The 72,089-nt window shown below is 41.2% G+C and overlaps 2 protein-coding genes across 7 annotated transcripts in view; both read left to right on the top strand.

Moving 5' to 3' along the window:
• The window catches only part of spns1 (SPNS lysolipid transporter 1, lysophospholipid), a 37,073-nt gene extending 32,240 nt beyond the window's left edge, over nt 1–4,833 (top strand). Inside the window, exons 10-13 of the mRNA XM_084072194.1 lie at nt 759–824; nt 1,778–1,876; nt 2,856–3,024; nt 4,257–4,833. Of these exons, the coding sequence (XP_083928320.1) occupies nt 759–824; nt 1,778–1,876; nt 2,856–3,024; nt 4,257–4,327 (405 nt within the window). The 3' untranslated portion in view covers nt 4,328–4,833. The remainder of the gene's footprint in view (nt 1–758; nt 825–1,777; nt 1,877–2,855; nt 3,025–4,256) is intronic.
• Nucleotides 4,834–13,967: 9,134 nt separating this feature from the next.
• LOC311055936 (uncharacterized protein) lies at nt 13,968–49,726 on the top strand. Of its 6 annotated transcripts, XM_084072216.1 has the most exons (14): nt 13,974–14,223; nt 15,377–15,416; nt 16,968–17,080; nt 32,300–32,336; nt 34,274–34,302; nt 35,044–35,122; nt 36,278–36,330; nt 36,958–36,990; nt 37,619–37,664; nt 40,506–40,576; nt 41,775–41,837; nt 43,629–43,727; nt 45,174–45,271; nt 46,758–49,726. In XM_084072216.1, exons 3-14 carry the CDS (start codon nt 16,984–16,986, stop codon nt 46,770–46,772), a joined length of 720 nt encoding a protein of 239 aa, XP_083928342.1. In that variant the 5' UTR covers nt 13,974–14,223; nt 15,377–15,416; nt 16,968–16,983; the 3' UTR covers nt 46,773–49,726. The 6 variants fall into 6 exon arrangements, with proteins under 6 accessions (XP_083928337.1, XP_083928338.1, XP_083928339.1 ...); XM_084072211.1 differs by lacking the exon at nt 15,377–15,416 and having other exon boundaries at nt 13,968–14,103; XM_084072212.1 differs by lacking the exon at nt 15,377–15,416 and having other exon boundaries at nt 13,968–14,103; nt 37,622–37,664.
• Nucleotides 49,727–72,089: the final 22,363 nt, after the last annotated feature.

Consider the following 72,089-nt stretch of genomic DNA (forward strand, 5'->3'; position numbering starts at 1 on the left):
AAGTACAGTTTAATACAAATACAATGCTAAAAGTATTGAACCCAAGAAAGCGCTATGGCATTTTCTATTGGGGTCCATGTGTATTGTATAGTATGTTTTATTCATTCACTTCAAGTCTTAATGCTGCAACCCATAACTTGTTTTAGTGAATTAAAGGTTATTTGAACCAAATAGGCTCTATGCACAGCAGCCATATTGGGAATGAATTGGGCCCCTTCCTTACTTCCTTCACAGGTGTTACCAATTATACTAATTAAGGCTCTGTGTTCCATTTAGTGTGGCATAGTGGTTGTCTTATTTTCAAGAACCCCCCATAACTCTGAGAGTGTACAAATGGAACACAGAGCCTTTTGTACACTCTCAGAGTTACACAGCCACCATAAGGGGCCATTTGGGAACCAAAATGGAGTGTTTCTAGTGAGCCAACATGCACGATATCAGCACCCTGACCAGAATGGAACAGAGCCTTCATTAGTATCATTGGTAACACCTGTGAAGGAAGTAAGAAGAGGCCCAATTTCTTTACAATATGGCTGCTGTGCATAGAGCGTATTGTATGGTTGTGAATGTTAATGCAATATATGCAGCTGGTCTCCCTACTACTCTTTCATTGAGTCATTCAGATCCTGTGGTCGGGTATGACACCTACTGGTTGACGAGGGGTACTGCATACAACTCAACTCAAAACAACCTCCTATACAGACCCATTATGTTTGTGACGGTGATCTCTCCCGTGTTTTTTTTTTTTGTCCGTTCAGGTGTTCATCTTCCTGGGAGAGACCTTCCTGTCCATGAACTGGGCCATCGTAGCAGACATACTGCTGGTCAGTAGTTTGTCACTAATACACTTGTGGAATGCCCTACCAACTGAAATAAAAAAACAAACTGATCTCAAAATATTGAATGAAAAGGTTAAATACTGGTTGAAATCAAACCTAAGCTGCGAACACTAATGTTAGGCACGTTTTAGAAACGTTTAACGTCATTGCTTTCATGAATGCAATTTGGGAATGTTATTGTTTTTGTACTTGTTTAGATTAGAGCTTCGTGCATGTGCTTTTTGTAACTGATGCGTTTTTACTAGGTAGATATTTGTATAGAGAGGTCTAACCAGGGACTGGGGTCGCAAATTAGCACTCGGCTATAAACCCCATATACAATGCAACGGTTTCATGTTTTATAACTTGAGTCATTGTTTCTTGCATTGTCCCTGTCAAATAAACATGTAAATAAGTAATAGGACTCATGTCACCGTCATCAAGGGTCCTTTGAGGGGGGGTTCCATGCAGGGGGTCCCCATCTAAATAGTTAGGAACCAAATGAACACTTACGGATCTGTAACTCAAGGGTGCAGAAATTTAACCAAATGGACTCTTATGGTTCCATTTGCTACGTTAACAGTATAGATTGGGGTCCCAGAAAAAAAAAAAACATTGTATCAAATGGGGGTCCGTGGCCTAATGAATATTAAACTGGGGGTCCTTGTAAAGTTATTGAATATTAGGTTTTGTTTTTGGTGTGTCGACGGGATGTTTTGGTTTTTAAACAGCTTCGTGAATGATTCTTTTTGTTACGGTTGGTTCAGAGAGTGTGTGTTCAGTCCTAACGGGGTGTGTGTTGTCCCTCTGTGTTGACAGTACGGGGTGTTGGTTCAGAGAGTGTGTGTTCAGTCCTAACAGGGTGTGTGTTGTCCCTCTGTGTTGACAGTACGTGGTGTTGGTTCAGTGAGTGTGTGTTCAGTCCTAACAGGGTGTGTGTTGTCCCTCTGTGTTGACAGTATGTGGTGGTCCCTACGCGTCGCTCCACGGCCGAGGCCTTCCAGATCGTTCTGTCTCACCTGCTGGGAGATGCGGGCAGTCCTTACCTCATAGGAGTGGTACGTTGTAACACACACACACACACACACACACACACACACACACACACACACACACAGTCTCACCGTCTCCTTCATCAGAATAAGAAGGCACTTGAATTCATTAATGAATAATCCATAGTAAATCAATTACTACAATTACATTGTAATGGCAGAGAGGACACTGCAGGAATTAATTTAGTTGATTTTGCAGACAAGACAAAGAGCAGTAAGCTCTGTAAAAGTGAATTCCACAGGCAAGCCAAATATAATATTAACACTATAGGCCTGTTATCTGTATTCATACTATACACACGCAAACAATGTTCTATCAACCAAAGCCAAAGAATTTTACCCGTATAGGACAAGAAATGTCCAGACGTGAAATACTGCCCCTTCTTACTCTGGATATGAACTCGGGTCTGTGTGTCCAGCTGTGGTTTCCATTGGGAAACTTTCATTTCAAATTTATGTGATGAGGTGATAACATGGGCAAATTATCTTCTATCAGGATGTTATCAATTAATTTGTCCTATATTCAATAAAAGTACAATATACAACGTTACAGTGACACGCAGATCAATGTATTCCCCCAGTCATTTAAACACTTACCGATGATGGCAAGATGCAGCCTGTGTGCTTGTGGCCAAAACAAGTCTAAAGTCTCTGGTATCTTCAGTCCAATTCGTTTCACACTAGTTTGAGACTTACAAAGCCCTCTCTGCTCACTGTATTCAGAGGCTTCATGTCCACATAACGTGCCATGGCCTCTGTCATTTCTCTGTGGCGTTTGGACGTTTTCTAGTAAGGAGTTACTGATGAATGGACGACTGTTGAATTGTTATATGCTGCTACTTGTCTTTTCGTTTTTCTGTGGTGTTTGCAACATGTCATCTCTCTTGTATCCAAATAACGTCTCATTTCAGGTACGTGACATTTTAGCCACTTCTTGCTTCTTGTTTTCCTCCGGACTCATCTCCCGGTGGTCTGTGTGTTTCAGGTGTCCGACTCCCTGAGGAAGACGGACTCATACCTGTGGCAGTTCCGCTCGCTGCAGATCTCCCTCCTCCTCTGCTCCTTCGTGGCGGTGGCGGGCGGGGGTTTCTTCCTGGCCACCGCCCTCTTCATCGAGAAGGACCGCCACCGCGCCGAGAACTACATCCCCTCAGGTGAGAACGCACGCTGAGATCAGGCACCGGATATTCAGCCGTCGGTATCCCGGGTATCTCCATAACTCTGAGAGTGTACAAATCAAACCAAATGGACCCGTAAGGGTCCATTTGGTTCCATTTGTACGCTCTCAGAGTTACACACCCGTAAGGGGCCATTTGGAACCCCCTCAAGGAACCATGAGGGTCCCTGGACCACACTTTGAGACATGCACAATATCAGCACCCTGACTCTGTTTGACCAGAATGGAACAGAGCCTTAATTAGTGTAATTGGTAAGACCTGTGAAGGAAGTAAGGAAGAGGCCCACATTTCTTTCCAATAGACGCCTTAACAGACAGCGTCACACTGATAAGAACCAGTATCCGCGCGCAGGCCGGCACCAATTGAACCCCACCGCTCATAAGATGCAATTAAATGTAAAAGTGGTCACAGCCTCGCGTGTTAAAATGCATCCCATCAAACCTTCAGATACTGTTTTTCTCCCAGTGTGGCGGAAGAATGCGTAGGATTTTTACTGTGATCTCTCGCTCTTGAAATATATAATCCTTGGTTTCTGTTGTGTGTAAACAATAATTGTAATTCAAAGCAGTTGTCCTCCAAACCCCACCTCCAGTGGCTGTCATAAGACCGGAGGGAGCGCTCTGTGATCATGGCACCAGAGCCTGCTCTTGCTCGCACAGGTGCAGCCCGTCAAGCCTAATTTATGCTCCGTCCCGCGAAGGTGTCGCGCGCAGAGAACGCGCCGAGAATAGCAGACCTCCAAGCTCACAAGGGTCTCATCCGCGGCGCGGTTGTGAGCTTGTATGTCAGCTGTCCTCGGCGTGCAATACCGCTGCGGGGTGAAGTACATATGTCTCGCTAGGGCGAGCCTCACTAGCCAACACACAAGAGGGGGTTGAATGAACTGAAACCAGCACACAGCCAAAACAAAAGGTTTGGGGATCTGTTGGGAATTGATTACATGAAACAGTCACCTGTGCGTGCAGTCTCAATGTTTGCAAACACATAATTGGTCTATATGCTGTGGCTGCTGTGCAAAGAGCATATCACTGATTGATCCAGAATTCCCACGACACTTCCTCCTCTGCAGCAGCTCTGGTGCTCTGTCCCGTGGTTGAGGGAGGACTGGCAAAAAATGTTCTTTTGGGCTCTTCCAAAATCCTGCTCTTATGGCATTTGGTTGGGCTCAAATTTTAATCATCTTTTTTTTGTATTTATTCTTTCGACAGATGACGAGCCAATCGTCGTGCCAAAGAGTGGCAGGTCCACCAGAGTGCCAGTGTCGAGCGTTCTGATTTGACGGAAGAAAGCGGCGCTTTAAGCCGGGGCTCCCGTTGGACAAGTAACTGCTCCGCACAGCACAGCCAATCGGGCAGCTGCATTTTTTTAAGGACGGTGGACGACGTTGGGAACACCCCCCCTCACCCCCTACATCCAGAGAAGTTTTTATGATTATTTATTTTAAATGTTTTAAAGTCGCGACTATTGATTTTACCTTGCCGCCTCCTTCTTCTTGCCAATAATTCGGGAGAAGTTTTCAGAGCTTCGGATGACACCCGGTGGCCATTTGGTGACATAAACCGGGGACTAAAAAGAGAAGACTAGCCAAGTGGACGATGAGCGATAGAGACTTTTATTTTGTATTTTTTACGAGGTGAAGCCACTCGCTGACAAGTGCGGCATAGCGCCCTCTGCTGGCTCTGTTTATCTTTTATCCGAGACGGAACGCCAAGACTTTTCATTACCGCACCAAGGGGCCCAAATGGACGCCTAGGGGTCCGTAACTCTGAGAGTGTACAAATGGAACCAAATGGACCCGGGTCCATTTGGTTCCATTTGTACACTCTCAGAGTTACATTTAAGGGAGGATTTTACAGTGCAGACTGGGGTTCCAGTATGCCGACTCGGGAACTGACACAGCGGGAGCCGCGATTGGCCACCGCGTTGCCATGGTAACGCCCTAAACATGCTGACATAGGTTTGATTGATCGGAGACGCCGCACCAGTCACCTCTTAACCACTTTAAACCTGGGTTTAAAGTGGTGTCATTATATTCAAAAATGATTTAATTCAAACATAGATACTTTTTTCCCTCTTTCTTTCTGAAATAGCAGATCTACAAGCTCACAAGTGTTCAGGATGGGTGGATGGTATGGTATGGTATGGCCGTAAGCAAACGTGTCGCACGGCGACGCGTCCCTGAGCTTGTAGATCTTCCATTTTCGAAACAATTTAGACCGTCTGTTTGGTGGTTTCAGTGGTTGATATAAATTGTTCTAAATAATCACCAGTATAACCTTTTCGCAGTATCGGTTTGTCTTTAAGCAGTTTTATATTCCTCCATTATTTCCTTTCTTAAACAATGTTTGTATGTGTTTTAGGTTTTTTCATTTTAACAACATTAAAGCCTCAATCCATTTTTACATATCTTTGCTTTTAGGGAGAAACCTTGCATGTCAAAAACCGTTCAGTTTTATTATGATTAGTAAAAAAAAGTGAAATTGTGAAAATAGCAGCTATGTTCACTTGTTTTGTCTTGTATGATGAAGTACAGTAAGGTATTCATTTACGAAAACATTCATTTTGAAACAGAGATACAGTACAAGGTTTCTGCCCCACAGCATCGACATGCAGTTGTTTTGACAATTTTAACCATAAACTGACTCATTATACAGAAAGTAACACAGTTAATTATGTCAGACAATTAACTAAACATGAAGTTATATTCAAATCTTTCTGGTCGTACGTTTTTTAGCCATTGATCCTGGTTGGGCTTTTGTTGTTGGAACATTTGATTTCGGACGCAAGTAATTGAAAGAATTTCCAATATTTGGAGAATGACAGAAGTGTGCAAGTGTAGGTTAGTTTTATGAGGAACGTTTCAGGACTTTGAAATGTACCCGGCTGGTTAAAGGCACTTTAAAGCGTTTCAAACATAAAAAAACAGCGTTTTTCAGAAGTAGATTTTGTTCCAGTTCTGTTTGGGGTTTCGGTTTTTCAGGCTTTTGAGACCGTTAATGATGTGACAGAAGGTTAAATCAGGTCTTTAGTGTGCTTCATTCAAGTTGTCTGAGGAGACTCTATCAACTCCAGTGAAGACATTTAGGGTACATTCTACATCAAAAAAACATGTACATATATTATAATGGTTATGTAAAAATAATGGTTATGTTACTTTTAAATGATTGTCAGTTGTTAATATTTGATCTTGATCTTATTTGTTTTAGATAATCTTTTTTTGTGAACAATAAACAATGAGAATGATTGTAAGGAATTACCTTCTGTGGTTTGCTTCTTCTACAATATGCGGTTGTCAGATAGATATTTCACTGTGGTGGCTTGTCTGGTGGGAATGTCTAAATGCGCAATTAAACCTGATTTAAAAGTAGTTGTGCACCAGCGCCGCGTGCCGGAAATAGCTTTATCTCCAAGCTCACAACCCTATTCTTTTGTATTTCTTCTTTTGCACCGAGCGCCACGTTACGAGCTTGTAGATCTGCTATTTTGCAAAATCATGAAAATTTGTGCAAATCTTTGAATATATATATATATATATTTTTTTTTAAAGCGAACATTTGTAACTCAAATCTTTGCTTCTGGGGGGTCCCTGGAACAAAACATTATGAGACGGGGGTCCACGTCCAAATACATAATCTAAAAGTATAGTACAGTATGTTGCTATATCAGAGGTGCTCCAACTTTTTCATGTCACGGACCCCCAAAATTATATGTATTTGGCCGCGGACCCCCATCTGAAAATATTTAGTTTTTATTTTACTCAAAGTCACTGAGGCTAAGGAATATTGGAACACATTTTATACTTGTTTTCACCACTTAAACCCTATACTTTGTTGACCTGGGTCCCTCAGGGCTCTATCCTTGGCCCTCTGCTTTTGTCCTTCTAAATCATCACAGCGAGTGCGTGTGTCCATATGCTTTCTAGCCCCGCTTGGAACCTCACTCGCCACGATAGCTCCGAGATGAGGCCCCGCTGTCTCAGGTCCCGGCAGAGGTAGAGTCTGTCCAAACGCACTGAAGATCACCTTTTTTCGCAACATCGTATCCAAAAAGTAAAGGTAGTCCGAGAAACCTACAGATGTTTGACATTTCGCCGTGGTTTTGGGATACGATACGATGTGGCAAAAAAGGTGATCTTCACTGCATTTGGACGGACTCTACCTCTGCCGGGACAGCGGGACCTCATCTCGGAGATCTCGGGGGCTGCATTCATGCAATTGTACATTTGAACGCGTGCAAACACATGGAGAAATGTTCAATTGCATGAACTTAATAGTGTGTGTGTGTCTGTCTGTCTGTGTGTCTGTCTGTGAACAGCTACGGCCCTATTCCAGACCAATCTAAAGCCGCACCCATTAACCATTACCTGTGATTGTCTACCCAATAACTGCGAAATACGGATAACGGAGCCGGCACTGTCCCTAAACCCTATTCTGCACTTGCTAAACCCGCTCTGCATTATGCCGATTCCATTATTTGCGCACGGAGGTGTGGGCGTGTTGTTGCTATATCCCCAAAATTGATATTCTACCCACACACCTTTGGGAAAGCGCACAGCGGCCTCTAAAACCACCCGCAGTGCCACTTGGTTTGTAGAGTGCGCATAACCCAAACTGCACATACTTTTGGTGCTCATATCAATCAAATCAAATCAAATCAAAGTTTATTTATATAGCACGTTTCATACATCAAGTGCAGTTCAATGTGCTTCACAGAATAGGTTTAAAAATAAAGATTAAAAAAACCCCGGAGGATAACAGCAAAAAAAAATATATATATATATATCCCCTGACGGGTATGGTCTAGTGCAGGGGTCTGCGGGACGTGTACCACCGGTCCGCGAGAAGGAGGGCGGGAATTCCAAGTTTTCCCCGCCGTCAATCTATAAACTCGCGTCGCCAAGATTTTCCAGAGACCGGAGAAAAGTTGAGTCGGTCACATGGAGATACCAAGTATTCGTCAGTGATGTCACTGTGGTTTATAAACAGCTTTGTCCGTATTACTTCCTGCTTCATAACAGCGTCATAGTTGAATCCTTGCTATCTTTATCTTTGCCTTTGTTTCAACGTGATTATTATTTCATGTCAACATTCAAGTACAACTATCAGAAGATGTAACCCAGGTAAAGTAATGCGTAATGCAAGTTTAACTAAAGGTTTCCACCAGTCCAAAGTCATTTCTGATACAGACATAATTACCGTATGATGAATTACAGTACAGTGGTTGCTCACCAGGAGCACTTAAAATCAAATCAAACTTTATTGATATAGCACATTTAAAAACAACAAATGTTGACCAAAGTGCTTCACAGGAGAGAACAACACTCAACATACACTTGTGACAAAAGAGTGTATGTTGAGTAAAAATTACTGTTAAATGTCTCTGATAGTAACTATTGCTATTATGTTTATCATTGTGTTTGTTCAGTAACAGCGGTCTCCACTTCTCTCCAGATCTTTGATAAAGAGACAATACATGTTCAGGTCAGGATTTTATCCAAAGAGGTTTTTGGAGGCTTTTGGAAGTGAAAACAAATTGGAAATATAGCTGCAAGCAGCGATAATATGGGGCCAGGAGAGAGAAAGAGAAATGATAATTCCTTTAACAGGTCAGTTCATGAAAGTCCTTGCGGTCTTGTTTCCAATGAGGGCCTGTGAGCAATTAGGGGTTAAGAGTCTTGCTCACGGACAAATTTCATCGACACATTTGCAGAGAGAGAGAGAGAGAGAGAGAGAGAGAGAGAGAGAGAGAGAGAGAGAGAGAGAGAGAGAGAGAGAGAGAGAGAGAGAGAGAGAGAGAGAGAGAGAGAGAGAGAGAGAGAGAGAGAGAGAGAGAGAGAGAGAGAGAGAGAGAGAGAGAGAGAGAGAGAGAGAGAGAGAGAGAGAGAGAGAGAGAGAGAGAGAGAGAGAGAGAGAGAGAGAGAGAGAGAGACATGGAAACGGAATAGATTGAGTCATGTTTTTTGCAATTCAACTTAAATGAGTCTGCATCAAGTGAGGCTTGAACCGGCAACCTTGCGATCGTGAGGCACTCTTAGGTAGCTGCAACACTACCTATAGTGCTATAGGTTTACCAATGAAGAAATTGTACATCTCCTCAGAAGCAAAACTAGTGAAAGTAGCCGATCTACAAGCTCACAAACCATTAAAAGTTGTCAGATTGTACATCGGCTATTTTCACAATGAAGTATGTTATACATTGAAAAAACATACTCTCATTGCTATCTGAAAAGTTGTGAGATTGTAGATCAGCTATTTTCACAATGAAGTATGTAAAAAACACTCAATTAAGTATTTCATGTTATCTTTAACAATTGCAAATGTATTCATTGATAGTCATGTTGTGTGAAATGCAACTTAGATGAAGTCTGCACCAAGTGAGGCTTGAACCTGTGACCTTGAGGTTGTGAGACATACACTTAAGCGGGACGCTATTGTACCAACAGACAAACCTCTGAAAAAAGAGATCACACTGATCATACAGTTTCACGCAAATAGCTGAAAAATCCTGGGTTTAAGTGTTTTTCAAACTGCTCAAGATTGCGGACAATCTAAGGGCGGTGCTTACTGGTCAACGTGATAGATGTGTTCCTCATTAGTCAAGGCACATGTGTAAGCAGGTCTAATGGCTGTCGGCCAAACGAGGCATGACTTTTGCCTGTTTAAAGTTTCAATTTTCAAAAAATTGCTATAGCGCCCCCGTTTGACCAATTGGAGTAAGATTGGTTTCAGTGATATTTGGAATGGCCCTTTACATTTCTGCAAAGTTTCAAAGAATGGTAAGTCTGCATGTATGTGTTAGGGGCAGATGAATAATTGTCATAAAACTGCAATATTCATTGGCTCATTAAAGCTTCATTTTTTCACTTATGGAAGATATTTTGCAAACCTTTTTTGGTATAGGTCCAAAGTTCATGTGTAAAAAGTTTCGTGCAGATTACTCAAAAATCCCAGGAGGAGATAGGTTTTAACTGTTTTTCATATAATTCAAAATGGTGGGAGATCTAAAGGTCAGAGGTCAAAAGTAAGAGTGTGAAAGTTGTTCAGCATGAGGAGACGCATGTGTGCATCGAAGTTTCATGGCTGTAGGTGAAACAGGGCATGAGTTGTACCTGTTCAAAGTTGTCATTTTCAACTGAGTGCTATAGCGCCACCTTTTGACGAAAGATTGTGAGATTTATTTTTTGATCGTTTTTCATGACCATCTATCATATGGCCGAGTTTCATAAAAAGCGACTGCACGGTTCAGCCAGAACTGGCAAAAACGGCAGAAGAAGAAGAAGAAGAAGAAGAAGAAGAAACGGAATAATGCCAATAACAATATGGGTCCATGCTGGAAGCCTGGCCCCATAACTAGAGTTTTCTCCCCTGATTGGATAAAATTGGCATCCTGGCCTGAAGATGTATGAAGAGCTGGAGAGATACAGGAGACCATTATTATAGGCCTACTGACCCTTGCAATGATTACTATCAGAATATAGATTTAACAATAATAATCATAATAAATAAATAAACAATATAAAAGACAATTGAACACATCACATCCCCTTCACCTCTGTTGGTCATAAACTCGGTTTAAACATTTATTATATATCTCTGCTGTCCGGCCGGAACCAGCTAACTCCAAAATGGTAATTGTTCAGGAAATGAAAAACAAAATATACATTTTTCAGAAAATGAAGAAAACCTTATATTTTTAAAACAAAGCAATACTGCCTCATCAACCTTGGTATTGTGAGTTTATGTAATAGGAGTCTCCATGTCTCTGCAGCTCTTTATTAAACAGAAAATGCATTTTGAGGTCGGGATACCGAGAGAGAGAGAGAGAGAGTTCTCAAAGTGGGGTTTTGGGTCGTTGGGGGTGTTCCAGGGGGTCCCCAGCAAAATGTGTTAATATAGCGTCACAATAATTTTAACCTTTTATACTTCAACAGATCTACAAGCTCATAGTGCGGCACCGAGTGCCGCGCTATGAGCTTGCAATGCGTTGTGATGCGACGCATTGCGAGCTTGTAGATCTGCTATTTTTGAAAATCGGGAAAATGTGCGCAAATCTTTGAATATGAGTATTTGAAGCGAACCAATCTTTGTTTCTGGGGGGGTTCCTGGAACAATTTTTTTTTAGATGGGGGAGGGAGTCCGCGGCCAAATACATACTCTATATCAACTCAGGGATTTCACTGCTTCTCTTCTTCTTCCTGTCGTGTGACGAAGATTCTCCCCCTGATAGAAGGAGAGAGAGGAGCGCTATATACACGGCTTCCTTCAGTGTGGTTTCCTGTGTGGGAGGATGTGAGATGAGAGACATGGGGAGGTGTGCAGCAAACGCTTTTCTTTCTCGCTTCGAGGCCTGCGCGTCTGCAGCATGGCTCTTTCTCGCTCTGATATGTGTGCACCCCGGAGGTGTGATAGTCAGGGGTGTTAAGTATTTAAGTACATTTACTCAAGTGTTGTATTTAATTACAGTTTTGAGTATTTCGAATTTTCAGTGCTTTTTTACTTCTACTCCGCTACATCCCAGAGGCAAATATTGTGCTTTTACTGCACTACAATTATTTGAAAACTTTAGTTACTGGTCTTTTTATAATCATTACAAAATATACATTAACCACTTCAGCCCTATATACATTTTGGCCATTTGAAAATAGCAGATCTACAAGCTCGCAATGCGTCGCGATGCGACGCATTGCGAGCTTGTAGATCTTCTATTTTCAAAATGTGTTTACATTTGTAAACTTGTGAAATGTGGACGTTCTGCCTAATGAGTACTTTCTACTTTTGGTACTTTGATTAAATGTTGATACCAATACCTTTGTACTTTTACTCAAGTCAATTTTGAATTCCCGACTTTTCACTTGTAACAGAGTACGTCTACACTGCAGTATTGATACTTTTACTCAAGTAAAAAAATGAGAGTACTTTTTCCACCACTGGATATGCATCCAGAGGTGTGATAGTAAGAGGCGACGAATCATACAGAGGGCGTTTTGGGGCGGCAGTGTAGCCGCAGCACACAAACAAATCTGACCTTTATAGCTTTATACTGTTCTAAGAAGTGGGCACGTTCCCTGGCAGTCCGTTAGTCACCCGTGTGTTTTTTTTTTTGCGGTTGGCAACACGCTCGTCTCTATAGGAGACCTTTGACACTGGGCACAGGCGCCTTTATCATGTCTCATTGGTTGTACTCAGCAGTGGTGGAAGAAGTACTCAGATATTTTACTTAAGTGAAAGTAGCAATTACCACAATATAAAACTACTCTGTTACAAGTAAAAGGCCTGTGTTCAAAATGTTACTTGAGTAAAAGTACAAAAGTATTGGCTTCAAAATATACTTAAAGTACCAAAAGTAAAATGTTTTAAAACATGTTTGAAAATAGCAGATCTAAAAGCTCACAACGCACAAAGATGACTTATTTTCTATCAATTACACACCCCATGGAGACTTGAATTCATGGAGAGTTTTTTTTTTGTTTTTGTCACATTCCTAAGCCAATAATTTTATGACCGGCAGAAACATGCTAATGTCTCCGGTAGGAGACTCAAAGTTGACTCTTTGTGTCTCCTAAGGGAGCCGCCACCGGTCATCAAATTATTGGCTTAGGAATGCGACAAAAACCATCAAATCTCTAATTTTTGTGGTGAACTATCCCTTTAATGTGCAACATTTTCTCACTCGATAGTAAACAAACCAACATACAGTATAAGTGTATACGCTACAGGGTATCTGCACATTTCTAAAGTTACAATTTAATGACGTTTAAGACCTTTTTAAATGCCACATTGTCAAATATTATGTAAGAAAGAGGCAAACATTGTGAAAATAGTCGATCTACAAGCTCACACCGCCTCGTGTTGTGAGGCGTTTGGAGCTGTGAGCTCGGCTCTATTGCAAATTAAGTGGGTTGTGTGTGGGTTTTTTGCCGAGTGGGAGAGTGGGGTTTGATCCCAGCTCTGTGCCGAATCACTGCACTTGGTTGAGCCCCGGTGTTGTGCATCGAAAATGGCAAGCAGACCTAAAAGCCTTGACATGGTTAAGTATAGAGATCAGGCAGGAGTGAGTCAACTGAGGGAAAGGTCGTCCGGTTGCTGCAGTATCTGGTAGTAGCCTATCTTGATCAGTCTTCACTGCTGCAGGAAGTCAAAACGGTTTCCTTCAGTCAATATGCTATTAAAGTTGATACTTTTAATCTTCTTGTCCAGGGAATTTTAAGACGGCGAATTGTTACGTTTTGTTGCTATTCATCGGATCTTCTCTTCTGGGTTGGGGGGGGGGGGGTCCCTTAGATGGGAGGCAGCCAAATATACTACCGGTATATCAATTTGAGGGTGGGTCCTTATTTGAGAACTTTAGAAGGCATTTGTAGAATCAGCCTCTGTCTTAATGGGTTTCAGAGTGAAGGAGATTTTTTTTTAAAGGAGAGGGCCTAAAAAAATAACTCATCTAAATTAAAACTACAATAAAAAAAAAACGATAACTAACTGAAACTGTATTTCAGTTTAAATACAGTGAAATTATAGCCAAAATGCCCTAAGTTTTCGTTTGTGGTTTTTATTACATGATACTTACCTTTTCAATCCTGCCCCTCACAAATAACCCAAAGTATAAAAAAACTAATAAGAACAAACTAAAACTATTAGCATTTAAAAAAAATAAAAAACGAATAAAAACTAGCAAACCCGCTCTAAAAACAAATTTAAACTAGCTGAATTTAAAAAAAAGAAAAAAAAGAATCAAAACCAACTAAAACTAAGCTTAAATGAATAATCCCAAACTCTCGTAAACCTTGGTGAGAACCAAGTGAGATGAGCTGATTGGCGGTGGTTGGCTGAGTGGCTGCATCCTCTGCTGACAGGGAGGAGGGGCTGGGGGTGGCAAGCAGACACCGCTTGCTGCGCTGCAGGGCTCAGATGCTGAGGCGGAGACGAGAGGAAAGGGTAGAGAGAGGCTTGAAAGGACTACTTTTTTTATTTCTTTTTTTTTTGGTTCAGTTTTTTTTTTTTAAGAGAGGGATCTTAAACTGAGGAAACGGTGATGGCAGATGTTTGGTGGAAATAACAGGTATTTTAACGGTATTGTCGTCGCTTTTTTTGCGGGGGGCTGGGGGGGACGACGCTCAGCCAAGGCTCCAAACCACACTCTCGTTACCGTGAGCCGTCTCATCATCATCGTCAGGTGAAGGTAAAGGGCTTTCTTTTTGCCGTATTGTCACTGTCAGGCAGAAACCTCCATATTTTAACATTTTTGTGTTTTTTTCCTGTAAATTAACGCCCTACTACCGCGTCACACAAAAGCATCAAAAGTAGCAGATCTACAAGCTCGAGCTTGTAGATCTGCTACTTTTGATGCTTTTGAATTTGAATACTGAAAAGTAACATTTTTGGCAATTTTTTTAGCTTTCCACCCGACAGAGGCAACATTTAACCCATTTAACCCGGCAAATGCCTCAAAATGAAAACGTAAAACGCCAAATTGACACGCATAATGGCAAAATGTGTCTTGAACTTTGTCGGGTCACACTCTTCTTGACACGTTGATTTGTGGTCATAATTGTGTCATTCTATCTTCCTTTTAGTTTTTTACCACTGAAAGCTGTGTACCTTTGACGTACGTCAAAACGGTTTGATTGTGTAGCTGTGTGCCATCCTCACACCTGACCCAAATGTCAAGTGGGTACACAGAGACAAGATGGCTGCCACTCAGGGCTGACAATGGCACGCCGTTGGAACGCTTGTGAATGCCATTGTCTTTAGTTGAGTTTATTTTCCACCGTCACTTGAGCTGTAACGTAGTTTAAAGGGATAGTTCACCCAAAAATGTATTCGTTTTTGTCGCATTCCTAAGCCAATAATTTGATGACCAGCGGACCGGTATAGGCAGCGGTTCCGGTAGGAGACACAAGGGAGACTCTTTGTGTCTCCTACCGGAACCGCTGTCGGTCATCAAATTATTGGCTTACTAAAAATATCCATGAATTCAAGTCTCCATGGAGTGACTAATCGATAGGAAAAAAAGTCATTTTGGGGGTGAACTATCCCTTTAAGGCGATCGAAAAGGTATATAGACTGAAGCTAAGAGCTTATATATTCCTGTCCCTCTTGTTCTTGAGTTTCAAACACTTTGTAGGCGGTGATGATTCAAATGCAACCCCTTACATCCTATACTGTACAAGGACCCCCAAAATTATATGTATTTGGCCGCGGACCCCCACCTCAAATATTTAATTCCAGGGACCCCCCAGAAGCAAAGATTTGAGTTACAAATGAACACCTTTTCTCGTTAAAATGGATGTTTTTTAGTTGCTTATCCATGCGGTGTGTGTGTGAGGCTGCAGCTGTTTAGGTGTCTGAGAAGCAGAGAGATGAACCACAGTGGTGAGAACGGCTCTAACAGAGGAAATGAATAGAGTTCATGGTTTCCACCACGTGTCATCTGCAAAAAAAAAAGAAAACTGCAATTTATGCTTCTTCCTACGGCGAGTGTCGCTCGCCAAAAATAGCCGATCTAAGTCATTAAATCTAAGTCAGGGGTCTTCAACAGGGGGTCCGGGACCCTTATACGGCCCTGCCAAGCCAAAGTGCAGTAACTACGGGGGAAAAAATCACTGGTTTAAAAGTGATTCAGCTGGTCAGCCAAATGAGATATCGGCATATAAGTGATATTATAATAAATGTACATCTGTTCTTGAGGTATTTGTTCATCCCCCAAAATCATGAAGGCTAATTTGACCTTTGGGATACACAAATAAGTGGGTGTGTCCAAAAACGTACTCACTGCACTTAACCCATTAAGACCTCGAACGCATCTGTGTCACTTTAGATGTCTTTGGCTATTCAAAAATAGCAGATATCTACAAGCTCATAGCGCGGCACCGAGTGCCGCGCTATGAGCTTGTAGATCTGCTATTTTTGAAAAATCTTGAAAAAAAAAGAAGAATATATATTTTTTTTTAAGGTCAGGTCTTAATGGGTCAAGCTTGGCAGGGCAGGGCAGGTCTGACATTATTAGCCTGGCATGGCCTAATATCACTGCGTAGATATTATAGTCTGGAATCTGCATTTCAAGGGATGGATACAAAAAATGCCTCTGGCAATAAACCCGCCCCAAATTTGCATACTGTGTGCCCCACAACTTCGGGGGAAGTGAAATCCAATCACAACCAAGCGAGGCCAGACTAACCTGCAGAGGGCTATATTTATATATATATATATATATATATATATATATAATTTTTTTTTCACTGGCAGATTTCGTCTGGTTTCCAGCCTAGAACTAGCCTGGTAAACCCCCCCCCCCTCCGGAAATCTCATTTGCATTTGATTTCAGGAAGGAGTCTGGGATTGCACGGGGAGTAGAGCTGCCCGGTCGCTGCGTTTGCGAACCAATCAGCGGCTGCTAGGGGCGGGCTCATCCATTCACCTGCCAAGTATCGTGAAAAAATGAAACGCTGTTTTTGTCATAGATTCTGCTACCAGAGTCTCAGATGGAAGTAGGCTGTGAAACAAAATGTGTGTCGCAAGCTTCTTCCATTTGACAGGTTAGTCAGGTTAGCCTAGAACATCGCAGCCAAAAATTCTAAAATAGCAGATCTACAAGCTCACCGCACGTCGCACTGCCACGTGCTGTGGGCTTGTAGATCGGCAAAGAGGTTTGGCGTAGAGGGAAAAAGAGCGGACCAAGTACAAAGCCAAAGGTCAAGTTTACTAAGTAGGTCTGAAAAATACACTGATGACAGTCTATGAAACTATTTATGAAATCTCTGAAAAGGTTTAATCTGCAACACAATGTTATACAATATGTAGTGTGTGTGGGGGTGGGTCCCTGCTTTATCGCTCTCTCAGCTAAGGGGGTCCTTGACCTGAAAAACGTTGAAGACCCCCTGATCTATAAGTATTCGAGTGCCACAGTTGAACTTGTCCTTGCAGCAGTGTGGATGTCACCATGGATGTGAGCTGGTGGCTGGTGGTTGGAGCCGTCTTTGTCTGCGTCGTCGTCCTCACTTCTCTCTGCCTCAACTGTGGAACCAAAGGCCCACTGGGTGAGTAGACTCGTGATCCTATATTTAAAGCCTCACCTGTAACGTTTTTAAACAATTAAGACCTGAAGCCGATTCTACATGTCTCCTAAATCTCAACAGTATTCTGAAAAACGTATGTTTCCATATCAGTGGTGCTCAAACTTTTTCATGTCAAGGACCCCCAAAATGATATGTATTTGGCCGCCGACCCCCATCAAAATATGTTGTTCCAGGGACCCCCCAGAAGCAAAGATTTGAGTTAAAAATGTTCGCTTTAAAAATATATATATTCAAAGATTTGCACACATTTTCACGATTTTTCAAAAATAGCAGATCTAGTGCCGCGCTATGAGCTTGTATATCTGCTATTTTTGAATAGCAGATCTACAAGCTCATAGCGCAGCACTCGGTGCCGCGCTATGAGCTTGTATATCTGCTATTTTTGAATAGCCCAAAGTGTAAAATAATGCTTTTGAGCTCAAAATCTAAAAATGACACAGTTCCAGGTTTCATTAATGGGTTAATGAAAAAAAATGTCATTTTGTCCAATCTGTATGGTAATGTTAATACAATATAACTTGTGCATAACATTACGGTCATTTAGCAGACGCTTTTATCCAAAGCGACTTACAATAAGTGCATTAGGTAGGCAAGAAAACTACTAATCACCAGAAGTCTTAAGTGCATTCTCTTCCAAAACAAGCAACTAAGAGTATACTGTACCTAGCGCTAAGGTAAAAGTGCAATATATCAGCTACCTACTTTCTTAACAGATGAGACTAATAGGAAAATCAAATGAGTAAGAGCTAAAACCAATACAAACCAATTATATGCAATTGGGGTGGTTGTATTTTGTCTTCCTGCTCTTCTATTGAGACATTTAGATCGTGTCAGAGGTCATGTCTCACCTAGACACAGGATCCGACACAAATTTTGACCCTGATGGTCAAGACTCCATTTATCCCCTGGACCCCTGATGCAAGCAGGCAGGCTATATTAGCTCAATGGTGAAAATGTCAGCACTTAAAGCAGGAGACCGCGTTCAAATCCGGGGTAGAAGAGGAAAGTTACATAGTGTAGCTTTAAGGCAGTGGCTTTTAACACCCCTTTATCCATATTTTATGTTGGCTATTCAAAGATAATTATGTAGAAAATATGTAGATGCAGATGTACAAGCTCTCAGCGCGTCACTTCGCACCCCGCTGAGAGCTTGTACATCTGCTTTTTTTGGAGAAAAAAAAAGGAAATATCCGTTTCAGATGGAGGTCTTTGGCATGAAAAAGTTTGAGAAGTAACTGATTTAAGGTTGTTAACCATTTTATGAAGAGAAGTTCTCTCCCTTTAGCCTGATTCGTACATGTGACGCGTTGATTAGCTTGTAGATCTGTTTTTTTTGGGCAAGTGATGCCATCATATGACTGGTTTTTCATGGATCGTTGAGTTTTTAACCCTATCGGTGAGAGCATTGGGGTCTAAGAATGACATGAAGAAAAAATTATAATCCCTGTCAAAACTGAAGCAAGAAATGTGTATTCTTTGCTACCTTTTTGTTTACAAAACGGACCACCCTCTCTAGGTAACTAGTTGGTTTTTTTTGTTTGAACTTCGAATTAAAGGCGCACTTCGGACATTTTCAACCTTATATTCATAGAATTGATCCTCACTAATGCTCATTAACAGTGGTTCCAAATTATTTTGGGGGGTCCCCAGATGATTAGCTTAATGTGCAACATTGTTTTCTCACTCAACAGTAAACAAACCAACATACAGTATAAGTGTATGATGGGTATCTGCACATTTATAAAGTTACAATTTAATGACTTAAAACCTTTTTAATACCAAATTAGCCAAATAGTCAAATATTACCTAAGAAAGAGGCACATGACTGTATAGTGAAAATAGCCGATGTACAAGCTCTCAACGCCTCGCAGTGCAAATTGGACGAAACCCGCAGTGCAAACAACTCATATACTGTACCATGCTAAGGGGGCTGGGGATTCTCTGGTAAAAGTTTCGAGACGATTGGACATCGGGATCACTGAAAGAGACGTGTGTCCGGTCGGCCATTTTGCAAGTTTGGCCATTTCCGGTTGGCCTGGCCTAACGGGACCATCACTAGTCAATTTCCCTTGGCCCAAATAGTTGGGCCCAATATGTGGATTCAAGTCTATTTGAGCATATTACTAAATATATGCCTTGTAATATGCCTACAGTACAATTCCAAGTGCTTATCAGGGTGGGGGGCAGTGGTGGAAAAGGTACTCAAATGTTTTAATTAAGTAAAAGTATCAATACTGCAATTACTCTGTTACAAGTATAAGTTCGGAATCCAAAAATTACTTGAGTAAAAGTAAAAAGTAGCGTAAGTATTGGTATTGGTATATCAAAATGTACTTAAAGTACCAAAAGTAAAAGTAATGTTTGAAAATAGCAGATCTACAAGCTCACAATGTGCCGCGATGCGACGCGTTGTGAGCTTGTGGATCGGCTATTTTCAAATAGCCTCTGTATAAAATATGGCTAAAGTGGTTAATGTATGTTTTATAATATAATAATTTATATCTGCTAAGTAACTAGTAACTAAAGTTTTCAAATAATTGTAGTGGAGTAAAAGTACAATATTTGCCTCTGAGATGTAGTGGAGTAGAAGTAAAAGTATTGAAAATGGGAAATACTAATAGTTACTTTCCACCACTGTTCTGGGCTGGGGGGGTCGCTGTCTGAAATGTTTTGGAACCCTTGCATTATAAGATGGCACCATTTCTGTCTACTCTGTGTCTCATTGATGGGCTGTGGGACAGTTCAGAAACCTGGGGGGGGGGGGGGGGGGGGGGCTGAATACTACATAGACACGTGCTCTGGACCGTGTGTGTGTGTGTGTGTGTGTGTGTGTATACTGAAACCCGTATCTTCTTTATAGGGTATATCAACAAAACATTTTGAAAACGCTCCTGTTTAATTACCGAACTGTTAAAAAAAGAAAGAAAAACAGCTATATATTTCAGAAAACTCACAAACAGAAAGGGTCAGTCTCGATTGAATCAAATTAAATACTTTTCCATATACTCTTCATACTTGCGTAGGAACCCAAGTAATCCAATAATCAAGATGTGTGTTCTTTTTATTGCCTATAATGACCATGGCCAAAATAGGGAATGATTTTTATATATATATATATATATATATATATATATATATATATATATATATATATATATATATATATATATATATAAAAATCATGATTTATATATATATATATATATATATATATATATATATATATATATATATATATATATATATATATATATATATATATAAATCATGATTTTTATATATATATATATATATATATATATAAAAATCATGATTTATATATATATATATATATATATATATATATATATATATATATATATATATATATATATATATATATATATATATATATATATATAAATCATTCCCTATTTTGGCCATGGTCATTATAGGCAATAAAAAGAACACACATCTTGATTATTGGATTACTTGGGTTCCTACGCAAGTATGAAGAGTATATGGAAAAGTATTTAATTTGAGTAATTTCCAGGTCTGGGTAAGTGGAAAAAAGAAAAGAGAGTATGGGAAAACATGTGCTTCCAGACTATAGCCCCTATTCTGTTTATAAAATAAACACTTTAGAATTTCCAACACTTGTTTGAACATTCATGCAGTCATGTAGCCTAATTATGACAAAAGTAAACAGGCTATATTTTCTGCATAAGGAAACCTGTCATTGGATCAAGACAGTATTTTATCGATTCTGGCAATTGAGTATCTACTGTATGACAGCTTTGGACACTTCCCCAAATAGTGTTTGGAGTTCCATGTTTAAGGCCCTGTACTTCTCCATAAATGTACAGATTCAAAATATAAGTGCTGGGAACGCATCTGTGTAACCACTTTACCCATTATTTTCATACTTTGGCTATTAAAAAATAGCAGATATACAAGCTCATCTTGTGCCGCACTATGAGCTTGTAGATCTGCTATTTTTGAATAGCCAAAGACATCTAAAGTGACAGATATGCGTTCCCAGATTGAATGGGTTTACAGGTAAGCACTTAAAGGGGAAATCCACCCATTTTCAATATTTAACTATGTCATTAATATAGCATAAAGGAGTTGTGTGGAAATAAGAAAAAAGTTCCCCCCTTTCTGTGTTGCCTTGAACTGGAGGATTGATTGTGGGTTTAACATTGCAAATTACAACGTGATGACTCATCATGTTGTAATTTGCAATGTTAAACCCACAATCAATCCTCCAGTTCAAGGCAACACAGAAAGGGGGGAACTTTTTTCTTATTTCCACACAACTCCTTTATGCTATATTAATGACATAGTTAAATATTGAAAATGGGTGGATTTCCCCTTTAAGTCATTTAAACAAACTCAATTTAAATTTCACTGTAAGGGCTAGAGTTACAAGACTTGAAGGGGAGGTTCATAATTTAGTGCAAAATTATTAAAAAAAGAATTACACCAGTGGCGCTATAAAAGCCCCCTTTACGTTTTGGCCTATAACTCCTCACTGAGCATTTTTCGGGCTATTTGACGTCTAAAATACGTCTAAGGGCTAGGCTATAATTGGTATAACAGTGAAAGTTTTTTAGCGGTCTAGGCTTAGCCTAGACGTTGATTAGCTTTTTTTTAAGCGTCTATTTATAGACCGTCTATATTATAGCCGTTGAAATGACGTCTATAATATAGATGTCTATATTCAGACGCTTAAAAAACTTTAGACCAATTATAACCCGGTTTTAGACGGAGGTCTAATAGCCGACTATGGCTCAGTGGGTCTTGAACCGTAGGTCGTAATATACAAATATTTTCCCCCTAGATTCCTTGGGTCAAGAAAGACGCAACTCCCCATATAGGCCAAATATATATTAAAAAAATCACACCCAGTGTGAAGTGGGCGGTGTGGTCATCACAGTGGTCATCACGGTGATGGAAGCTCACTTGAAAAAAAAAGCTTTTTTTTTTTAAGTGCATAGTCCTATTTATAGGTTATTAATTTCCTCATGTGTCTCGCTAGAGTCAGCCAATAGAGTCAGCCAATCACAGTACAGCTAGGGGTGTACTAATGCTAGGGGTGTACTAATTATGAGCCAATCACAATACAGCAAAGGGTGTACTAATGAGGTGTCCCAACCCCACTTATAGGGGCGGCTACACCGCCCAAATATATATTATATATAACGATTTGCACACATTTTCAAGATTTTTCAAAAATAGCAGCCAATGCTCATAATTGAGCATTGCTGACAACTTTGTGACATCATAGTTATGACGTGAGTGTCAAGACAGCCTGATTAATAAATGTGGACCGCACAGACGGCAAATGGCAGTGTTGAGACAGATAGCCTGCGAGCGCGTGACCCAGAAAGCCTCCACAAGCCTTCACAGGGAACTTTTCCAGCAGAGATCGATAAACCTTATTTTCCGCTGGTAATCACACCATAGCCTTTCCTGGATGGTAAGGTTCTGACCTTACCATTAGTTAAATGCCTGGCCCATCACAGCCCATGTGTAGCGGCAGTTCTGTCAATGATCTGCCGCTCGAGTCAATGAGCCAGAAACGAGGAGACACAGAAGAACTGAGATCTCGGAGGAATCAACAGTTGGCCAAGACTGTAGCTCAAACACCAATGAAGAAACATCATCTGACATACACACGAAAGAAAACCCACATCTGTAAACTGTGTGAAAAGAGCTTCAATGACTCGAGTAATCTTACAAGACACCAGCGTCTCCACACTGGGGAAAAGCCTTTCCTCTGTAAACAATGCGGAAAGGGTTTCAATGACTCGGGTAACCTGAAGACACACCAGCGTCTCCACACTGGGGAAATACCTTTCCTCTGTGAGATATGTGACAATATGTGACCTTTCCGCTGTAAAGAGTGTTACAAGACCTTTAGTGACTTAAGTAATCTGAAGAGACACCAGCGTCTCCACACTGGGGAAAAACCTTTCCTCTGTAAACAGTGTGGCAAGACCTTCAATGTGTTAGATGGTCTTAGGAGTCACCAGCGTCTCCACACTGGGGAAAAACCTTTCCTCTGTAAAAAATGTGACAAGACCTTCAGTGTGTTGAGTAATCTTAAGAGACACCAGAGTCTCCACACTAGAGAAAAACCTTTCATCTGTAAACGGTGTGGCAAGAGTTTCCGTCTCTTAGGTAACCTGACGACACACCTGCGTCTCCACACTGGGGAAGAACCTTTCCTCTGTAAACAGTGTTACAAGACCTTCAATGAGTTGAGAAGTCTTAAGAGACACCAGCGTATCCACTGTAAACAGTGTTACAAGACCTTCAGTGACTTAAGTTATCTGAAGAGACACCAGCGTCTCCACACTGGGGAAAAACCTTTCCTCTGTAAACAGTGTGGCAAGACCTTCAATGTGTTAGATGGTCTTAGGAGTCACCAGCGTCTCCACACTGGGGAAAAACCTTTCCTCTGTAAAAATGTGACAAGACCTTCAGTGTGTTGAGTAATCTTAAGAGACACCAGAGTCTCCACACTAGAGAAACACATTTCCTCTGTAAACAGTGTGTTTAGGTCACCTGACAGCACATCAAGCACTGGGGAAAAATGTCTGTATCCGTCAGCCTGCACGGCTGAGGAGAACACAGAAATCCTCAGTGTGTTCGGGAGATTGTTCCCTGATTGGCCAACCCAAACTGTTGGCTTCACAGGTTGGCAGAGCGTTTTTTGTATCGCTGAGGACCCAAGGAAGTGTGGTTTCCTGTGTGAACTCGGCCGGATTGGTGGTTCCTCCAAAATATCTATTTGAAGATAATCAGCATGACCAACGTCATAGATTGGCCTTTTTACTATCATAAATGGGTACTGCGTGTCTCTCCCTCCAGTAGTCATAAACGACACAGAGGTTCTCCATACTGATAGATTTATTCAAGCACTCTTACGGCTCAAATACACCAACGTCGAACTACATGAAATAAAGAATAAACAAACAAACACTCGCATTAACAACAGAAACATAACACACATTGTACAAACAAACAAATGTGAAACAAAAGCAAATACAACTAGAAAATGTGCTCCTCGGAGCACAGGTCTCCGCCAGTACTGTTCCTGATTAATCCTGTCTAACCTATTTATATTACATATTGTCACGTGTCACTTGACCAATGTTAGCTTGGCTGATGGAAGCTCACTTAAAAAAATATAAATGATTTTTTGAAGTGACACACCTATTTATAGGTTTCTATTTCGTCATGCGTCTCGCTAGCCAATCAAAGCACATCCTTTCAACATATTGTCACGTGTCACGTGAAGCTTGACAAATGATAGCTTGGCGGACACACGGAAGGACGGAGACGAAAACATACTCTCCACCTCTGGCGGAGACAACAAACAAACAAACCTTGCTGGCTGCATATACAGTAGACTTACTAAGAAGGGTCCAAGTGCCCACGACAGACTCACAGTGCAATACAAATAATTTCATCAAACGTTCAAACCCATATAATGTTCAAGATTCGCTTCTTTAGGCATTAAAGATCCAGGACAAACACATACCTTCACTCACATCTCCACTCAAGGGAGGAAGTGCAGCCACTAAGGTGTTCCGAGTCCCAGCCATACCTTAAAAGGAGTTCATGGCTATGGGCATACAGAATTATATTTACATAAAGAACCAAAATGAAGAAATAAAATCATTACTCTGGCAGCTACACTCTCACCAAATCTTACATTTTTAGATTTCTTTTACCTTGACCTCTTTAAATCAAATATTTCCTTTTCCCCATTTGAAAATCAAGAACATTTCTGCTTCAAGCAATAACCTTTTTCTCTTCACCAACTTTATGTGGCTTCACTTGTGTCTCAACACTTTGACACTTTACCGTAGGTTTGAGAACCTTGTTGAGCACAACACTTACCCAGTCCGAGACCTCTGTCAGGCGTTCTACCAATTTTGCCCGCTCCCACCTTGACATGTGCTAGGGGTAGCGTTCGTCAGTAATTGACTTCCAAAGTTAGCGGGAGAGGCCCGTTTTACCAAAAACGCCAAAGATCACGAACGTAACGTCCGGTCAATTCCAAATTTGAATCACATGTCGAGGGTGGTTTACATTAGGGTTTAACATTTTCCGGGAAAATGGCAAATTTTAATTCCCGGGAATTTTCAGACCTTTTCCCGGGCTTCCCGGGAATTCCCATTAAAGGGTAAAAAAAAAAAAAAAGTGCCCACTAAAATGCATTTATATGTAGATACTTAATTAGCCAATTTTCCATCGAGGTGCCCAAATGTCCCTATTGTGTCCACCTATGAACTTGCACTAATAATGACTTAAGTTGATTTTTTAAATCATATAAATATAATATATAGTGCCCTGGCGGAGATCTGCCCTGTTGCACAGCAGCGGGTGAAGACAATTACTTAAACGAGGAGCTGCGCTGTGCGGCTGTGCACCCAAAACGCACTCAAACAATGTCAAACTCTAGCTGCTGAAATAAACGTTCCATTTGTATCATTATTGACAAGAGAATTTGCAAAATGATTATTTATTTATTATTTATTTTACACTCTACTTTTGTAGGATATTGATTTGATAGCCTAAACTTGTAATTTATTTGCGGTTATTAATTTATATTAGGCTACTTGCTGGCTATTAGAGACTCCATTTTGGGATGTTGGCTGTATGTTGTCAAATGTATTAATCTATATTTTGTTGTTGATCAAATGTCGGGTTTTGTAGTGTGATTTTGATGTGCACATGCATGCGCTGCCACTGACAATCAATGAGACAGACAGCTGTTGTGCAGTTCACTTGTTCTACTGGGTAGTTCTAGTAAAATGGTAGTTTGAACGTTCTAAAATGCAAGTGTAGGTAGGGTAGGCTACATTAATGATGATAAAAAAATCGGACCACATCGGTCTAATAGCCTCTCTCTCTCTCTCTCTCTCTCTCTCTCTCTCTCTCTCTCTCTCTCTCTCTCTCTCTCTCTCTCTCTTTCGCACGCGTGCGAGTCGCACGCGCTCTCTCTTTCTCTCTCTCTCTCTCTCTCTCTCTCTCTCTCTCTCTCTCTCTCTCTCTCTCTCTCTCTCCAGCTCTCCAGTCTGTCCTCTCTCTCTATCAAAAGCATTGCTTGGCTTGCGCGAATTTTAAGCTGGAATATAGGCTCGAAATTAAACCTACCTACTGTTTATGCAGCGTTTCACTTGATGTTGAATCTCAATAGTCAACTGGTGTCTACCGTATTGACAGCAGAGGAAACAGTGAAATCAGCGTGCGCAGGGCAGGCAGGGGGCATCACGGCCACTTGTGTTTTATTTTGTTCATTAGGCCTACTGTTACATTCAGTGCGTCCCATATTGGTTCACAACGGGACGATGGGACCCTGCCCTGGTCGGCAACCGGCAAGTAACTTGGCTAATTATAATAGTAATTCTTCCGCGCTGTAGATAGGCATTTCTACTAATTAGTATTCATTTCTAAGAAAAAAAGAAAAAAAAACGGGATCCCGGGGACCAAAGTCAGTTCCCGGGACGGTAAATAACCCCGTATGCCGGGAATCCCGGTGTTAAACCCTAGTTTACATAACAAACCCCCAAAAGAATTTCCACATTTTGCGCACAAATGCGCAAAATGTAACCGTTTGATGCAAAAACGTGATTTTTGCATCAAAATGAAACGAAAGTGATCTCAGGAGTGACGTGACTATGTAATCGGGCCGTTACATTTGTGGGAGGGGCCTGTTTCTTTAGTGGGAGGGGCCTATTTCCTCAAATCAAAACGGCATGTGTCACGAACGCGGGACCCGCGACCGGCGTTGGCGCAACCACACTTTGCAATTTCCCAGAATTGCGACAGAGAATTCTGGAAATTTGAGACTGGAAAAGTATGGAATTTTGAAATGTAAAATGTAAAAAGGAACTCAGCTTTGCAGGAAAAAGGAACGCAGCTTTATTTTTGAGGAAGTGGAGAGATGAGGAGCTCTATTGAATTTATTTAGCACAGCAATAAAGAAATAGTTTCTGACAATAATTTAGGTGAGAGAATATGCCCCCACTAATGTAGGATTATGCCAGACTGTCCAAATACCGGTAGACTCCCTTTGTAATTTAGTAATATTGACTGTACACACTTTTAGTTGCTAATCCATGCGGTGTGTGTGTGTCTGTGTGTGTCTGTGTGTGTGTGTGTGTGTGTGTGTGTGTGTGTGTGTGTGTGTGTGTGTGTGTGTGTGTGTGTGTGTGTGTGTGTGTGTGTGTGTGTGTGTGTGTGTGTGTGGAGGCTGCAGCTGTTTAGGTGTATGAGAAGCATACACCACAGTGGTGAGAACGGCTCTAACAGAGAAAATGAATAGAGTTCATGGTATATATTTAAAATGTTTCAAAAGAATGGGTGGAGACTGATAACCTGGTAAAGTGAGAGAGAGCGAGCGAGCTTGCTCTACAGTTATAAAGGACTTTGATTCAAAGTTATTCAAATGCAGTACTTAAAATGATCCCTGGCTAATGAGCCAAATACGCCTTAAGGGCGCGCTCCCACCGCACTTTTATTTTACCTCTGGGGCAGAATCTGCCAATGCTTTGTCAATGCAAATGCGTGGATTCTTGGAAAAAATCCACAAGATCAGGAATCCACGCATTTGCATTGACAAAGCATTGGCAGATTTTGCCCCAGAGGTAAAATAAAAGTGCGGTGGGAGCGCGCCCTAATACATTATAATTGCCCTCTATAACTAAAATGTACAATAAAAACACCTTAAATATTTTGTTGATCCTCAAACTTTCTGCTAAACCACTTAACTCCATCAAAGGGGGGTGGAGCCTGGAGTCTGCTAAACCAGCTAACTCCACCACCCTTTTGAGCTCCAACCTCATTGTGAGCTTGAAGGTCCATTCAGCTGTTCTTATCAATGATGAACAAAACCTCCTAACTCCACTTTTTGTTTATTTGTTTTTGTATTTATTTATTTATTTATTTATTTTTCATTTCCTGAAAAATTTACATTTTGGAGTTAGCTGGTTCCTGCCGGACAGCAGAGATATAGTTAATCTTTTACAAGTTAATAATGTCACGTATCCATGTGTGGTCCAGCCCTATGGAATGTTTTTAGCATGTTATAATAAAAAAAAAACGTAATACTTCCTAAGGTTAATATGAACATCAAATATCAATATAAATATTTGATATACATTTGTATATGCATTCCATAATGTCCAAAGGGCTGGACCACGCATGGACAAATGACATCATCAATCTGCGACGGGTGTTGTCCCTCTTCAGTAAAAGATGAACTATTTCTAAAATAAATACAATATTTAATTTATTATTATTATTATTTTTATTTTAGTTATAGAGGGCAATTATAATGTATTAAGGCATATTTGCCTTATTAACCTGGGATCCTTTTACTGTAAATACAATTTTGAGGTACTATTACTTTTGCTTGCTTGAGTGACAGTCCATTTTTCCAGTACTTTATACTTCTACTCCACTACTAGTAGGCAAATAAAACTGGCAAAAAGTTCGGAAACTTAACTTTGGTTGATCATTTCTCCCCTTTAATAATATCAATTGGTATTGTGTTTTATGTCGTTTTTATCGTTGATTAGTCACCTTAAACGAGGTACAGCTTGTAAGGATCGGGCATTCGTGGAATGAGCAACACAGCTAAACGTGTGGGTAGTGCCCCCCCCCCCCCCCAAAATTGCCAATATGCTTCTGTTGATAATCTCGAAGTGCCAGCCACACACCATTGACTGGCACACCTGCTGGCAATGTCAATGTGTGTGTGTGACTGGCACCTGAGCATGGGTTCTGCTACTTTGTTGAGTGTGCGTATGCTCCAAGCAGCAACACTGCCCCCAAAGATGCCACGTTTGTCCCTTCAGGATAAGGCCTGTGCAATAAGGCAAGCTGGTGTTCCGTTACGCAGATTATGCATTATTTGATGTCAGCCCTGGTACCATTTGCAGGCAGGTTGCAGGCAGGTGTGTGACCGGCACCTGAGCATGGGCCCTGCAACTTTGACATCTGTCTTTGGTACCGTTGTGCAAATCTTGCCTGTAAATCTCTGGTATCTCAGTGAAGCATGGGTGAGGAACCGGTCTTCTTGGGTTGTTGTCTTCCTTTGACTTCACCAGTCTCACAGAACTTGGTACTAAGTTTGTAAATGGTACCAGGGCTGACACCAAATAATGCGTCCACTCTGCATAACGGAACACCAGCTTCCACTTGCCCAATAGGCTCTATGCACAGCAGCCATATTGGAAATAAATCAGGCCTCTTCTTATTCCTTCACAGGTGTTACCAATGGTACTAATGAAGGCCCTGTTCCATTCTGTCCAGGGTGCTGATATTGTGCATGTTGGCTCACTAGAAACACTCCATTTCGGTTCCCAAATGGCCCCTTATGGTGGGTGTGTAACTCTGAGAGTGTACAAACACATTTGTACACTCTCAGAGTTATGGGGGTCCTTGAAAATAAGACAACCACTGTGACACACTAAATGGAATAGAGCCTTAATTAGTATTATTGGTAACACCTGTGAAGGAAGTAAGGAAGGGGCCCAATTCATTCCCAATATGGCTGCTGTGCATAGAGCCTATAAAGCATCGCAGTTGCGCAGAATCCGGGTGCCGGAAGTAAATACTCAATGCATTTTTCCCATTGACTTTTCCAAAAATATTTATATCAATGAATTTAAGCCTAGAATCAAGCCATCCAGGATTCTGGTGAATCATGACCATAAAACCTTTTTTTCTGTGATTTTTTAAATTTTATATTTAATGATATGATATACTATGTTTAATAAATACCCTTTGTTTTGCCGTTTTCAAAAAAGTTGTTTAACAGAATCAAACGTTTTATGGTCATGATTCACCAGGATCCTGGATAGCTTGATTCTAGGCTTAAATTAATTTATATAAATATTTTCGGAAAAGTCAATGGGAAAAATGCATTGAGTATTTACTTCCGGCAACTGGAAGTGGGCGGGAACTGCGACGCTCTATTGCACAGGTCTTATCCTGAAGGGACAAACCCACACGTTTAGCTGTGTTGCTCACTCCACGAATGCCCGATCCTTACAAGCTGTACCTCGTTGTAAAGGTGACTAAGCAACGATAGAAATGAAATAAAACACAATACCAATTGATATTATTAAAGGGGATAAATTATCGACCAAAGTTACGTTTCCAAACCTTTTGAGGGCCGTTTATAATACTTTTTAGTTGCCGTTAACTCTCTACAGATTCATTCATTTAATGGAAACCCCCTTCCCTCACGTGCCCTCTGAACCCCTATTTGAGAACAATGCACTCTGGGACAAATTCTGAGGTCCCCCTCAGACCCCCACCTTTAAGCTAGGAATTCTGGGATACGCGTGCACATCGCACAGAACAAAGAAGTGGCACTTTTGAGGCTGTTTTCTCAGCTCTGTATATCTGTGTAAGACATCACTCTATACGCCATATCAATTTGTAGCTATGATTTCCTGCTTTCATATGAAATTAAAAAAAACTGATGACTCTGTATTCAGCTGTAAAATGTAAAATGAGTCACATATGGCAAGCCAGCACACCCAACGCTGTTGTTGTTATCAGTGGTGTAAAGTAACTACTGTAAGCAAGTTTAAAATAGCCGATCTACAAGCTCACAACGCGTCGCGATGCGACACGTTGTGAGCTTGTAGATCTGCTATTTTCAAATATTTTGTACTTTTACTTTTGGTACTTACAGTACATTTTGATACCAATACTTTTGTACTTTTACTCAAGTAAATTTTGAATTCCGGACTTTTACTTGTGACAGAGTACTTCTACATTGCAGTATTGATACTTTTATTTAAGAAAAACATTTGAGTACTTTTTCCACCACTGCCCGTGACGTCATCCACGTCACTTTGTCAAAAGTACGGCGGCCCATTTGGGACAAAAACATTGTGGATTGTTTCCTGTCCATAAGAACGTTAGATCTCACCAAAAAAAAAAAAACAGCTATTCAAATACGCGATGTAGCGCATGGCCCATAGGCTCGGGTTTTTACCTGCGGTCGACTCGGAATGGAATTTTTCGACTGTACCACTCGTCCTAGGATATCATAATATCATATAAAAGGTGAGAAAACCGTCGGGCGGAATTCTCCTTTAAGCTAATCATCTGGGGACCCCCCAAAATAATTTAGAGACCCCCAGTTTTGGGAACCACTGGCCTATACTGGGAGTGTGCGTGCAAAATGTCCAACGGTCCAGCTGTGCTGAAGATTAGCTGCTGACAGTTACGCGGACACACGGCCTTTGGCCGTCGGAAATCTTGTTTGAAATAACAGCCCTCCTCTGAGACACAGAGTGAGTAGGCAAAAATTGTGCCATCTTATAATGAGCATATTAGCGAGGACCAATCACATGAAGATTGAAGGTCGAAAATGGTTGAAGTGGTCTTTAACCCATTAAGACCGGGAACGCATCTGTGTAATCTTTTGATTTCTTTAGCTTGTAGATCTGCTATTCTTTTTTTCTGAATAGCCAAAGAAATCTTAAAATGACACACAGATGCGCTATCTGGCTCAGGGGGTAGAGTGGCCAGGTAGAGTGAACTGGAAACCGCAAGGTTCCCAGTTCGATCCCGGGTTCCTCCAGAGTTAGTGTCGAAGTGTCCTTGAGCAAGACGCTGAACGCCTAATAGGCTCTATGCACAGCAGCCATTTTCAAGAAAAAATGGGCCTCTTCTGACTTCCTTCACAGGTGTTACCAATGATACTAATGAAGGCTCTGTTCCATTCTGGTCAAACAGAGTCAGCAGCTGATATTGTGCATGTTGGCTCACTAGAAATACTAGTGGGTCTCAAAGTGTGGTCCAGGGACCCTCATGGTTCCTTGAGAGGGTGTAATGGGGGTCCTTGAAATTAAAAAAGTTTGAGAACCACTGTGCTACACTAAATGGAACAGAGCCTTCATTAGTGTCATTCGTAACACCTGTGAAGGAAGCAAGGAAGGGGCCCAATTTCTGTCCAATATGGCTGCTGTGCATAGAGCCTATTGCTCCCGATGAGCAGGTTGGTGCCTTGCGTGGTTTCCTCCGCCATGTGTGTGTGAATGGGTGAATGTAATGCACAATCTATGTAAAGCGCTTTGGATAAAAGCGCTATATAAATGCACCATTTACCATTTAAACAATTATATCTTCCTTTCCCCCCTCTGTCTCCTCACACAGTCTCCATCAGCCAAACGACGGATGAGGAGTACATACAGTAAGACTTTTCTTCCTTTCATCTGAAACTCAAATGAATGCTATAGCAAGCTAAACACCTTGAAGTGGGCCTGCCGGCGGTCCGGGCACCTATTCACCTGTTTCCTAGGCTGTGTGTGTTCCACTTCCTGTCGATTTCATTGGATATCATTGGTCATCTGACCAGTTTCATTGGATTTCATTGGATCAAATCGACAGGAAGTGGAAAACACACAGCCTAGGAAACAGGTGAATAGGCTCCAAAGTATAGCCTGACGTGTGTTCGAGTCCCGATCCCGACGGCCTTTGCCGCATGTCACTCCCCATCTCTCTCTCCCCATTTCCTGTCAACCTAGTGCCGCGCTATGAGCTTGTAAATTTGCAAAAAATACATATCTATCGTGAAAATTTGTGCAAAACATTTGTCAAATATTTTGTTCCAGGGACCCCCAGAAGCAAAGATTTGAGTTAAATATGTTGTTTCATACATATTGAAAGATTTGCGACACATTTTCACGAAAAAATAGCAGATCTACAAGCTCATAGCGAATGGTTAAAGTGGTTAAAATCTAAAATGACTGATGCTTCCCCGGTCTTAATGGGTTAACACAATGTAACTTATACAATACTATACTGCCTTGCCGTGTTTGTATTTAGTCTCCCTGCTCTTCTATTGAGACATTTAGATCGTGTCAAAGGTCATGTCTCACCTAGACACAGGATCTGACACGAATTCTCCCCTGAGCAAGCAGGCTCTATTAGCTCAATGGTAAAAAAAAATCAGCACTTGCGAAGGAAACCGGGTTTAAATCCGGGGTAGAAGAGGAAAGTTACATAGTGCAGCTTTAATTATGACACCACATAAAAATGTAATATTTCCAGCAGATTTTGATTGACCATAGTTAATAAAACATCGACTGATGCACAAACTTGGACACATCATCAGTGTTGTTTCCTGTGTCCAAGTGGTATGCTACTGCCCAGTGGTCGATTTTGTCAACTAAAACTATGACGAAAAATGTTCGTCGACTACGACGAAAACTAAATAAAAACTAAGCTATGATGACTAAAACTAAGACTAAATATATTGACAATTTCGTCAACAAATAAAAACTAGACTAAAATGTTAGTGAGGGACGAGTGGGGAAGAGATCCAGTAGAGCTAAAAGACAAGTAATTTTATGTTTGGTAGCGCTCAGGTGTTGCGCTCTGAAAATAGCAGATCTACAAGCTCACAACGCGTCGCGCTGCGACGCGTTTTGGCTGCCATCAAGGCACCGCCAAAATGCATTTCAGTTGACTAAATCAACTGTAGATTTAGTCGACTATAATCTTATGATGTTTAGTCGACGAAACCAGACAAAAACTAAAAAAAATCAGATGACTAAAATATGACTAAAACTAAATGGAATTTTATTCGAAAAACTATGTCAAAATCAACAACACTACTGCGCACAAACATCTCATTCTGTCTGATCAAACCCTCCCTGCAGGTTTTACTGTAGCTTTTGAGTTCTTCCTCACAGAAAAAGAGGTACTTTGGGCTGGCAACCCTCTCCACCCCGGGTCGCCGTCTCTCCGGCCGTCCTCTGTCTCTCCAGATGTCACCACATAATATGATAGCCATATAATAACCCTTATTATTTTCTTGTTCTTCTTTTGACATATTTTCTTTCACATTCGGGACATTGTAACGATCAATAGACTCGGCCAAGATTTTCCCGATCGCAAAATCAGGATCTTCTTTTAAATTATTCCTATTAAAAAGGTTACCCAATGCAAAATGTGTCCGTATCATGTGTCTAATACTGCATATTGAATCAACTGTAGCTGATATATATTGAATGATGCTTTAGGTCCTCCAAGTATAAAAAAAAGGGGGGGAAGGGTAATCGGTATCAGCCCCCTAAATCTGTACACATGTTAACAATCATGTTGTCTCTTCTCTCCTCCACGCAGGTCACCCAACTTCAGGGTCATCCATCAATGTGAGTATAAAGAAATGATCGGTGGTGGAGAATGCGTCGCGACGCATTGTGAGCTTGTAGATCTGCTATTTTATTTTATTTTTTATTTGTATTTAAAAACTTGTGAAATTGGACATTCTGCACAATGAGTACTTTAACTTTTGATACTTTAAGTACATTTTTATGCCAATACTTTTGTACTTACTTGTATTTTTGAATTCCGGACTTTCATTTGTAATGGAGTAATTCTACATGCAGTATTGATACTTTTACTTAAGTACAACATTTTTGTACTTTTTCCACCACTGATCAAGGGCTTATCTGAAGATCACACCCAAAATCGGGGACAATTAGGGCTATCTCTCCAGGAGTGAGTGATAGCCCCGGACAGACATTTGTGGACAGACTTTTTTTTTGCTGCTGATGATTAGATCGTCTCTGTCGGGTGGAAACCTCATATGTTCAAAACTGCTATTTTTCAGGATTCTAAATCAAAATCATCAAAAGTAGCAGATCTACAAGCTCGAAACGCGGCGATGCGCGCCGCGTTTCGAGCTTGTAGATCTGCTACTTTTGATGATTTTGTGTGACGCTGTTGTGTGATCAAGTAGGACGCCAATTTAGGAATAATATATTTATGGGGGGACCCCCTGGAACCCCCCCCAAGGACCTCTGGCGGTCCCCAGACCCCCACATTGAGAACCAGTGCATTAAATAAGGTGATGATGTCAGTGATTGGTCTTGTTGTTTTCAACTCAACAGATCCACACTCCGTCGACCCGGTCCATTCATCCGTCCATCATCCATCCTCCTCCCTTCACCCAACCCTTCACCCAACCCTGTGAGTCTCACGCACACACGCACGCGCACACACACGCACACCCAGTGGTGGAAAAAGTACTCAAATGTTTTACTTAAGTAAAAGTGTCAATATTGCAATGTAGAAATACTCGGTTACAAGCAAAAGTCTAGAATAAATGTTTTACTACTAAGTAAGTAAAAGTATAGACGATTGGAAATACTCCAGTAAAGTAAAAGTACAAAAAGTTTGTGAACCCTTGAACTGGTAACAGGATAGATGGGCATTGGGGACATTTGGGCACCTCAATGTACAATTGGCTATTTTGTCCAAAATGCTAAAAAAAAATAATATTTGAAAAATGGTCTTAAGTAAAGTAAAGTATACATGATTAGAACATGCTTAAACATTCGACATTTAAAGGTAGGGTAAGTGATTTGCTTTGGTTAAAATAAGTGTTAAATAGCTCTATATTCTGATAGTACTCATTGCTATAGAGTGTTTGTTCAGTAAAAGGAGTCTACTTGTCTCTCCAGCTCTTTATAAAACAGAAAATGCATTTTCGTTTCAGTTTCATTTCCAATTTTATCCAATCAGGATAGAGAACTCAATCAGGATATAGATTAAACAAGTGAAATTGGAAGTGATGACACTAAGAAATGAGCAGACAAAATTGGAACTGGAACACTATACAAATTAAGCTTAAAAATGGGTACTTTCTCCTGATTGGCTGAGATTTTGACACCTACCAGAAAATGTATTTTCTTTTTATTAAAGAGCTGGAGAGACAGGGAGACTCCTTTTACTGAACAAACACTCTATAGCAATGATTACTATCAGAATATAGTGCTTTAACCTTTTAACAAAATACTTTTTGTTTTAACCCCAAAATATCACTTACCCTACATTTAAGGTCTAATATTTCTACAATTGCTACAAATTGCTAGAAAATATGTATTTCCAGTCATTTTGCGACATAAACAAGAAGTTGAACGATAAAATTAAGTCTGATAATGATCATAATCATGTATACCTTACATTACTTAAGACCATTTTTCAAATGTGTTATTTTTTTTTTACATTTTGGACAAAATAGCCAATTTTACATCGAGGTGCCCAGATGTCCCTAGTGCCCACATATCCTGTATCCTTAAATCCTGTAACTTGTCTAAACGATGTGCTCCATTTTCCCCTCAGTTCTCCCTCATTAAACATCCCAACACGGCACCACTCTTTTCTTACAGAAAATGGTACGTATATGTTTCAACAACTTATATTTCTTCTTGTTCTAGTCTGTTTTTTTCCCCAGTAACTTGTATATAGTTCTTCTTCTACTAGTCTCCTTTTCAATAACTTATTCCTGCCCTTTTCTATTGATTAGTAACCCATGGATTTTCTTTTGTTTTTGTCGCATTCCTAAGGCAATAATTTGATGACCGGCAGAGGTTCCGGTAGGAGACACAAAGAGTCTCCTACCGGAACCGCTGCCTACCGGTCCACTGGTCATCAAATTATTGGCTTAGGAATGCGACAAAAACTAAAACATATCCATGAATTCAAGTCTCCATGCAAATATTTGATGTATTTCTTTTTTTAAGCGGACATTTGTAACTCAAATCTTTGCTTCTGGAGGTCCTTGGAACTAAATATTTTACAAACGTTTGCTTTGAAAAATATACACCGTCCAAGATTTTCACGAATTTTACAATTTTTCTAAAATAGCAGATCTACAAGCTCTCGCGCTACGAGCTTGTAGATCTGCTGTTTTTGAATAGCCAAAGAAATCTTAAAATGACACAGATGATGCTTTCCCGGTCTTATGTCTGTAAAATACGATAGTAATAATAATAATATGAGCCTTTTTCTCTTCCATGCAGAAAGCAACCCCAGTTATGAGAATCCGCCAGATGGTAACGTAAACAACAACCAAACATTTACTGTACATCGGTGGTTCTCAAGGTGGGGTCCCGGGGACACCCAGGGGTCCCTGCGGGGGGGCTCCAGTTGGGTCCCCAGAAAGAAATGATAGTTAGGAACCAAATGGACCCTTACAGGGGGGGTGTGGCCTAATGCATACCAAACTGGGGGTCCTTACACTTAAAGAGTCTGAAAACCACTGAATTAGATTTAAAAACAAACATAGTAATAATAAAATAATAATAATTAATACCTTTTTAATACCAAATTGTCAAATATTACCTAAGAGGCAAACATTGTGAAAATAGCCGATCTACAAGCTCACAACGCCTCGCAGCGCGAGGCGGTGTGAGCTTGTAGTTCGGCTATTTTCACAATGTTTATCTGTGGAAACCGAGTCAAACTAAATGTAATGCCTACAATTCCAAGTGCTTGTCAGGGTGGGGGGTCCCCAGTTCAAATATGATTATTTTGGCGGGTCGTGGCACTGACAAGTTTGGGAACCCTTACAATAGTTCAATTATTTCCTTGTTTCACAGACACAGTAATGATGTAACATGTGTTTTACTTGTGAATTGTGTCCAGAACTGGCGTTGACGTGGCTCTTTGTTGTCTTTACAGCAGCTGACTACGTGAACACGGACGACAGCGATGCAGAAGGCTACGTGTACGTAGTAATAGTAATATACAGTAGATAGTAATGGAAATAGTTGTATTGTTTATTAAGGATCCCCATTAGTACTACACCTTAGTGGAGACTATTCTTCCTGGGGTCCAGGTTAAAAACATCACAATACAAGTCATAAAATGCCGTACAACATAATCAATATTAGTGAACAAAAACACAAACTTAGAGAGCAGGTTTTGTCTGTCGAAAATACCCCAAAAAAATAATAACCTGATCTAATCTCATTTCCTTTCTGATTATTGCTTCCTTGAGTTTCTTTTTGAAACCAAATGTGTTTCTTGTTAGAGTCAAATGTGGGGGGGAGCACATCCCATTATGCAATGGCTCTGTACATTACTGTTTTCTTAACCCATTAAAGGACGACTTCACCGATTTTCAACCTATCTTCATATAATTGGTCCTCACTAATGCTCATGATAAAATGGTACCATTTTTTTCTACTCGGTCTGTGTCTCAGAGGAGGGCTGTGGACAGTTAAGAGTCCCGTCTACCAGTGACATCGAATGGGGAATCCAAGCTAATAGAAACTGCAGGCTTTCTATTCCTGGAAAGTTGCAATGCAATAAAAGAAGCCATTGCTCTCTTAATAAAAATCTAAATAAAAAATGTGAAATCTTGTTGGAAAAAATAAATCATGCCTAACGATGATGTCGCTGGTAGATGGGTTTCTGGCTGTCCACAGCCCTCCTATGAGACACAGACCAAGTAGAAAAAAATGGTACCATTTTATCATGAACTAGAGTTTCGGGGGGCTACGCCCCCCTCAACCCCAGCCGCGCACGGGGCCCAGCGTGGCCGCGTGTATATTGGGGATGGAGGCGAGTGTTAGGCGTGCAACAGGCGGGGGGGAGGTAGCAGTGTGTGCTGTGGAGGCTGTTGCTAACTTGCTATGAGGCAGAGAGGGAGGTAAAGAGTAGACAGCGTGGCGACGTGCACAGGGGAGCGGATAGTGTGGCTGTAAGTACAGGAAGAAGTAGAGGCAGCGTGTGTAGACATTGTAGTGACCTGAATGGAGCGTGGTGGTGGAGAAGAGACGCAGCAATGCAGAGCTGTTGTTGCGCGTTGGCGACGTGTTGGTGAGCGTTGGCGGCGTAGAAGCATGTGTGTGTGTGAGTGTGTGTGCTGTGTGTGTGTGGAGAAGGGACGTTGTGCCGACTGTGTGTTGGTGTTGCCAGGTGAGCGTGTTGTAAGCGCGGCGGGCGCGAGTTTCAGCGAGGTGTAAGTGAGGCATGTAGGGAGAGAATGTAATAGTTATGCAGGGGGTCCGCGGTCAGCCCGCTGGTGGCCGGACCCCCTGTAAGTGTAGGGGCGCGTGGGGACCCCCGTAGAAGAGGGCGGGGCCCTTGGGATGGGTGTTGTTTGTTTGATGTAGGTGGTTGCTTCTTTCTGGCGCTGGCTGTGCAAACCTGGCAACCCAGCGCATGCTGGCGGTGGCGTTACACCAGAAATGGTTCCTGGAGAAAATGGTGACCAAAAAAACATTTTGGAAAAAAAGGAAAAAAAACCCGCACCGGCTGCCTGCTGTTGTGGTGATTAGGTCGTGCGCACGGTAAACGGTACGAAGCTGCCTCCCCTTCCGTTTTGTCCGACATTTGGTGAGTAGAATTAATTATGTTGCGCGGTGGAAAAGGTGTAATGAGCAATGAGATGTCCCCTACGCGACGCGTAAATTCAGCGCGGCCGCCGTGGCGAGTCAGTTGGCGACATGTGGTCTGGCGGTGCGTTGTTTAGTCGATAACAGAGCTGTGGGGTGTCCTCACCGAGGGTGCGGAAGTCGGTCGCCATTTATATAGTTAGATATTAGTGAGGACCAATTATATGAAGATAGGTTGAAAATCGGTGAAGTCGTCCTTTAAGACCTGAGGCGATTCTTTAAAAAAATCTAAATCATAACAGTTTTTGGAAAGAAATCTAAACTTTTTTTTCCAAGATTTTTCAAAAATAGCAGATCTACAAGCTCATAGCGCGGCACTCGGTGCCGCGCTATGAGCTTGTATATCTGCTATTTTTGAATAGACAAAGAAATCAAAAAATGACACAGACGCGTTCCAGGTCTTAATGGGTTAATTGCATTGATTCTGGGCAGAGGTAAAGTAAAGTGGCCTGAAATAGTAGGCTTACGCAGTCAAATCCTCAGTGTAAATTTAGCCATTTGCAACTCTGAGAGTGTACAAATGTGCGTGTGTGCGTGCGTGCGTGCGTGCGTGCGTGCGTGTGTGTGCATACCAAATGTAGCCACAAGTATGTTCAAATTTGAGAAATGGACATGGTTGAGGACAATTGTTTTGGTCCTCACAAGATTAAATGGTTATTTTACGGTAAACAATTAATAAATAGAGTTAGTTTTACAATTCAGGTTGGGATTAGGATTAGGCATTTAGAGGTTAGGTTTAGGGGTTGGGGTTGGAGTTATGCCTGATTTATACTATATATATAGAGCACCGAAGTCCTGACGTCACTCGTTCATCCCCTGGGTTGCGGAAGTAATTTCTCTATGGAGAATAACATTGGGTCATCTTAAAATCGTCTCATATACTGTAAGAATGGTGGTCCAAAAATAAACAAACTGTCTCAGCGATATTGTCAGGGAGGAGGTTCTGTATTGTTTATGATAGTCAGTCACTCATATTCGATACAGTCTGTTTCTGGCGAAAATTTAACTAATTCGGCGGAAGTAACATTAGCGTTTTCTCACCGTCAGTTGATGCTTCATATCCATATGAGTCAATTCGCGTGTGTCTGTGTGTGTGTGTGTCTGTGTGTGTGCGCGTGTGCGTGTGCGTGTGCGTGTGTGTGTGTGTGCGCATGTGTGTTTTGTAGGAAGGTGCTGCCTGACAAACCAGCTGAAATCCATCAGTCCCGTTCCAGTCTGGCCTCGACGCACAGTTCAGGTACACTCTAAAACAGGAGTCTTCAACAGGGGGTCCGGGACCCCTAGGGGGTCCTCAGAGTTACTACAGGGGGGCCGCCAAATCTTTGTGAGATATGATATTTTATTTTACCGTAACCACTTGAACCCTAGCATCCCTTTTCTGAGGAGAACTTTAGCCAAAAATAGCCGATCTACAAGCTCACAACGCCTCGCGCTGCGAGGCGTTGTGAGCTTGTAGCCTCACTATGTAACTTTTTTAATGACCAATATGTCATTTTGTCCAATCGACAGTATGTTAATACAATAGAACTTCCACAATTGGGGTGGTTGTGTTTTGTCTCCCTGCTCTTCTATTGAGACATTTAGATAAAGGTCATGTCTCACCTAGAGACGGGATCTGACACGAATTGTGACCTGATGGTCAAGATTCAATTTATCCCCTGAGCAAGCAGGCAGGCTCTAAAATCTCAGCACTCTCAAAAACCGGGTTCAAATCTGGGACAGAAGGTGAAGGTTACGTAGTGCCGCTTTAATCTAACGCTTATGGGTCTATAGACCCCCCCAAAAAAGCCTTTTGTGATGATGAACGCTGCAGATTCAATCACAGCTTTCAAAAAGAATAACAAGTTGGAATTTGTAGTAAAAAATACTACATTTAAAGGAGAAGTTCACCCAAAACATTACTTATTTTCTATCAATTACACACCCCATTGAATTCATGGAGATTGTTTTGTTTTTGTCGCATTACAAGTCAATCATTTAAGACTGGCGGTCTCTAGCGGATCTACAAGCCGGCGGTCTCTAGCAGATCTACAAGCCGGCGGTCAAAATAGCAGATCTACAAGCCGGCGGTCTCTAGCAGATCTAAAAGCCGCCGGTCTCTAGCAGATCTACAAGCCGGCGGTCAAAATAGCAGATCTACAAGCTCATAGCATGGCGAGCTTGTAGATCTGCTATTTTTGAATAGCCAAAGAAATCTAAAATGACACAGATACGCTCCTGGGTTAAAATACCATCAGGGTTAGTAGAGCACCTTGGTAGTAGCATCCTCTGCCCCCCAACTCTCCATCATTTAGCTGGGGACCACCTGGAACCCCCTCAAGGACCACTGGTTGAGAACCACTGCTTTTAGCATAACCTTTTGACTGTACCTGTACTGTTAATAATATTGTTAACAAAGTAGTCAATCGATCCAAACTGCTGTTGTTTCTCCACAGTGGATGTAGAGCCCGCCTACGTCAACGTCGATCCAAACGAGAAGGTGCCCAGATGTGGCTCAGGTAAGACGCCCGTGAAGTTTACCTGCACTAGGCTCTATGCACAGCAGCCATATTGTGAAGACACTCACAGGTGTTACCAATGATACTAATGAAGGCTCTGTTCCATTTAGTGTAGCACAGTGGTTCTCAAATGTTTCAATTTCCACGACCTCCGTAACTCTGAGAGTGTACAAATGGAACCAAATGGACCCGTAAGGGGCCATTTGGAAACCCCTTAAGGAACTATGGGAGGGTACCTGGGCCCAAATTTTTGTCCCACTGGTGTAGCAGTGTTTCCAGTGAGTCAAACATGCGTAATATCAGCACCCTGACTCTGTTTGACCAGAATGGAACAGAGCCTTCATTAAGCCTTCATCACAGATAAATACATTGTCTTTTTTAAATTGTTCGACATTTGCAACGTATTGTGAGCTTGTAGATCTACTGTAACCCTATAGGATAGGGTTAAAGTGTCTGGTTTTGATGCTATATTAGCAAGTTTTGCTGGGGACCCCCTGGAAACCCCTCAAGGACCTCACTTTGAGAACCACTGATGTATGGCATGTCTCTCCTCTCTCTCTTTCGGTCCTGGGTTTCCTGTCTAACCCCACGTTTCCTGAAAGACACTGCAGCTTCTCATAATTTGCTTCTCCCTAATTTGGGCATGTTATTATACAGTCGACCACCAGGGGTCTTCAACAGGGCGTCCGGGACCCCTAGGGCAGGGGTGGGAAACTTTGATGATGGAGATGGTTACTGTAATATTTCCACACTCACTCCAGAGGGCCACATTGCATATATACTGTCGGGCAGACACCTCTTATCTCTGTATTTTAACTTTTTTTTCGTAAATTAATGCCATACTTCGCCATTCTATGTCACACAAAAGTAGCAAAAATAGCAGATCTGCAAGCTCAAAACGCGTCGCAGTGCGACGCGTTTTAAGCTTGTAGATCTGCTATTTTTGATTTTTTGAATTGGAATCCTGTTTGTTTTTTTTGCAATTCTTTAGTTGGAATCCTGAAAAGTTTCATTTTTATTTAATTTCAAATGCATTTAGTTATACTTATGTTAACTCAAAAATACATTGGACATAAAAAAGACAATAGAATTTGAATACTAATCATTTTAAGCTACTAATGTAGACTGAAGTCATTAAAGCGGGTCATGTTTGGAATTGTAACAGCTGAAATCAATAATATATCAGTATTCCAATATTAACCTGCGTGCCGCAATAAGTTAAGGTGGGGGCCGCATGTGGCCCCCGGGCCACCAGTTGCCCATGTATGCCCTAGGGGGTCCTCAGAGTTACGGCCACATATTTGTGTGATAGGATAATTATTTTTGCATTAACCACTGTAGTAGGCTACTAACCACTATAGCATCCCTATTCTAAGGAGTACCTTAGCCAAAAATAGCAGATCTACAAGCTCACAACGCCTCGCGTTGCGAGGCGTTGTGAGCTTGCAGATCGGCTATTTTCGGCTAGAGGGAAAAAAGAGAAAACTAAGCATAGTGAAAGGTCAAGTTTTCTAAGTATTGATGGTTTAAGTGGTTAGATGTCTGAAAATACACATTAACATGAATCTAACATCTAACATCATCTACTGTATGGAATCTATGAAAAAGTTTAATCTGCAGCACAATCGTATACAATATTTAGTGGGGGGGTCCCTCTCTCTTTCTCAGATGGGGGGTCCTTGGCCCTAAAAACCTTTGAAGACCCCTGCGGTAGACAAACATGTTCAGAAATGTCTTTGTTTAGGTTATAGGATTTGATCATTGTCACTTTGTTCCTTTGCTGTTGGTCAGGTGATTATTTGAATGTGGACCCCCTGAATCCCCTGACCCCTCTGAACCCTCTGAAACCCCTGAAAGCCTGCGACCCCCGGGACCCCCGGAAGAGATCAGGTGAGTTGGGAACTCAGTCATTCACTGACCATAAGCCAGTGTTTATCTTTTTTTATTTTTTATTCCAAGGAGCCCCACTTTAGCATGCATTAGGCCATGGACCCCCATGAGAGCGTACAAATGGAACCAAAATGGCCCCAGGGGCCTTGTTTTTCCATTGTGGTCCATTGTACTCAATTCATCAGTAAGACATACAATACATACATATATAATGCCTGGTTGATCTCACAGAACACGATGAAATAGCACGGATTGACAATTCCGTAAATATATATATGGAGATCCCCATAAATGGAGACGATCGACCTACGAAGTCTGACAGCATAGAATCTCTAGAAAGGGAGATTCCTAACATAACTAGCTCTGACATCAGAGAATCCCTCCTGGAAACAACCAAAAAATCCTTGAGTTTGTGTAGGGTATCCTCGCGTCACCAGTCTTTCCACCTCGGAGGAAAGCCTGGTATGCGTTACTAAAGACCCATATGATCCGGTCTAGGCCACGCCTACTGAAAAAAAAGAAAGAAAAAATAATTCTCTTTCCGGATTGTCGCGATCCGGTTTTGCGGTGCCGCTTTGTTTTGGTTCCCCAATCCCTATTTAAATGGAATAGAATTTCCCTCTGGGATAATACGGATAATAAAGACGCTAAATAGTCTCCGGAAAGTACACTCACATTTATATTTAAAAAATAAGTAAACTACGCCGCATCAAGGATTTTATTAGGACGGACCTATTTTGGGTTGACGTCTTTCCGGATTGTCGCGATCCGGTCGCCTGATGACGCGCCTGGTGACGTAGGGCTACTTCTGCTCCTGACCGGATCATAGACCCGAAAAGCTTTGCTTCCCAGGCTAGTGTAGGGAGTCAACATCCTTAAAGGAGTAGTTCACCCCAAAAAATAGTGTATTTTCTATCATTAACACAGCATGAAGCCTTGAATTCGTCGCCTTCCTAAGCCAATAATTTGATGAACTGCGGGATGATGCTAGTGTCTCCGGTAGGAGACTCCCTAAGTTTCCTACCAGAGACTCCGCCGGTCATAAAGTTATTGGCTGGGGAATGCGACAAAAAACAAAAAAATCTCCATGAATTCAAGGCTTCATGGGGTGTGTTATTGATAGAGAATAAGTAATGTTTGGGGTGAACTACTCCTTTTTGGGTCCATTTGTACACTCTCTGAGTTATAGACCTGTAAGGATCCATTTGTAATTATATTGATTATATTCAAATGTCTTGCATTAGCTCAGAAAATGTCATTCAGGAGGGTTGATTCTGGGTTAGAGTATACCTACAATTTACCTTTGTGATGTGAACGCTAGGGGTGGCAATTGCCACCCCTGGCTGAGACCCCCAAATTACATAAATGATAATGTTTGTGTGTCATTGTCATGGAAAAGTTAGTGAACCCTACCTAACGCATCCCTATTCCAAACCTCTGTTCCAGGTGGGAAGGCTGATTACTGTAACGAACTTAGCGATAGCAGCGATGATGAAGATGATGACGACGATGACGACGACGGCAACTATGTCAATCAACCTGCGGTACGATCAAATACAAGCCCACACAAGTTTGGTTGCTGTCGGGCAAAAAAAAAACGTCTTCTGCACATATTTCAACTTTTTATGTTTGTTTTCGTGAATGAAAACCCTACTTCGCGGACCAACAGTGTCACGCTTAAAGGGAGAGTTCACCCCCCAATTTTTTTTCTAGCGATTAGTCACCCCATGGAGCACCGGCAGCGGTTCCGGTAGGAGACACAAAGAGTCTCCTTTGTTTATCCTACCGAAACCGCTGCCTACTGGTCCGCTGGTCATCAAATTATTGGCTTAGGAATACGACAAAAACAAAAAAAAATATCCATGAATTCAAGTCTCCATGGGGTGACTAATTGATAGATTTTTTTGGGTGAACTATCCCTTTAAGTATGAAAAATAGCAGATCTACAAGCTCACAATGTAGATCTGCTATTTTGGAAGTGGTTAAGTGTATCTGTGGGTTTTTATCAATATTCTTTTTTTTTGTAATTAAAGTATTTATTCACTTTTCAACAAATAAACATGACATAACATAACAGACAAAGACCAACAACACAACAGTACAAATAAATTAAACAACAACATAAAAAACATTAATAAAATATAACTAAAGCAGGCAGTCATAACTAAGCTAAGCGGACAACACCCCCTTTATTATCAGTTGTGATTATACATCAATTGTGATCTGTTTCAACACATGATCAATGATCAATGCAGCAAACCCTTTATGTACAAAAAGAAGAAATCCCATACTAGATGGAACTTCCCTTTGACATTGTTTTTTCTGGCAATCAGATATCAGTCATAAGTTGGGTCCAATCTGCCAGTCCTGGTGTACATGAGCTCTTCCAGTTTCTTAATATCATCCTAGCTGCAGTAATGAGCCCTGCAGTTATAAGTGCATGTTGACCTTTGCTGACTCCTTGTGGCAAGAGTGTGCTATCTCCAAGAAGACAGAACATTGGAGATTCGGGCAATGTTTGTCCCAACCAATCCCCCATTTTCTTCAGAACTTCTTTCCAAAAAGGTATTACCACAGGGCATTCCCAGAAGGCGTGTAAAAATGTTCCAGTTTCTCCTTTACACTTCCAACACCTTTTGTCTCTCGACCAAACCCATCCTAAAGAGCTTCACAGGAGTATAGTCAAATCCATGTATGATCTTGTACTGGGTAAATTTGCTTCGAATATCCCTAGTGGCCCATCCAACCTTGGAAACTATATTCAGCCATTCTCTTTGCTTATTTCACAGTCTAGATCTCTTTGCCATATTAATCTAAGATTCTCAGTCTTCGGTTTTTATCAATATTGAACCAATGAAAGGTTTTAACATGAGCTTGGTGACTAAATAATATCTACAATGGATCCAGTGGAATACCGGCAATTTTTTCTTTTTCATTTCTTGAAAAGTAACAGTTTTGGAGAAGGTTTCCGCCCAATAGCAACAATGTTCAACTTGCCTGGTGACCATCTCTCATATGTTTTGTTTACAGATTGACAGCAGGTAGCCAGCCTGTTGCATGATGGGACACAAACTGACTGCTTCGACTGATGGACATGTGGAGAGGGTAACAGGATAGGTGGGCACTAGGGATATCTGGGCACCGTGAGCCATAAACAAGAAGTTGATGGATCAAATGAAGTCTGATAATGACGTACCGTGCATGTTCACGTCATGTATACTTTACATTACTGAACTCATTCACTGCCAGAATAAATACATAAATGAATCATCCACTGCCAGCGATTTTTTGATTTTCTTACCTTTTCAAGTAGTCACAGAATATTCATCTCCAGTAAGATCGATCCTCTGATGGTTGCTAATCACAGGGTTTAACTGTGCTTCTGCGAAAATAAAATAAAAATGTCATCGCGACCCCCCGTTTGCTTGTTATAGGCGTTGAAAATAGCATGTCTCGCCAAAAATACATAGTAAAACACAGGAGGCGAGATACAGGCGATTTCCCAAAGACGTTGTGAATGGAGCAGTAAATCTAGGGATCACGCGTGATCTCCTGGTTCTGCGTGCATCTGGGGATGAAATGGTCGCTCATGTGGTAGCGAAGAGTGCTGTCTAGTGGAAACACCAAAAAAAGTTGTCAAAATCGTCCTCGGCAGTGTGGGCCTTTGGAAACAAAGTCCTCAAAATCGTACTTGGCAGTGAATGAGTTAAGACCATTTTTCAAATATTATTATTAATTTTTTTAACATTTTGGACAAAATAGCCAATTTTACATCGAGGTGCCCAGATGTCCCTAGTGCCCACCTATCCTGTATCCGTGGAGACTGTGACAGATCATTCTTAGTCTGGTTTTTGTTTTGTTTTCATACTTTTTTAACAAGTACTGATAATTAAGAATTAATTTCAAAAGGACAAAACCAAGCATCACCAAACCATTTTCTCGCTAGTTCCTCACTTTTCCACGTTATTTTTAGTTGCTCAACTTTTGTCGAGTGATTTCAGAGCCACGACCTGTGGCTTTAACTGTTGAGCCAATCAGAGTATTTTGGGGGCGGGGTTAAAGTTGACCCACAGAGTGGCCGGAAACATCAGTCACCGGAGATAGGTTAGGGAACATCTTCATAACATTGGTTAAATAATATTGTCCAAGATCGTCTAATAATTTCTAATTTCCTAAATTCTGTGTCTCAGAGGAGGGCTGTGGACAGTTCAGAAACCTGCCTGCCAATGACATCATTGGTAGGCAGGAAGAGAAAGGCAGTAGTGTCTATTAGCTGGGAATCCCCATTGATGATGATGGTATCGATATCGATGGCATCGGTGATGACGGTAGGTCGGTTTCTGGACTGTCTATAGCCGACCAATGTATAATGAGCATTAGTGAGGACCAGTTAAACAAAGATACGTTAGAAAATGGGTCCTTTAAGACTATGGGTCTATGGTTCCTCCTATGTGCAAGCTCACAACGCCTTGCAGGTATATTATAGGCTATTATTGATGTATGACATGTATGATGTATGTATAGTATGACAGAGAATAACTGAAGGAAACGTGAGGTTTCTATGGGGAACGTTTAAACAGTGTGCTTGTCTAAATGCTCTCACCTGAAGTGAGAAAATGAACAATATTCATGTTATTTTCTCTGTGAGATCCATGGCTGGATGTAGATAGGCCTCCATGTCGCCTTTGATTCTGTAGTGTGAAACTATATAAAACATTCCATATCTAACCCGTTCTCATCCCCTGCTCGTCATATCATATGTTGACACTTTGTTGGGGACCTTTATTGTCCCGGAACAAATATATGGAGATACAAAGTTTCTGCCCGACAGCAACGATATGATGAGTATAGGGAAGAGAAAAAGCATGTTGTAATTGTTGAGGAGGGAGACCACTGTATAATGCAAAAATAATTGTAATGCCTAATTGAATTCGCTTAAAACCTTACAAAACCTTAGGTTTTAAGCCAATTCTTTGTTTATTTGCCTAAACAAAAAGTTGTAAAATAGCTGTTTGAAGGCATTAATACATTTTTGCATTATACAGTGATTTCCTTCCTCTATTGTTTTTGCATTGGACTCTCTACTGTTTTGTCTGCCATGTTTTAATTGTCAACATTTTGACCATCAGTTGTCAATGCTATGAGTTGATTGTTTATTTCATGGCATATGGCTGTTTCTGTAAAGTTGACAGTACGTTATTTATAACATACTATATTTATAAAAACAGAGTCAGTGGACGTTCTCAGGGTGGGAAACCCACCTTGGGTGTGATGTACAAACAAAATGGCCGCCCTGTGAATATTGGTCAATGAGAACTTGGCCAACCCACAAGTCAACAAGTTGCTTTAAGTAATTCTTTTTTTTAACTGAGTGTATGCAGTGTGTGTATGTTTTTACGAGCAAAGATGCAGTGTGTGGTGTATGGTATTATGTAATTGCTTTTAATCTATGGATTTAAGTGTGTATCCTATGAATTTTAGTGACAATAGAATTAAGCATGTCTGTGCTTTTGTGGCTGACGAATCCTGAGAACATTTATTGTACACAGTATTGTATTTATGTGTTTTTATTTAGTTTGTCAACTTGAACAACACACACGCACACACACACACACACGCACACGCACACGCACACGCACACGCACACGCGCACACGCACACGCACACACACACGTGCCATTTCATTCCTTTGTTTATCAGTTGATCATCTTGTTTTTCATGTGGTTATTGTGGGTAGTGTTATAAATGTATAAAAGGCCTCCACAATGTCAGCTATGCTGTGGTCAGCTGAAAGTTAACACCGTTAGTGGGGCAGATAAGCTCATATACTGTATGGAAGGTATAGTGCATTTTATGAAAGAAGCATCTACCGTGTTTCTATATATTATCAAGTTTGTTTTCAGACGTGGAAGCATTTCTGAATTGACCTCTGAAACTTGTCAGAGGCTGTACACATTTCGGGCTGTCAAACCATGTTGGAAACCCCCATAGGGCCCATGTTAAACCCAGAAATGTTTTTTCCTGTAAACCTTTATGATTAAAATGTCATCCATAGGCTTGGCAGATGAGTTTAAGTTTGATTCCTAAAAGTTTTATGTTGGGCAATTTGAGTAATTAGCATAATCAGCAAATGAATCGCTTAATGAGCAAATTAACTGGAAATGGCTAACATTTTGCGTCCGCTTAACTTAGAAAGGTGACTTAAGAGTCAAAGTCCATGTTTGTGATGTCCAGAAATTCATCTATTATCATAGTGAAGTCATGCAACCTTTCCTCACCAGCATAATTAATGATGTAAACAATAGCAAAATCTGGAAATGGCTATATTATTGCTTTTAGTCAACATATCAAGGTTATTTTAGAGTCTAAATATGTTGATGCCCAAATCTCTTGCCATAACCAAATTATGCAACCTTTCCTCATTTGCTTAATTTGCATAAATATGTAATAATTAGGCCCAAACCAGGAAATCGTCATGTTTTAGCTTGTAGCCAATTTAGAAAGGTGCTCTTAGAGACACATCTATTTTTGAATGTCCATCTCTATGTCATGAAATGTATGATCCATTTGAGTGACTGGAAGTGCGATAAGTCTGTCATCATGCGGGGTGGCAGTGCCTCATGAGGTAGAGCGGCCGTCTTGGAATCCGAAGGTTCCAGGTTCCATCCCTGGCTCCTCCTGTCTTTGAGCAAGACACTGGGGTATTGTATGTTTCCTCTACCATCGGTGTGTGAATGTAAGGGTGAATGTGAAGTACATTGTAAAGTGCTTTGAAGAGTCAGGAAGACTAGTAAGGTGCTATTTAAATGCAGTCCATTTACCATCGATCCCGGCATGATGCTCACTGGCACTCTGATGTCATTCCCTGGTTGCAGTGGAACATTGATGAACATTTCTGGGATAAAAGCATTGCTTGCAGTGGCCTTCATTCTCAATGGTAAATCCTGGACAAAATACACTGAGCTTATCGGATGCTTGTGGTTGTCTTCCTCCAAGAACCTGTTAGGATGTGATACTGTCTCCTACACTGTGAGAAGGCCAAGGTATGTGCTTAAAGTATTCCGAGAAAGTACCATGACTAGTCTCAATACAGTGCTTGGGGAACTTGATGCCACACACAGTGACCTAAAAGATACCGGTGCAGAATTCTTCTTCGCATTATATTGACATACGAATATGATTCTGCACACAGTATGCTGCATGTTCATCTGCAGGTCATGTTGTGGAAGGCTGCAGAACAGAGCCAGCCACCTGCAGAGGAAAGAGACATCACTACATTCTGGTGGGAGGTTGCTAAAGGAGGGGCTGTCATGCCCGCTGTTTACTCCCAGGCAATGGCTCCAGCTGCAGCTGCAGAGCATTGAAGGCATGCAGCTAAAGAAACTGCAGATACCATTCTGTAAGACTGACTATGTAAGTGTGAAGGAGGTGAGGTCCACTTCTACAACCCATTTACAAGAATACCCATAGCTGAATGGGTAGAGAGGCCGCCTGGGAAACAGAAGGTCCCAGATTCGATTCCCAGCCCTGACAATGTGTCGGGTCTACATAAGCAAGACCCTTAATCCCTAACTACCCCCTAACCTCATGTCTGACCACTTGAGCTGCAATATCATAATTGAAGCAGAAATCTGAATTTCACCATGGTCTAAGATGAAGACAACGAAGATGAGGAGGCTGAAGGGAATAAGGAGAGAGATGATGAAGAAGAAGAGAGTGAAAAAGACCATTGAGTGTGAGAATATGGTTCTAAGTGTACTCACTAATGCTCATTATGGTACCATTTTTTTCTACTCATTCTGTGACTCAGGAGGGCTGTGGACAGTTGCCTACCAGTGACATCATCAGTAGGCAGGTTTGGTCATTTCAAACAAGATTTCAATTGTTTCATTTTTTGTTAATGCGAGAACAATGGCTCATATTATAGCATGCAAACTTTCCAGGAATATAAAGCCTGCAGTTTATATTAGCTTGGATTCCCCATCGATGTCACTGGTAGACAGGTTTCTGACAGAAATGGTATCATATTATCTCCCACCATATCCTTGAACTCCTGCCATCTGTAGGAGGTTTAAGAGCATCGGGACAAGCACCAGCATGTGGTCCAACAGTTTCTTCCCCCAAACCATCAGAACCCTGAACGCTCACCATATACTGCCCCCAAAACCAAAACCAACATCATGAGATGAATTGGACCTTTGAATAGTATTGTACCTATATTGCACTTTGAATGCATTAGCACTTTCTTACCAATGTTGTTTTTCATTATTTTACTGCTGCTCTCTCTCTCTCTCTCTCTCTCTCTCTCTCTCTCTCTCTCCTCTCTCCTAGATGTTTTTAATGTCATAACAATGTCATAACAGAACTATCATAATAGTAATAATCACCATTTCTGTAGAGTGACTATTAGGTTTCATTTTTAATTTATTAGAAAAAAGCTGTCATTTTAACAAGCATATGTATTATTACAATGGAGAATAATGAGGCAAAAAGTGGCAAAAATGCAATTCTGAGGTCAATGACCACTCAAGGTCACCAGAGGTCAGTCAGAAAGTGCTTCCACGTCTGAAATCAAACCTAAAGTAGTTATTATTTAGACACAAGATCTTGTTAGTGGGGCGGCATAGCACAACATATCAAGACCAATGGTTCATTTTTTTGACTCCACCATGAGTGTGCAAGCATTTAGGAGAGATGTCTGATCCTTGTACTAACCCATTCAAAGAGGAGAGTGAAGACCAGCTGGTGCTTACCTGTCTTCCATGGTTCTTCCTATGGTGTTTCCCTGTCTATTATGGTGCTTACTATGGTTCTTACCTGTCTTATGGTGCTTCCTATGGTGTTTCCCTGTCTATTATGGTGCTTACTATGGTGCTTACCTGTATACGATAGTGCTTACTATGGTGCTTACCTGTCATCTATGGTGCTTACCTGTAATCTATGGTGTTCACCTGTAATCTATGGTGTTTACCTGTAATCTATGGTGTTTACCTGTAATCTATGGCGTTTACCTGTAATCTATGGTGTTTACCTGTAATCTATGGCAGTGGTTTCAACCTCTGGGTCGGGACCCCCAGATGACAGTGAAGTGACAATTTATGGACTTTTAACTGCCTGCTCTTGGCAGCGCCGCATGACACACAGAGTAGTTCTAAATAATTAGACATATGTCAAATCCAGTTAATAAAAACTAACGTTATAAACTTGACCGGACAGAGAACATTCAAGTGTACACCTGGCAGCTAACATGTTGGATGTGTAGAGCATAGAGCTAGTTAATCTTAAGATCTATGTTGTTGATCCTCCTGTCTGCGACGTCTGGGGATATACTGTAATGATCAATGGAATGACACGTGCGTAAATGCGCACGTGTCACACACGCACCTAACATTTCTGCTTTTCACTACAGTTAACGGGTGGGGCTACTTCAGATACAATAATTTAATTCACTTTATCGCTCAAATACCAGCAGAAGTGGATGTCTCAGTGGTGCATGAGTTAATGCAGTTTTCCACTTGGGGTGATTTGACGACGTGAGAAATACGATGTGTGGCGTGAGTGCGTGTGAAGAGGGTAATTTGTGTGTCTCACGCTCATTGTTTTTTTTGTTTTTTTTAAACTTTGTTTATTGGATTTTTCTGCAGCAGTATTCAGCATTAAAAAAACATAAGGTACAGAAAAGCTTTTTAAAGCAGACAATAAAATACAACATTTCAATAGACACATTCAATGTCTCACGCTCATTGTGTGAGAGTTGGCAGCTCTGGTTAAGGAACAGTCTGTGAACAGCTTGATGTAGCTTCACTCTCTCATTGTCTGTTGTTGTGTGAAATACAGTTGGAATACAATAACCTGATGAATGAGAGGTGGCTTGAGCTGAGGAAGAAGAGTCAAATGAAGAAGGGTAACACACGCACACGCGCACGCACACACACACACACACACACACACACACACACACACACACACACACACACACACACACACACACACACACACACACACACACACACACTTAACCACTTAAGGTCTAAGTGGTTATACTTCGTTGACCAGGGTCCCCCAGGGGTCTGTACTCGGGTCCACTCCTTTTTCCCTTCTACACCAAATCTCTTTGTCAAAAGTAGCTCGGCTATTTTTGCCAGATGTTCACATATTTTCACAGAATGTTTATCTATTATGAGCTGTCCAGAATAGTGAGTCTAGGGTTGATGTGGTTAAACTAACATGTTCACACTGTGTCCATTCAACTGTTTTTTCATACTGGAGAGGGAGGGGCTAATCTCCAAGTATGATGTACAGTATATTTATGTACATACATATGTGTCATAAAACAATGTATAAGACCTCATGTCTTCTATACTCATCATGTGTAATGAATGTTTGTTTGTTGTTCTTCTGTAGAGATGAAACAGTCTGGTCAGATGGAGATGAAGTCCATGGATCAGACATCAACACCTCCCCTTCCTCCTGGTGACAAGGTTATTATAGTTTTGCCAATCTGAGAACCCATTCGGTAAAGAAAAATGAAGGGAAAAAAATCTGGAGGCACCACCTCCTTTTTTGTGTAGAAACAGGAACTTGGCTTGGTTCCTCCCCTTTCTTAGTCCACTTCCTCCCGGGTGCTTCTGTGTTTATTCCTACTAACAACAACATTACATGTTTAGGGCAGTGGTGCTGACAGAATCAGTCTTGAGAGATTATAGTTTTGCTATACTGTAGTTTACATGCATGACTGTTTATTTTTTGACGGCGTGAAAAAACACATACGATGGCATGAGTGCGTGTGAAGAGGGTCATTTGTGTGTGTCTCACGCTCATTGTGTGAGAGTTGGCAGCTCTGGTTAAGGAACAGTCTGTGAACAGCTTGATGTAGCTTCACTCTCTCATTGTCTGTTGTTGTGTGAAATACAGGCGGAATACAATAACGTGATGAATGAGAAGTGGCTTGAGCTGAGGAAGAAGAGTCAAATGAAGAAGGGTAACACACGCACACGCACACACACACACACACACACACACACACACACACACACACACACACACACACACACACACACACACACACACACACACACACACACACACACACACACACTTAAGGTTTAAGTGGTTATACTACTTCGTTGACCAGGGTCCCCCAGGGGTCTGTACTTGGTCCACTCCTTTTTTCCCTTCTACACCAAATCTCTTTGTCAAAAGTAGCTGATCTACAAGCCCACAAGGCCATGCGGTGTGAGCTTGTAGATCGACTATTTCTGCAGGATGTTCACATATTTTCACAGAATGTTCATCTATTATGAGCTGTCCAGTCAATCAGCTGGCCAGTCTAGGGTTGATGTGCTTAAACTAACATGTGTGGGAAGTCATTTAACTCGTACTTCATACCAGAGGGGGGCTAACCTCCAAGTATGATGTAAGAACAAAATGGCTGCTGTGTGACTATGGGTAATTGAGTTTACAGTGATATTTATGTCATAAAACAATGTATAAGACCTCATGTCTTCTAAGCTCATCATGTGTAATGAATGTTTGTTTGTTGTTCTTCTGTAGAGATGAAACAGTCTGGTCAGATGGAGATGAAGTCCATGGATCAGACATCAACACCTCCCCTTCCTCCTGGTGACAAGGTTATTATAGTTTTGCCAATCTGAGAACCCATTCGGTAAACAAAGGGGGGGGGGGGGGGGGGGTCTGGGGGCACCACCTCCTTTTTTGTTAGAAACAGGAACTTGGCTTGGCTCCTCCCCTTTCTGAGTCCACTATTTGGTAGGATGTAAAACCAGTGGAACCTATATAAAGGCAGTCCCTATAGGCAGACCACTAGCCTGGATGCTGTCTGAAGTGGCACAAACCTCTAGATCGTATTGTAATTGTGGCAAACAAGAAATGCATAATCCCACTGGAACCAGTTAGTTGGTACGGGGAAACCTGCAGCAGGACGGTAAAATGTGCATACAGCGAGGCGGTAGACACTAAAACAGCCCTTAATTAGCATGGGTGTGGTTTGGGCATTATTTTTTATTTATTTTTTATACGTATATACGTACATACACTGGCTTCCCAACATGTACAAAGATGAACACCACACACAAGCAACGAAAAATCACAGCACTAAAAACACAATCGTGTTTACTTTAATCAAACCAATCAGAATACCGGCTGCCATTACCTTTAAGCGCAAGACGCACCTCTGTTTTCTATGCTGTACGTTAAGTGGTGTATTAATCACTGTATAGCCTCTGTCTAATGATATGACTGTCTCATGTCCAAAACACATTGATATCTCTCACTGTGATAGCTCTTAACAAACCAACAAATATTCACATTCTCAGTTGCCTATAATTAAAGCATCTCGCCCTTTCTATCTATCTCAGTGCAACAAATGGACATACATTGGTATGTTTCACTCATTTGCTCAGTGCTACTGCTGCCCAAAAAGATCTGATCTCCAAGCAAAGAAACGGTTGATGTGCGATGCGTTGCATGCTTGTAGATCAGACATTTTTTTGCGCAGCATAAGTGAAAGTGAAATTGCTGCGCTTTGGGAGAGAGAGGAAGAGAACACTCCATTTGTTTCACTTCTAAGCTACAGGCAGAACAGCTGTAAACCTTTATTTATTTTATTGGATTAATGAAGGAATAAGCTTTGAAATGCCACCTAAATTGTGAGTGGAACATGAGTCTTTCAGATCGGATGGATTGATACGGGGTGAGTAGGACATTGGCTGCCTATTGTGGACGTCTTAACGCTAAGTGCTGAGTATTGGTAAGTCAAGATGTAATATATCAAATACAGCATAGTGCCCTTAATTAATAAACACTCTCCCATGAGCACTAAATATGCTGGCGAGTCTTAAGTGTTTGCATTCTGCGTGGCTTGGAAAATAGCAATTGTGCATAAGATGGTAGCGTTATTACTTAATTACCACCTAAGACCTGTAAATCAGACGCGCAAAATAGGGCCCTTAGTGTCATTCAATTCAGTCTACATATAGTAGCTGCTTAGCTTGACCTCTGTCGGCTTGAGCTGACAGAGTAGATGTGCACTGGGAGGAGAGGAGAGATGGGACAGCAGATCCTTCTGTAGTTTATCGGTGACAAGGCAGCAGTGTTCTCGGGCTTTGTGGCTGAGCATGTGCTTCTGTTCTCTACATCCATAGCAGACAGACCGGGGTGTTGGTCTTGTTTCTGTCTCCTTGGTACCTACTGGCTATAGGAGAATGAAAACACACAATGTACTGTCTCTTCATGGAGCGTTTCATCCTCCATACACATGGCTTATCTTAGTCAGGTATGAGCAGTCAAAGCCCAGCTGGTGGCCTCTATGGGTTTGACCCATTCTGCTTGTTGTAGGGTGGGCCTGACAGACAAACATGCTTCCTAAGACAGTCAGGACAGAGTTCTTGCATAAAGGCTTGTAACTTCTCCTGGACAATACATGAGAATGCACAATAAGACAGTAAACACAGCAGAATAAATTCCTAAACTTCCCTTTCTCTCCTCATCCTGGCAGACAGCTGTTACCTGGTTTCACTCTGGGATATACTGTATGCCTGCTGAATTACTGAGCTAACACTGTTAGTCCTTTGTTCAGTTATTTGAACATAACTGGCCAATAAACATTCTTACCAAGGTGAACATACTGCTATCGTTTATTAATACTTATCTCCAGGGCCGCTGCAATGGGGAGGGAATAGTGGAATACACAATAAACACAAGACCGGAGCAGAGCCCAGTGGGGGCATTCACACTCCATTTTCAATGTTTTTTTCCACACAAAAAAATGTGACACGTTTCAGCATGTGGATCGGCTACTTTTGCCATTTGTCCTGATGTTAGTGCTAATTAACACTTTAACATACCTGCAGGTGATGCTTGAGCCTCATCTTGCAATTTATAGTTTTTTCTCTTCTCCCCGAATCTTGTGGCCTCTTGGGGAGCATTTTCCCTCACTTCTTAATTTTAAAATTCATTAATGAAATACATTTCAAAACAAACGCACACTGCTCACTCACTACCAGACGTGGGGAGGAGGGGCCGCTTCAGCTCTGAGCAGATCCACCACCTCATCCATGGGCACACAACTTGAGGATACACTCACGTCCTGATTATTTAGGTGGAGAAAATATCAGTATAGGCTTATCTTATTGCTTATAACGGTCGAATGCTATGGTGCCTAATTGTCTCCGCCGCCAGGCCAAAAGGCATGGCGAGAGAGTATGTTTTGCACCCTGTCCGTCCGTCCTTCCGTGTGTCCGTCCGTCCGTCCGTCCGTCCGTCCGTCCGTCCGTCAGTGTGTCCGTCCGTCCGTGCGTGCGTCATTCTGTCTGTGTACAGCTAATCTCCGGCACCATTGCCCCAATTTTCACATGGGCCTCTTATAGCGCCACCAGCAGGCCGATTTGTGCAAAACACATATTTGGACAGTATTATACAGCTTTTGTTCAAAAAAAAGCAAATCGGTACACAGTATCTCTATAGTCATTAAAAAAACGGGTCTTTCAGATTTTTCGTATTCCTCTGATTGGCAAAAAAAATTCAAATCAACCTCATGGTGGCGCTATAACAGGCCAATTCGTGCTTTTACCTATAACTGCACCGATCTGTGTAAAACTTTGTATGCGCACTCCCTAGAGGCCAAGAAAAAACCTTTGCCCTGCATATTTCACATCTGCCGTTTATAGCGCTATCAGGAGGCCGACCTATGTAAAAAAATATATATATATATTAAACCTTCAGATTGTATCCAAATAAACCGTCCGATTGCAGTGAAACTTTGCACGCACATTCACGCTACGTTAAGGAACAAATGCGACCCTTTTAACATTGGCCTATTATAGCGCCACCAGGAGGCCGAATTTTGCAACAAAAAAATCATATACTATACATAGTTTGTACTGGTCATAAATGTTGACGCGGTTTGCACCTTTCAAGCTCAACCAAGTCTCATCTGAAGGTTTGTGTTCTCACTCGTGTGGTCACGGTTATTTGGTTTTAGGGGTTGGTTTCCATTGCTGGAAACTAAAGTCAAGCGAGGACAGGAAGACTGGTCTGCAGCCTCAAGGTCACAGCATGTCAAAGCGTAGCAGAGACAACAGATGTTCAAAAGAACCAGAAATGTGGTTTTCACATTAGTGACATTGATATATCATGGTGAATGTGAGACACTGAAACATCCATTTGTCAGAGCATGTAGTAGTTGCTCAGTATGGTGGTCCCGTGGGAAAAAGCTGTTACTCCTTCAAATTTTGTCCAAACATCATGCAAATCGGTACACATTATCTCTATAGTCAAGTGATGAAGATGGTTATGTTTGATTTTTCATATTCCATCCTGATTGGCGAATTCCGAACATTGCTGGCCCACAACAACCTACCTGACCTGGCGGAGACCTGTGCTCCGAGGAGCACTTTTTCTAGTTGTAGTTGGGTTTCGTTTGTTACTTTTAAATACAAATAATTAATCATTTAGTTATTATGATGATCGGCTTGGCTCATTTTGGTGCCCCCTCGGCACTGTGGTGCCCTACGCACAGTGTGTGGTGCGCGTGTGCATATCGGCGGTACTGCTTATCTCTGTGGTTTTGTGCAGCCTGACCATCAACTACTGGTAGAGCACCTTTGAGGCAAGGCATGATATAACATTGGCAAAGAGTCAGGAATCGCAACAATCAGTCAGCATTAAGTGATACTTGCATTATTTATTTATTATTTATTATTTTGTTACTCTTTATTTATGTTTATTTAATATCCATGAATTTCTTTTATTTTCTCTGTTTTTAGGGAACTATTCCTTTGCATGGTGAGATGCAAAGCTTACCCCCACTGAGCCAAATTCCATGTTTGGAGAACAAGGAAAGTTTCAGAGCAAAGCGCTCCCACAGCGTAAATGATGTTACCTTACTGGACAAAACACAGACAATTACACCTGACATCATTGTTGTAGAAAACAAGGACAGCTACTGCTTCCACTGCACCCAAGCAGGACTGTTCCAATGCAACGTGACCGACCTGGTGTTTAAGATGGAGGGAGAGGGAGATGTGACTTACAGGACAGTCCCTTGGAACCGAAGGCTTCTATCCCAGCTTAGGAAGAGGCCTGCAGGACCACTGTTTGACATGAAATGCACTCAGGAGTCTGTGTGTCAGTTACACCTTCCACATTGTGAGATCCTCTCCATGGGTGGAGGCAAGTCCTTGTATGTTCTCCATGTGATGGATGATGATGGCATTGAGCTGATCAAACCCCATGTGATCACAGAAACTCATGTTATCATAAATGTAACTGGATTATCTTTATTTGGTATCATCATGGAGATGTTGTTCGGGCCCAGTCCTGTCCAGCCCAGTCCTGTCCAGGCATTGGTGTCACTGTTTTATGCACCACCGATGGATGATGATCATCCCACTTCAATTCTGAAAGTGTTGCTGCTGCCTCGGAACGTTGTGCTGAGGGAAGTGCTGAAGGCAAGGAGGACATTAAATGGAGAAGAAATCTACATTGGAAACCCTCCCTGTAAACTAATACCAAAGCAAGAATACACCCTCTCCACTTCCCCTCAAGATGATTCCATCAAAATTCAACCAAATAAGGCAGAATTTGAAGTTGATGAATTATCCTATCGTGATTACATCGAAACATTTGACGTGATTTTAAAGCGAAGGCTTAGTTGTGTTAGTGTACTTCTAAGTAGCAGTAAGACCTCCGACTGTCCATGGGAACGCGATGTAGACCTTTCAGCTGCTGCTTTAAGAAAACAACAAGTTCAGCGCATACTGAGTCATGAAGCAAAAGACAAACTGTTGTCTGTGCGCAGCAGCTTCATCGACAGCGCTTCACATCCCATTCTCAACAATGTCCTGGACAAACTTTTTGAGATGGGGGTGATAATCAAAGAAGAGTATGATGAAGCCTGTGTGAAGCAAGTGAAACAGGAAAAGGCACGTTGTGTCATCGATACAGTGAGGAGCAAAGGAACTGCTGCAAGTTTAAAAATGATATTCATTCTACGTGAAACCGACCCATTCCTCTCTGAGGATCTTGGGTTGATGTAAAACTGTATCAATGTAGTTGGTACACAGAAGAAGTTGGTACACTGAACAAGTTGGACACACTGAAGTTTGATTTTTTTTTTAACAACATGATCATCCAGAGCAACTTACCTTGCTCAAGGACACTTCAACAGGGTGCCTGGCTACGGCATGGACACACATTGACTGTTTCAGAGATTAAACACATGATGCTTTGACTACGACCTCAAGACACAAACATTTGACAAATGCCTTTAAAATGTTTTAACTCATGAAGTGGAATCATGTGTCTGGCTTATGTTTATTCAGACACCTGATGAAGGTGATGGACAAAGTGGAGTGTGTAAACACATACTGTTTATAGACCTTATTCCTGCCCTCGCCCACTGTCTCCACTCTAATGTAAGGGGTAGGGAGCTGGATGTCAAGGGGTTTCCTGCATTACCGGCTGTTGAAATATCTACAGCAAAATGTAAATACATGAGCCTGCATGGGCCTTAACAAGAGATAAGACCCACACACAATGGGGCTTTGAGTGTTGTTTGTTTGGGCAACACATGCAGATGTGCTCTGATGAGAAGCAAGAGGATGCCTGCAAAAAGCCATTTTACTCCCTGCTCCACCTGACACAGGGAGGTTCACAGAACCGCCATTGTTTAGACCAGGTCTCTTCACTCCAGTTTTTTTCTAAACCCAGACCATATCTTCAACACAGTCTACTGGAAAAGAGGAATTATGGTACATATATACCATGAGCTACCACCACAGGATGTCTGGAAATACATACATGTACAATAGACCTTTAGTTTTGAGTATAAACAGTAGACAAACAACGCTTATAAAACACCTGTAGAATATATAATCGTATTACACATGTGAAAATCAAATTTCCTTCCTATTCATTCCTCTCGTCCTCTTTGCCTAGGCACTAAAACAATCAAAAGCGGAAGGAACATTTTGGATTCTCTACTGGAATATGCTTTTTTGGACATTCTACAAGGCGCTATGATGATTTGTCAAAAAAATTAAACCCAGAGATCATGGGGATGTGTGGAGTTAATTAACACAGACATTTTCTTACCAAAGTCTCCACAGGACCTTTAAGATGATCATGGACTCTGGATTATTATGGAAGCTTGGACTTTGCAGCTATTTGATGCTGAAGGAATACAGACTGTTCGATTTCTATTGCAACTATTGTCACCCAGAATTGTAAGACATAGTTTCTCCTGGATGCAATATATTTAATCCTGGACCCCTAGAATCCTCTATATAGATTATTAAATTGTTGCTGATATTTCAAAAGTAGCTGTAATCTATTATTCTGTATTTTAAAGTAAAACCTATATTTGTTCTGTATCAATAATTTACGTGCCTTCTTTTCTATTCAGCCCTTGATGTTTGTAAATGTGAACGGGTGTGTTGAGTAAATCTTTTTACTCAATGTACAGCTAAGTTGTAAATGTAACTTAAATTGTTATTCTTAATTATTATTATTTTGTTATTATGATTATTTGTCAACTTTGTGATAAATAGCCATGATAAGACATGCTTTGGAATTTGAGCATCAGCTGATTGCAAGAATTGCAAGAAGAAATCTCCAAATGAAGTAGCCTATGCGCCCATTATGCACATTTGAACAAATAAAAGGTGTTCTAATGATCATTGTTATTATAAACCATGCAGGGCCAACAAAAGCCACCACTCTAAACGACACATTGGCAACAGGGCTTCCTGGACTTTAAATACCAACTGACATTCTCCATGCAGCCCTGAGCAGAGGCTCAGTGGCCTCTGGGCCAACGTGTGGAGCACAGTTGGTAAAATGACCATTACAATTACCTACCATTTAAGCATTTAGCAGACACTCTTAATCCAGAGCGATTTACAGTAAGCAGTAATACAGCAAATGCATAAAAAATAGTAATATAGGATCATAGGTTAAATGAATATAACCCATTATCAGTCTAAACAGTATAATATCAAAAAATCTATAATCTGTACATTGAAACTATACACACTATAGGATGTCAGGTCAACAAGTGAACATGGCATCTGTCTACATAACATGATGCTATCTAAATTACATTTTAGCCTTTGCATAAGCCTGAATGTGTTGAAGCCTGCAAGCAAAGCGGTTCTACCTGCAATGGGGAGTTCGTTCCATAGTTTGGGAGCCAGAAGGGAGAAGAGTCTGGGACGTGTGGAGCGTTGTCCCGGATGTTTCAGGGAAGGTTCTTACAGCTTCCCTGTGTTGGAAAAATTAACAGCAGACTGTGTGCAGACTCCTCAGTGAAGACAAGACAGAGAAACAGGAAAATCACATCTCGTCTTGCATTTTGATGTAAGCATTATGAGGGCTGTTAACACCTGCAGTTCCTAATAGCGTGTGAATGCGATTCTTAATACTGCTGTTCTTAACCGTCTGCAATGTAAGGGACATGCTAAGGGAAGGTGTTGTCTATCCCTCACCAGTATACAATACGTAACTGGGAGGTATACAGTATGTGGCTCAAAACAAATGTAGCAAAATGTGTTAATACTCCGTGGTGGAAAATGGGAAAGGCTCAGAAGTGTACCGTAATAGTATCTCTACAGCAACTAACATGGTTGTGTACAAACAGGACAGCTTTGTGTATATTTGGAAGCGATAGTTGAACCAGGCTTAATCCTTCCTGGTACAATGGCACATCCGTGCTAGTGGTGGTAACAGAGGCAGGTGATGTGGTGGACTGGAGACCGCAGGCCATGTTCGTCTGTAGCAGTAGAGGCTCAGACAGAGCCTCTGCCTGATGACCGAATCCTGAAAATTGTTGACTTATCATCATCATCATCATAATCGTGTATTGTTGTTATTATTACTATTATACACTCATGTTGTGTTCAGTGACTAAAATGTCAAATCAATCAACCCTAAGCAAAGCAATGCAGGAGCTGCGGTTTTTGCACCATATCAATTATGTAGCCTATATCGTGTTTATTTGTTAATTAATTGATTTTATTGGTTTAATTTGTGTGTTATTGCTTCAAAATGTGAAGTCATGATGTGGATATGTTGCGGTCAAAACTCAAGTTAACTTCAATCATGGTCATGAAAACTACTGCTAGTATTTCAAAGATAATACATTATAATTGTGCAGCTTCATGGACAACTAATGAAGTGTTTTTAAAAGCATTAAATGAACCTGTAATATTGCCTCAACCATTGCCTCATTAATAATATACAAAGTTGTAAACCCCCAACAGTTCATAAAAATCACAGACAATGACGTGTGTAAATACTTTATTGACATTTTACACTGAGAATGATATTACACCATGTAGGAGCCATCTGCTTCCAGACCAAACGTCAACAACACTTTGGTTCACAGGAACATTTCTGGAGGAGATGACGCAAGGAACTGAATGTAAATACAGTATATTCATATGTGTACATGCTGTATGTATTGTACAGCCTATTAGTTTTGCCATTCGCTTGGCCATTGTTTCCTTAAGATGTTGACGTCCAAGCAATGCATCTCAACTCATAATCATTCGTTGATGTCATGACATACAGTATGTAAAGTCTACTAATCTACGGTAATAAGAATGATTATTATTATTATTATTATTCGTGAACAAGAACGAGAAGTTGGCCTAGTAGTAGCCAGTGAGTTAAAAAATACCTTCAGTCAGACACTGGATCTTAAAGACCACTTTGGTAGAGGTTTGGGTTGTCTAGTTACCTTGCCATGATGTAACTCCAAAGGTGGAAAAGAATTCTAAAATAATTGCTCCATTGATTAGAAATTGATCATTCAAAATATGCTCCTCATTGATTTACATTGTAAGGTAAAACAGCTCTCAAAGTCACTCTTTTAGCACATAAACAAACGTAAACAAAGATTCAGATCGTATGGAACATCACCAAACCGAGTACTGTTTTTTTTATTTAGGAAAAATGTTAACTTCCTGTTGATTTCCAAATCAATCTTATATCTTCTTTTTAAGAAGAAACCCCAGACTGAATCCGCGGATCCGGATCTTCAAATAGTAAAATCAGCAGGAAGTTCACAAAAATAAAAAAAAAGTAGGCTACAGAAATTGAGTAAATGTACTCAGTTACTTTCCACCTCAGGTTTGTAATGAATGATCAAAGCCCTTAGTGTCTTGTAATTGACAGGATGGAGTCCAAACTGGTGTTTGGACCCCATCTTGTGTCTATTAGCAGACACTACTACTATGTTGATGTTGACCTGCTTGAGGATGTTATGGGTGTAAAACCTATTTTTAGATTTTAAATCATTTAATTTACACACTTTTAATGAATGGATACACTGACTGTCTGCATGAACATTTACAAATCTCCAATACATCCTAGCCCTAGGATTGTAAAGGAACTAGCTTGTGTGGTTGCTGACCAGTCACAATGTTATGTAATGTAATACTTTGGAGGAAGCAACTTTACCTTGTGGTTGGAAAGAGGCACAAGCAGTGAGATTTTCTAAAAAAGGAAGTAAAGGCAATAGCAGGGAATTACAGACCTGTTAGTCTGACATCTGTGTTATATAAAACAATGGGAAAATGTATTAGGGCATACATTGTAGATCATATGAAGTCCAATGAGCTATTTAGTAAGAAACAGTACAATGGCTTTATATCTGGAAGATCGATTACACATAGAGGACAGTCAGTTGATTACATATAAATTATATGGACTTCCAAAAAGCTTGTGATAAAGTTCATAAGCTCATAAGAGATTAAAGGAGAATTTTGGACTAAGGTTTTCTTACCTTTTCTATGATGTTATGATATCTTAGGATGAATGGTAGGCTACAGTAGAAAAATGTCATAACTCCATCCCGGGTCCCCCACAGCTTTTTTTTGGTGAGTTCTGACGTTCATAGTGACAGAACACTGTAAAAAAAACAAAAAAAAAAACATAAGTCTCGCTAGACGACATTGAAATCTCGAGATTTCAATTTCGTCTAGCGAGAGTTAGTTTTTTTTGTTTTTATTTTTTGTTTGCGTAATGTTCTGTCACTATGTACGTCAGATGAAAAAAAAAAAAAAAAGCTATTAAAATATGTGATCTAACGCAAGGCCTATCCGCGCACGTTTTAAGCTGTGGCGGACCTGGGATGGAGTTATGAAAATTTTCTACTGTACCATTCATCCTAAGATATCATAAGATCATAGAAAAAGTAAGAAAACCTTAGTCCAAAATTCTCCTTTAATATCACAATAGACGACAGAGTTATCAGTTGGATACAGGATTTCCTTAGTAATAGGAAACAGCATGGTGGTTAATGGAGCCACTTCAGATTGGAAGGCAGTGACCTCTGGAGTCTCACAGGCCCTGTGCTTTTTGTTATTTACATAAATGATTACCAATCCGATGTCTACATTTTAGAGGACGACACGAAAATATTTAGAATTATTACCAAGGACACTGACATAGCTCAACTTCAAGCAGATCTCCAGAGTACTAGCAACTGGTGTGATAGCTGGGGCCTATTACACGAAAGGGGAATTAAATAAGTCTGGATTTAAGTCAAATCCAGGTTTGACAAAGTCTGGTCCGTACAGCCTGGTTTATTCCGTTCCATGAACGCCAAGCCAGGCTGAAAAGGAGCGACTTTGTCGAGCTAGACCTGGGGCCTGTTCCTCAAAAGGGAATTAAAGCTTAAGCCTGGCTTTAACACCTATCCTGGCTTAATTTAGCCAGGATTAGGGCTGAATCGGTTCCTCAAAAGCTGAATTAGCCTGAAGATTAGTTTAGCCAGTTCACCCTGGCTAAGTTTAGCCATGACCCGATTCCTCAAAAGAGAATTGAAGCAATCCTACCTTAGTTACCATGGCAATTTAGCTGTGAAGTTAGCCTGGTCAGGAGCAGGCTAACAGCCAAGCTTACTTAATCCAGTGCCTTGTTCTTCAAGTTTTTCCACAGTTAATTCAACACATGTGTTTGAATATGGACTCATTTTAATGACCTTGCATTCAAATAAAATGAAATAAATACAATAAGATATAATCAAATTAATTATATTACTGAAATAGTGTGACCATGAATCATAATTGTTTCACAATGACTTGTGATATGTCATTGTCAATCTGTTAACACTATAGTTCATATTGTTGTTAGATGTTTGATAATATATTACAGATTTTTTTTTAATATTATAAAAAAAATGTCTATATATTTATATATATATATATATATATATATATATATATATATATATATATATATACATATATATTCCAGAGAGGAACGCCGCTCTGGTTTTGGACAAGGATTCTGCTATCGACTTTCATGGTCTTTTATAGAAATACGTGAAGCTTGGCTTCATTATCCTGGCTCGACACAGCCTGGCTTGACAAGGCCTAGCTCGACAAAGTCGCTCCTTTTCAGCCTGGCTTTGCTTTGAGGAACGGAATAAACGAGGCTTATATGGACCCGACTTTGTCAAGTCTGAATTTGGCTTAAGTCCAGGCTTAGTTTATTCACCTTTTGAGGAACAGGCCCCTGTCAAGTTCAGAATCCTTGAACTTGACCAATCATGGAGTCCAAAACCAGAGCGGCGTTCCTCTCTGTGGCTGAACAGCAGCATTGCAGCAGCTCATGAAATCATACAAGGAAGTAAAATGTATTATAAGCGAGAAAACGCGACCGCAATAAATAGATCCAGGGAGCGTGGCAAAGTATTGCAAGCACACACAGAGTGTGTGTGTGTGTGTGTGTGTGTGTGTGTGTGTGTGTGTGTGTGTGTGTGTGTGTGTGTGTGTGTGTGTGTGTGTGTGTGTGTGTGTGTGTGTGTGTGCGCGCGCGCGCGCGACGGGACGGCACGGCAACGGGACGCACGGGACGGGGGGTGTACCGCGACGGGACGCACGGGACGGGACGGGGGGGTTGACCGCAACTGGGGGCCGCGACGGGATGAGCGGGGGACGGGGGGACGGGGTGGGGGCGGGACACGCAATAACCCCACATTTGCAAGACCACTTTGGTAGAGGTTTGGGTTGTGTAGTTACCTTGCCATCATGATGTAACTCCAAAGGTGGACAAGAAATAAAAAATAATTTCTCCATTGACTAGAAATTGATAATTTAAAATATGCTCCTCATTGACTTACATTCAGTGGAAAAAAAAATCTGTTATATATTATCAAACATCTAACAACAATATGAACTATAGTGTTAACAGAGTGACAATGACATCACATGAGTGATTGTGAAACAATTATGATTCATGGTCACACACTATTTCAGTAATATAATTAATTTGATTATATCTGATTGTATTTATTTCATTTTATTTGAATGCAAGGTCATTAAAATGAGTCCATATTCAAACACATGTGTTGAATTAACTGTGGAAAAACTTGAAGAACAAGGCACTGGATTAAGTAAGCTTGGCTGTTAGCCTGCTCCTGACCAGGCTAGCTTCACAGCTAAATTGCCATGGTAACTAAAGTAGGCTTGCTTCAATTCTCTTTTGAGGAATCGGGTCATGGCTAAACTTAGCCAGGGTGAACTGGCTAAACTAATCTTCAAGCTAATTCAGCTTTTGAGGAACCGATTCAGCCCTAATCCTGGCTAAATTAAGCCAGGATAGGTGTTAAAGCCAGGCTTAAACTCTAATTCCCTTTTGAGGAACAGGCCCCAGGCCTCTTGTCAAGCCAGGCTGTGTCGAGCCAGGATGGTAAAGCCAGGCTTCACGTATTCCTATAAAAGACCATAAAAGTCGATAGCAGAATCCTTGAACTTGACCAATCATGGAGTCCAAAACCAGAGCGGCGTTCTCTGTGGCTGAACAGCAGCACTGCAGCAACTCTTGGAATCATACGAGTAAGTAAAATGTATAATAAGCAAGAAAGGAAACACGGCCGAAATAAATAGATCCAGGGAGAAAGTGTGGCAAAGTATTGCCGACAAATTATATGCACAAGTCGTCCAAAAATATATACAATTTATATATATATAGTCCATAAATATATAATTCTGTTAGACTTAAACATGAGGAGCTTAAGTGAATATCGCCTACTAATCTACAATGCTATTATATGCGCCATGCATGCAATGTTGAGATTACATGGAATCCATCTATTTAAATATCTGCAGTGCCGTCCACGGGAGTAACGGGGGTCCCCGGGTGGTCGCCGCTACCCGCGGCAGTAACGGGGGGGTCCCCGTTGCTGTGACGGGGGTCGCCATTACCCGCGGCAGTGACGGGGGGGTCCCCGTTGCAGTGACGGGGGTCGTCGTTACCCGCGGAAGTAACAGGGGTCCGGCCGCCAAAAGGTATAGCCTACGTTTTTTTCGGGCTTGTAGATCTTCGATTTTCCGCATAAGAATTTAATAAGTGTGGGAAAACTCATTGTTTTTCATATTGACTGCTTAAAGGGCATGCACGCACGCACGTATATGTAAGTATGTCAGACATTTTTTATTATCTGAAAAAACAAATACATTATCAAACATCTACAATATGAACTATAGTGTTAACAGAGTGACAATGACATATCACATGAGTCATTGTGAAACAATTATGATTCATGGTCACACTATTTCGGTAATATAATTAAATTGATTATATCTTATTGTATTTATTTCACTTTATTTGAATGCAGGGTCATTAAAATGAGTCCATATACAAACATATGTGATGAATTAACTGTGGAAAAAGTCATTGGATTAAGATTGGAGTCATTGGACTAACAGCTATATCACAAAACTTGAAGAACAAGGCACTGGATTAATTCAACTTGGCTGTTAGCATGGTAACTAAGGTAGGATTGCGTATAATTTCTTTCGTGAAAATCTAGTCATGGTTAAACATTAACCAGGGTGAACTGGCTAAACTAATCTGGCAAGATAATTCAGCTTTCATGAAACCGATTCATCGCAAATTCTGGCTAAATTAAGCCAGGGGCCTGTTCCTCAAAAGGGAATTAGAGTTTAAGCCTGTCTTTAACACCTATCCTGGCTTAATTTAGCCAGGATTAGGGCTGAATCGGTTCCTCAAAAGCTGAATTAGCTTGAAGATTAGTTTAGCCAGTTCACCCTGGCTAAGTTTAGCCATGACCCGATTCCTCAAAAGAGAATTGAAGCAAGCCTACCTTAGTTACCATGGCAATTTAGCTGTGAAGTTAGCCTGGTCAGGAGCAGGCTAACAGCCAAGCTTACTTAATCCAGTGCCTTATTTTCCACAGTTAATTCAACACATGTGTTTGAATATGGACTCATTTTAATGACCTTGCATTCAAATAAAATGAAATAAATACAATAAGATATAATCAAATTAATTATATTACTGAAATAGTGTGACCATGAATCATAATTGTTTCACAATGACTCGTGATATGTCATTGTCACTCTGTTAACACTATAGTTCATATTGTTGTTAGATGTTTGATAATATATTACAGATTTTTTTTGTAATATTATAAAAAAAAATGTTTATATATATATATATATTACGGGTTTAAAAGAGCCTCTTCACTGAATGTAAGTCAATGAGGAGCATATTTTAAATTATCAATTTCTAGTCAATGGAGAAATTATTTTTTATTTCTTGTCCACCTTTGGAGTTACATCATGAACTACACAACCCAAACCTCTACCAAAGTGGTCTTGCAAATGTGGGGTTATTGCGTGTCCCGCCCCCCCCCCCGTACCCCCGTCCCCCGCTCATCCCGTCGTGGCCCCCAGTCGCGGTACACCCCCCGTCCCGTCCCATCCCGTGCGTCCCGTTGCCGTCCCGTCGCGCGCACACGTGCACGCGCACACACACCAAGGGCGTATCGTCATAGAGGCCAATGGGGCCATGGCCCGGTCTATAAAACTCTGCTCCCCCAGGGGAAAGAAAAACAAAAAAATCAACATAACAACATTAGCACCCCTCACCCTATTCTGTTGTTGCCAACCACAGAAATTCGCCTTTGTTTTCAAATCGGGCTTATTTGCATTCGGCCGAATTGTTAATGGGTGGCCATTAAAAAACGGTTTCCCCGTCAAACCGGTTCTCTTGCCAGGCACCAGCGGCTTCTGGTGGGGGGCCAGTGGGGCCACAACCAGCAGCGCCCACCACAAAGCCAGACCCGCCACCACCAGCAACCATCTCCGCGCCAGCAGCACCATAAGTGCGCCCCTGCTCCCCGGATTCCAGCGGCGCAGTTGCGCCTACAGAGTACAGACCTCTCTGCTATCGATGAGCCAGCAACTCAACCCAAACTAAGCCGCTTCCCAACTATACTTGCATATTGTGTTTTATTCACGTTTCTCTCGCTTGCATTAACGCTGATGGTAATTCTCAATAGACTGTCACTTATCAGCCATCGTTGCGCGAGCCCCCCCCCGAGCTCGCGCAACGATCTGGCCCGGTCCACGTTAGAACCCACCGTACGCTACTGACACACACACACACACACACACACACACACACACACACACACACACACACACACACACACACACACACACACACACACACACACACACACACACACACACACACACACACACACACACACACTCTGTGTGTGCTTGCAATACTTTGCCACGCTTTCTCCCTGGATCTATTTATTGCGGTCGCGTTTCCTTTCTCGCTTATAATACATTTCACTTCCTTGTATGATTCCATGAGCTGCTGCAATTGATGCTGCTGTTCAGCCACAGAGAGGAACGCCGCTCTGGTTTTGGACTCCATGATTGGTCAAGTTCAAGGATTCTGCTATCGACTTTCATGGTCTTTTATAGAAATACGTGAAGCTTGGCTTCATTATCCTGGCTCGACACAGCCTGGCTTGACAAGACCTAGCTCGACAAAGTCGCTCCTTTTCAGCCTGGCTTTGCTTTGAGGAACGGAATAAACGAGGCTTATATGGACCCGACTTTGTCAAGTCTGGATTTGGCTTAAGTCCAGACTTAGTTTATTCACCTTTTGAGTAACAGGCCCCAGGATATGTGTTAAATCCAGGCTTAACCCCTAATTCTGCTTTCGTGAAATAAGCCCGTGGTTACTGAAATTAAATCCAGACAAATGTAAGCAATTACACATTGGGAAAATAAGTACCAACTTGGCTAACTATAGAGTTGGAGGTTTTTGATTCATCAAGTAGAGGAAGAAAAGGATATAGGTGTTGTGGTTGACAATTCATTAGAATTTCAAACACACATATCTGAAAAAGTAAAAAAAAAAGTAAACTCCATGTTGGCGATAATTAGAAGGACCTTTTTTTAAATTTACGTAAATGATTATTTATACCATTATACAAATCCTTGGTGAGATCTCATCTTGAATTTGCAAGCTCAGTCTGATGTCCTTACAAAATCAATATAGAGAAAA

The sequence above is a fragment of the Gymnoscopelus microlampas genome (genome assembly GCF_963454915.1).
Source record: "Gymnoscopelus microlampas genome assembly, chromosome: 11".
Taxonomy (NCBI): domain Eukaryota; kingdom Metazoa; phylum Chordata; class Actinopteri; order Myctophiformes; family Myctophidae; genus Gymnoscopelus; species Gymnoscopelus microlampas.

What these genes read in the sequence shown, in the direction of transcription:
- LOC311055936 (XM_084072211.1), top strand. Translation starts at nt 14,084, where the DNA reads ATGTTTGGTGGAAATAACAG. An exon ending in CCAACCCTTCACCCAACCCT is followed by an intron (nt 35,123 to 36,277) that starts GTGAGTCTCACG and finishes TTTTCCCCTCAG; the next exon opens with TTCTCCCTCATTAAACATCC. An exon ending in AGCGATGCAGAAGGCTACGT is followed by an intron (nt 37,665 to 40,505) that starts GTACGTAGTAAT and finishes TGTGTTTTGTAG; the next exon opens with GAAGGTGCTGCCTGACAAAC.